The 72089-nt window shown below is 35.6% G+C and overlaps 1 protein-coding gene across 2 annotated transcripts; it reads right to left on the bottom strand.

Moving 5' to 3' along the window:
* Positions 1-21637: 21637 nt before the first annotated feature.
* On the bottom strand, positions 21638-50295 carry LOC131168491 (phosphoglucan phosphatase LSF1, chloroplastic). 2 transcript variants are annotated; one of them, XM_058127961.1, is made up of 10 exons: positions 49779-50295; positions 49551-49657; positions 47949-48408; positions 46236-46304; positions 45315-45436; positions 44690-44905; positions 23897-24002; positions 23549-23661; positions 22354-22495; positions 21638-22154 (listed from the first exon to the last, which is right to left on the bottom strand). In XM_058127961.1, exons 1-10 carry the CDS (start codon positions 50124-50126, stop codon positions 22029-22031), a joined length of 1809 nt encoding a protein of 602 aa, XP_057983944.1. In that variant the 5' UTR covers positions 50127-50295; the 3' UTR covers positions 21638-22028. The 2 variants fall into 2 exon arrangements, with proteins under 2 accessions (XP_057983944.1, XP_057983945.1); XM_058127962.1 differs by having other exon boundaries at positions 21638-22148.
* Between the last annotated feature and the right edge of the window lie 21794 nt (positions 50296-72089).

Here is a 72089-nt window from a genome sequence, read left to right as displayed (position 1 = left end):
TGCGACCTCCTCTCCATGGACCCCTACTGGTGCCAGCCTGAAAACCTTGACACGCAGGCCTCTTTCTCTGACTCTGAGCTGCTACACCCCTCTGAATGTCATCCTCAATAATCGCAGCTCTGTCTACAACCTTTGTGAATGTCTAAGCCCTAAAACCAATCACCTGCTCAAACAAATTATGCCTCAGTTACTCTTCAAACTTCCTTGCCTTTTTCTCTTCATCGGGTGCTAGATGTGGAGCAAAACGTGATAACTCGACAAACCGAGCCGCGTACTAGGATACGGTTATCTGTCCCTGTACCAAATGCATAAACTTTGAGTCTTATGGTATTATTTTGCGCTACACTCTTGAGTCTGCAGAACCTAACAACCTAAGCTCTGATTCCAAACTGTAACGACCCGAAAATCTATACCATTTTTTCCCTTACTTAAACTTTATTAAATACTAAAACTTAATTTACTCTGATACCCTTGGATTATCTACTATAACATCTCAGGCCCCAAATGAGCACTAAGGAAACCCTGTTCATTTTTGCACAGCTACGCAGCAGAAAACATAAAGCTATACAACCATATTTACAAAACACGCATAACAATTCGAAATCAATAATTTCAATAATTCAAAACGTTCAAAAAATCCAGTACTTTAATCTAGTAATCTCATATTCAAATTTAATCGGTTGGTTTCAAACATAATATCTATTAACCAAACCCTAGGCTTGAAAACCTTAATTTGAATGGTTGGATTGGCAAGTAAAAGTCGTAATCATATCTATATAAACACATACTGCATTTTAATTTGTAGAACTTAAAAAATTAACTGACATAATATAATCCCCTTACCTATTCCTGAAGAAAAAGCCTAAAACCTTCAAAACCACAAAAACCCTAACCACACGAATCAACCGAATATCGACAACCTACGTGCTAGGAGAAGGGAAAGAGAGTCGAAGAGCACTTGCAGAGAGTTCCCGGGGCTAGAGAGAGAGAGAGGGAGTCAAAACCCTAATTTTTAAAAAGAGAGAGAGAGAGAGAGAGAGAGAGAGAAAGCAAAAGAGAGTTATGAAGAAAAATAAGTAACTTAGCCCTTAAGTAAGCAAGCCCGCAAGAAAACCATCGATGGTTTTTTTGGGCTTGACAAAACCGTCGGTGGTTTGGCCGTTAAACAGCTCTTGGTAGTTTACCTACAAGAAAACCATGGTTTGGCCCTTAAACAGCTCTTGGTAATTTACCTACAAGAAAACCATCGATGGGTTTTTTTATCCTCACGAAACCATCGACGGTTTGGTCATGGCCAAACCCTTTTTCCTCTTTTTCCTTTTCCTTTCTCTTTTCTTTTATTTATTTCTTTATTTTCTTGGTTCGGGTTACCACATTCTCCCCTTAATACAAAAATTTCGTCCTAAAAATTTGCTAGTGGATTTCCATCACATTCACTGAATTATTATTGATCCACTGATCTAAATCTAGGAAGAGTTGGCAGCCACCCACATAGCAGCCCCGTCTCAAGTTTATTAATTACTCTCACTTATGGCGGAGGAATACCGTGGTTATACACAATATCTCAGGAGATTACAATATCCATACAAAACTCCCCTAAAAAACAACCATATACTAAAACTGTAAACAACTGATAAAGCTAAACAAACATACTCTAAGCAACTTATATACAAAACCAACACTTACCTACTATCATACCTACTTGTTTAGTGTTGAGCCTCTCCGAATAGCTGTCGATACTTCTAACATATCTTCATCTCTAATTCCCATTATGCTTCTTGTACGGCATGATTATGCCAAAGCACCTTTACTAGTGGAATCCTCTTTGTAGGTAGCTCCTGTTCCTTATGGTCTAGAATCTGAACTGGTATTTCATCATATTCCAAAGTGTCCCTGAGCTCAAAAGACTCGTAACTGATCACATGCAAAGGATCTGGAACATACTTCCTTAGCATGGACACGTGGAACATGTTTAGAATCCTAGACAGTGCTGGGGGTAATGCTATCATGTATGCCACCAAACCAACTTTTTCTAGAATCTTGAATGGCTCAATGTATCTAGGGCTTAGCTTCCCCCTTTTCCCAAATATCATTACCCCTTTCATCAGAGCATTCATAAAAAATATCGCATCACTTATCTCTTGTCGGCGTATATCCGCATAGCTTTTCTGCCGACTTTATGTTGTTTTAATCCTTTTCCTTATAAGCTTGACCTTCTTAGAGATCTACTAAACAAGCTCCAGCCCCAAAATCTACCGCTCACCAACATTATCCCAGTACAATAGAGATCGGCACCTTTGACCATATAGTGCCTCATACGATGCTATTCTGATATTGGCCTGATAACTGTTATTGTATGCGAACTCAACTAACGGCAGATATTTAATCCAACTACCCCCAAAATCCAGTAGACACACCCGTAGCATATCCTCTAGTATCTAAATGGTCCTTTCTAACTAACCATCAATCTATGGGTGAAAAGCAGTACTGAAAGTGAGTTGAGATCTCAATGCTTCCTCTAGACTCTTCCAAAATCGGGAAGTAAAATGCTGGTCCCTATCTGAAACGATGGACACAAGCACCCCGTGCAATTTGACTATCTCCTGCACATAGAGTTCTGCCAGCCTATTCATGGAATAAGTAACTTTAACTGGAATGAAATGGGCAGTCTTCATTAGTCTGTCAACAATTACCTAGATAGCATTCTATCCATGAAGCATCGATGGTAAACCCGTGACAAATTCCATGGAAATGTGCTCCCACTTCTACTTAGGGATGAGAAGTGGTTGCAACGGTCTTGCTGGCCACTGATGCTCGACCTTCACCTGCTGACATGTTAGGCACTGCTCTACAAAATGGGTGATCTCTCTTTTCATGTTAAACCACCAAAAAGATTCCTAAAAATCCCTGTACATCTTTGTGCTCCCTGGATTCATTGTTTATAGAGAGCGATGTGCCTCTTCCATAATGGTTCTTTTAATCTCAGCATCATTCAGTACGCATATCCTAGTGTGAAATCTCAAAACCTCGTCGTCTGATACATTAAAATCTACCTTTAATCCATTATGTACTCCATTCACAATCTCTAGCAACTCTACATCTTTCATCTCAACTGTCCTAATCCTTTCCCGTAAGGTCGATTGCACTACCAAGCTAGTAATGAATGCCTGGTGATTTCCTTCCACTAACTCCACACCTAACCTTTCCAGGTCCATCTTAATCTGATGCTAAACTACAACTGCTGAGAATGATGCACCCACTGACTTTCGAATCAAAGCATTAACTACCACATTAGCCTTTTCTAGGTGGTAACTGATGGTATAGTCGTAGTCCTTTATCAACTCAAGCTATCTCCGCTACCTCATGTTCAACTCCTTCTGAGTGAAAACATACTTAAGGCTCTTGTGATTAGTAAAGATCTCGCACCTTCACTGTACAGGTAGTGCCTCCAAATCTTTAATGCATAGACTACTGTTGCCAATTCTATGTCATGTGTCAAATAGTTCCTCTCGTACTCCTTGAGTTGGCGAGAAGCGTACGCGATAACATTTCCCTGCTGCATTAAGACACACATGAGTCCTTTCTGAGATGCGTCACTGTAGATCACAAATTCATCCTCTCCTAATGGAATGGTCAACACTGGGGCAATAACTAGTCACTGCTTCAGTTCCTAAAAAGTCTGCTCGCACTCACCAGTCCACTCGAATTTCATGTTCTTCCTTGTGAGCCGTGTCAGCGGACTTGATAGTCTAGAAAATACCACTACGAATCGGCCGTAATATCATGTCATACCCAAGAAACTTCTAACCTCATGCACGTTCTTTGGTCTCGCCCAATCAACTACCGCTTCTATCTTTCTCGAGTCCACTAAAACACCTTCTCTGGACACTACATGTCCTAGAGATGCCACTTGCTCCAACCAAAATTCACATTTCTTGAAGTTTGCAAACAATTTTTTCCCTATAAGTACCTGAAGTACCAACCTCAAATGAGTTTCATGCTCCTTAGGACTCCTTGAATAAACCAGGATGTCATCGATGAATACGACCACAAACTGATCTAAGTACTCATGGAACACCTTATTCATCATGTCCATGAATGCCGCAGGAGCATTGGTCAATTCGAAAGACATAACTAGAAATTTGTAGTGGCCATGAGCATTGGTCAATTCGAAAGACATAACCAGAAATTTGTAGTGGCCATACCTAGTATGGAAAGTCATCTTTGGTACATCCTCTAATTTAACCCTCACCTGATGATACCCGGATCGTAGATCGATCTTGGAGAAGACCTATGTGTCATGTAACTGGTTGAACAGATCGTCAATTCGGGGTAATAGGTACTTATTATTTACTGCCACTTTATTAATCTCTCTATAGTAGGTGCACATTCTCATCGACCCATCCTTCTTATTTACAAACAACACCGGTGCTCCCCAGGGTGATACGCTCGTCTGATAAAACCCTTGTCAAGTAGCTCCTGAAGCTGCTCCTTTAACTCCTTCAGTGCCACTGGAGCCATTATGTATGGAGCTTTCGAAATTGGTGCCATTCCTGGAATCAATTCAATGACCAACTCATCTCACGATTAGGAGGCAATCCTGGTAAGTCCTCTAGGAAAACATCTAAGAACTCCCTTACCACAGGAATATCCTTCAGTTTAAGTTATTCTTTTTGTGCTTCTTTCACAAACGCTAGGTACCCCTGGCATCCCTCTATAAGTAACCTCTTTGCTTAAATGTCTAAAAGAATTTTTGGTGCAGAGCGCACACACGACATGACAAATATAAACTCTTGCTCCCTAGGAGGTCGGAACACTACTTCCTTCATGTGGCAGTCAATACTCATATAGCTGGCTGCTAACTAATCCATCCCCAGAATGATATCAAAACCATGCATGTCAAAGATAATCAACTTAGCAGGCATCATTCTCCCCTAAATCTCCACTGGACAATCTCGAATCACTTTACTACACACTACCACTAACCTTGTAGGTATGACCACCTCTAACTCGGCATCTAACAACTTTGTTTCTATCCTGCATAATTTGATGAACCCCTGAGATATGAAAGAATGCGTCGCTCATAAGTCAAACAATACAATAGCTTTATTTGAAAGCACATAAATGTTACCTGTCACCACATCTCCTACATTCTCGGCATCACCAGAAGTCAAGGAATACACTCGCGCCTAGGTCATGCCCCTCTAGTAGTTCCCACACGGTACCTAGTTACCTCCTCGATACTGATGCTATGGACATGTGAAATTCAACATCGTGCAGCAATCTCGCACCATATGTCTAAGCCTACCACATCTGAAACAGCCACCTGTTCTGACCCTACACTCTCCCGAATGCCTCTTGCTACAAGTAGGGCAAACAGGGTAATGATGGGGTACCCTGAAATGTTCCACCACCCACCTCTCGTTGCTGGCCTCCGCCGTTACCATACCTCCTCCAAGGATCCTACCTCACACCCGTATGAGAACTAGATGGCATCGGCCTCTTCTTCGAGTTTTGAACCTCCACATCTCTTTGTAGACTCATCTCTACCATAGTGGCCTTATCCACCAGTGTAGTGAAATCCTACACCTACAACAGAGCCACCTGTTTTATAACCTCCTACCTCAGACCCCTCTCGAACTTCCAAGCCTTCGTGGACTCTTCAAGTACCATATAGGGAGCAAAACGTGACAACTCCACAAATCGGGCAGCGTATTGCTAAACAGTCAGCTATCCAGGAGTCGGGTTCAGGAACTCCTCTGCCTTTGCTTTCCTAAGAGAGGTTGGAAAATACCGATCAGAGAAAACCTCTCTGAAATGGCTACACGTCATCACCACCGGTACTAGTTTCTACTCCTTTAGCAGCTTTACAGCTTCCCACCATCTCTCAGTCTCTCCAGTCATCTTAAATGTGGCCTAGAGCACCTTTTTTCTCATCAATGCATCGCTGTACAACCAAGATCTTTTCAATTTCCTAAATCTAATTCTACGCAAGGATTGGGTCGGTACTTCCCATGAAGGTAGGAGGCTTCAAGCAAGTGAACTGCTCGATAGAACCTCCTAGCTCAATATTGGGATGATCCTGCCCCCGACAACTCCGCATAACCTCGGCCATAAACTGCTGGGCAAAATCTCGAAGCGCCACTGTAGAATCTCTACCACCCTTATGGGCAGCCTCTTCACTGCTACTCCCTCCATCGATAGCGTTACTGTCCTTGGGATCCATTCTGAAGATAAAACTAAAATGAATTTAGAATTCTAATATCCTAACATGTCTGGTGCAATTATAACACTAAAATGCTCACTTTAAATAAATCCCAAATACCAATCTTCTCCCCTAATTTACGACATACTCTTCCAATTTCATATTTCCGTTCTAGTTTCCAAGTTCTTACCACCCCCCTCAGAAACAAAACCATCAATGGATTGTTGTGGTTCTCAGAACCCATCGACTGATTCAAAAAAACACAGAAATCCATCAAGGGATTTTTGCCTCCAAGCTTACGAAACAAAACTCAAGATTCCTATTCTACCCATTCCTATCCTCGTCCCCAATCTAAACCTATACTCTGGTAAGATCATTTGATATAGTCTACAGAATCTAGTAACTTAGGCTCTGATACCACCTATAGCGCCCTGAACCCGAGAGTGGGCCCAAAGTGCAAGTAAAACATATAAGTATCTCTAATACCTTAAATGTAACGCCCTAAAAATAATTATTATAAGAGGATGTTGTGGTTTCAATATATATATATATATATATATATATATATATATATATATTAAATTAATATTTAAATATTAATAAATTAAATTAATTAAACAAGTAATATTATAATAATAAGAATTATGAATTAAGTAATATAACATATTAATATATTTATATATGTGTGTGTGTGTGTGTGTGTTAAAGGTTATTATTATTATTATTATTATTATTATTATTATTATTATATATTAATATATTGGTTTGTTGAAGCTTCTAGATGTTTCAATTTCAAATTGAAATTGGCCAGAGAGGGGCGCATCTCTTAGTCTCTCTCGCTTCTCATCTCTCTCCTACATCCACTTCACTCTCTCTCCTCAATTTCTCAGCAAATATTTGATCGATCCAAAATCAAAAAATACCACTGGGCTCCATTCTCCACCACCGACATTTCTACTAGAGTGGATTTGTCGTAGGAGCGACGTATACTTATCTCATAGGGTAAGGTAAATTCTCACTCATATTTCAATTTTTCTTAAATCTTAAGCCAAATTGACAATCGGACACCACCACGAGAATCTAGGGATGATTCTCTACAAGTCTAGTGGAGTGGATTTCTCGTGGGATCGTCATAGACATAACCCCAAAACTAGGATAAAACTAGGATAAGGGGGTTATTTAGATATTAATTGTTATTTAATTAATGTAGATTTGGAAATGTTAGAATATTGGGCATTCTGAGGTTGAACTAGGGTTACTGAATTCAGGGTTCAAGTGAGCGTCGCGGATATAATTTCAGGATCCCTCCAGGTGTAGTTTAGGAAACCAGGTAAGGAGAATAAATTATAACAGTATTTGTTGAGAATTATTAACTAAGAAATTATGTAAAAATGAAATATGATATTTTGCCTGAAATTATTTTGATACGATTATCAGATAAAAATTGTGTGGCATATGAGTTATACTAGGAACATATTTGAATTGGGTTGTGTGATTTGCATGAAGAAAATGGGAATATGATATAAATATATATACTGAAATGTTTTGTGTCAAGATGATTTAAAAGAAACCTAGTGCTATGTATATACTGAATTGAAACGAAATGAGAATTGTGTTATTGAGAAACAATGAAAATAATATATGTGTATGTATATTGAAGAGTTTTTTTAGAAATGATGAAAAGAGAAACATGGATATGTATATTGGAAAATAATAAAATGCTTTATTGAGAAATGTGTTTTTTGAAACATAAATACTGAATTGAGAATAATGAATGTAAATACTGGGAAATGAAAACATTGTAATGTGCGAAAGCTGCAATGGGATCATTGAAATGTGATTGATGAAATGCCAATACCGTATAATAATTGCAGGTATGTGGCAATCATAACCCTGAAGGATGGTTACAGAAACCCTAATGATGGGTAGTGATATTGAGCACGGTATCGTTGCTAGTGGGGATAGTGCAACCACACGGACTCTTGGAGCGTGTGTCATGGCATTCGACTGAGCCGTTTACTAGAGTTGTTATGCCCCTTGAGTCCAAATCAGGGCTATAGGCTAGTTAGTCATACTACAAATACAGGATATGTGATATGATATTTTGATCTAACAGGGTCGGTCAACTGCGGTTAGATCCAGCCTTCAGGCCGCACAACCCTAACCATGGGGGGAAGGATGGAGTGGAAAAGAGATCCTCAGGGCAACCATGAGTTACAGACGTGATATTGATACTGGGAACCAAGGATACCCATGTGTTGGATAGTAAAATGGATATGTGTGAGTTAATAACATAAATAATTAAAGTGAAGTAGAACTCTCCACCTGAGGGCTTACTGAATAAGGTGAGTGCCTTGATGAGTATTAATTATAGTCAAACCCGAGTAAATCGGGTAAGATTACAAACGATATCAGAGTAGAGGGGAGCTGCATGTATGGGTGTGCAATCTCCCCTATTCTCAAAAACTTCACTAGTAAATATGGGTTGTGTAAGAATGAATTTGAGCAATTGTTTTAAATCTTAAAAAGCTTGTGTTTTATATCTATATGATTATGAGCATATATGTCAGTGTATTTTCTCAGATGAATTGATGATTTGAAAAGTAAAATATGTTAAAATTGAACTCATATTGCCACACACTGTAAATAGTTTATTCCGTCTTACTGAGATGTGTCTCGCCCAAATTATCTAAACTTTTCAGGGAACAGAGACAGACTAGGTGATAGAGCTCCGTGTTAGTAGGAAGCTAAGACCCTAATATACAGGGTGGGTTTTTGGACTAGGGAGGTATGATTCCCCTAGGGTTGTATTGTTTTTTGGTATGGGATAGAATGTATGTGTATGGATATTGATACTCTAGGTATTGTACTCTAGATAGTATGTACATTATGTCTTTCGTTGATAGGTTAATATAAATAAAATGTCAGTTTACCGAGTACCCAATGCGGGATGGGCCATGTGGGTGGTATCAGAGTTGTTGATGTGGCTGATGTGATGTTTGATGTGTATGATTTAATTTTTATTGTTATAAAAAAAATGGTATAAAAATTGGGACGTCACAATAAATATTGCAACCCGCCCTAACCAGGGAATCCTAGGTGCACCTGTCATTACTAAAAATAAAATCATACAGCGAAAGAAAATACCTCAATCATATTACCATAGTTCTAAATTTTCCCAAATACATACATACATAACTCCATATCACAATATTACAACCCCAAAAGGAACAAAAACTACTGTCTAATGTCTCAACAGTTCTGACAATTACTATTAATTGTCTAATCCCAGCCCTATAGTATGCTAGGCTTGATTCCCTGTAGGACCTGAAAAAATGATTTGTATAATGGAGTGAGACACTTCTCAGTAAGATGGATTATATTATTATCAGTGTGTGCTAGCATGAGGTTTCGTGTGAACACATTACTGTCATTTAACTGTATCTGAAATGGCATTTTAAAATTGTACTACAATATATATCTGAAAATGCATAATTTCATAATGATAAATTGTTGGCTCAATATAGCTCATTTTATAGTAAATTTTCCCATATATGCCTAGAAGATACAACCTAGACTGCTGAACTAGCGTCATCACGCTTTCATATACTCATACGACATGCTTCCCCCCATGACGGGTTGTGCGGCCCGAAAGCGGGACTCGGCATATGGTCTGCCGACCATAGCTGAGTCAGAAAAGGTAGTAGTATGATTGTGCCTACCCTTAACCCGAAACTGCATCGAGAAGGGTCACCCGGAACTACATCGGATGGGGTCCTTGAAACTACCTTGGGGTAGTACTATACCCAGGTCTCTAATCGTCTAGCTATCATCACACTATCATCCTAATGTGATTGCACCACCTCCAAAAATTAGTTATGGTACCATGCTCATAACATAACATCTCATATCCACAGGGTTCTTAAATCATAAATGGCAATTTACATAATAATATTGAAATCATAATTCATTTTTCATAACACTATATAAAACATAAGTTGTTCATAATTCTATAAAATATCTGTCATATTCTATCTTGGTATAAAAACGGCATATCAAATCTCAGCATCTAGCCATCATATCAAATCTCGACTTATGGCCATCACATCACATCTCGGCTTATAGCCAGCACATCATATATCGACTTATAGCCAGCACCTCATCACAGGGCTTATAGTCAGCGCATCATACTGTATAAATATTCTGTTTATTTATGTCTTTTTAACTCGTTCTCATGTCACACAATTTTCATCTCATAAATCATAAATCAGTATATCATATCTGTCATATTCTTACAATTATATCATCTGCTTAAAAAATAAGTCATACCATACTACATATCTGCTTAGTTGAAAATATGGGTTTAATTATCTCCACTGATTTTATTTGATTAAAACATATATATATATATATATATATATATATATATATGTGTGTGTGTGTGTGTGTGTGTATGTATGTGGAGGGGAAACGGAGATAATCAACCCTACTCACTTTGATTCTTTATAAAGCACACATAACAATTCGAAATCAATAATTTCAATCGGTTAAAACGTTCATAAAATCTAGTACTTTAATCCAGTAATCTCATATTCAAATTTAATCTGTTGGTTTCGAACATAATATCTATTAACCGAACCCTAGGCTCAAAAACCTCAGTTTAAATGGTTGGATTAGAAAGTAAAATTCGTGATCATATGTATATAAACATATAGTGCATTTTAATTGGTGGAACTTACAAAATTAACTGACATAATATAATCTCCTTAGCTATTCTTGAAGAAAAAGCCTAAAACCTTCGAAACAACGAAAACCCTAACCGCACGAATCAACCGAATATCGACGGCCTACTTGCCAGGAGAAGGGAAAGAGAGTCAAAGAGTACTTGCGGAGAGTTTCCGTGGCTAGAGAGAGAGAGGGAGTCAAAACCCTAATTTTGAGAGAGAGAGAGAGAGAGAGAGAGAGAGAGAGAGAGAGAGAGAGAGAGCAAAATAGAGTTATGAAGAAAAATGAGTAACTTAGCCCTTAAGTAAGCAAGTCCGCAGGAAAACCGTCGACGATTTTTCTAGACTTAACAAAACCGTCGACGGTTTGGCCCTTAAATAGCTCTCGGTAGTTTACCTGCAGGAAAACCGTCGACGATTTTTCTGATCCTCACGAAACCGTCGAAGGTTCGGTCCTGGGCAAACCCTTTTTCCTCTTTTTCCTTTTCCTTTCTCTTTTCTTTTATTTATTTCTCTTCTTCTTGGTTTGGGTTACTACATTCAACTTGTACACCTTTGCTTAATTTGAGAAGTATTTATTTTTACGAAAAATATTATCTATTAACCAATTTGGCTCAGCCTAGTAAATTGAACTATGGAGACTCTACCCCGTAAGGAGGAACCTGTTTGCCTCGGCCTAGTATATTGAGCTGGGGAGACTCCGCCCCGTCAGGAGGAACCAGTTTGGCTCACTCTAGTGAATTGATCTAGGGAAATTTCGCCCCATAAAAGAAACAGTTTAGCTTTGCCCATAAGTATGCTGGGGAGACTCCACCCCATAAGGAGAAACAGTTTGGCTATGCCCGTAAGTGAACTGAGGAGACTCCGTCTCGCAAAGAGTATTGTAAATGGCGTCACTCTGCTTGGTTAAGTGAGCAAACAGTGTAATCCTTAGGTGGTTGGCCCAAGGTGGAGATGTAGGCAGGATTGGCCGAACCTCGATAATAAATCTTATGTCTCTCTCTCTCCCCCTATCTCATTTAATTTCCACACTTTAAATTCCGTACGTGTATGCTTGTTCATTTATTATTATAATTATTTTGCATACACACATTTATTTGAAATGAGATATGATACACACATGTATGTCTATATTCTTTACATAAATCATTTTACATACACACCTTAATATTTGAACAGGATATGATTTGTGGCGAATCAACGAAATTAATTAGCCAAAAGTTTTAATACCCAATTCACCCCCCCCCCCTCTTGGGAACACATTATTCCTGTCAGTTAAATACCCTGACATTGACACATCTAGTATCCATTCAGTGGGATATGGCAATATTAGTCCTCCATTGGGAGAAGAGGACGAGGACGATGATGACGAGGAATATGACACAGCAGGAAATTCTGGGGATTAAAATTTTGTCAAGGAACTTTATTATTGTCATGTAGTTGCTTTATAAGTGTACAAATATGAATAATATTATTTTCAAAAAATTTGAATTTCATGTGTTTTGAATCTTTTTCCCCTCCAAGTCTTTTAATGTGTATGTGCCTGGCTTGATCTCCGTTGCTATCTGATATGATCCTTCCCAATTGAGCTTCAAGTTGCTAGGCCCTAGATCGTCAAGATTATTTCGCACTTTCCTTAAAACCAAATCTCCTGGCTTGAAAATTCGTGCTTTGACCCAAGCGTTGTAATATTTGGCAACCCTTTGCTGGTAAGACGCAACCTTGATCTAGGCTTGATCCGGCTTTTCTTCTGGCACATCTAAATTCTGCTCTCAACTCCTCATTGTTCTCTTATTCGTTGAAATTAAGTCTCCACCAAGAAAGAATTCCTATCTTTGCCAGGATGACAGCTTCTACTCCGAAGGTGAGCAGGAAAGGAGTTTCTCCCGTAGTCGTTCATCAAGTTGTGTGCTATGCCCGCATAATTGAAGGGAGTTCCTCCACCCACCTACCTTACGTCGACTCCAAGCATATCTTTAGACCATGAAGAATTGTTTTGTTCATGCTGACATCACCTTGTTGTAGAATTTTCAAAAAAAAAATGGGAGGAACCGGGTTATGTCACGTGGCAGGGTGATGTCATGCTGACGTCACCCTACCATGGTGAATTTTTTTTTTTTTTTTTTTTTAAAGGAGTGAATCAAATGCACCACGTGTCACCACTCTAGGTGGACACATGGCCTACTGAATTGAATCGATTGACCGGGTTCAAACCGGCTGAACTAGTCGATTTTTCCTAAACCATTTTTTTTCATTTTATTTTATTTATTATTATTTTTTTATTTTATTTAAATTTTTAATTGGTTTTTAATTTTTGATAATTGGGAAAAAATTTTAAAAAAAAAACAGAATGCGAAAAATTTTCCAAAATTTTATATAAAAAATTTGAAAAAATTTGGGAATGTTTTTAAAGATATTTTTGCTTAAAATTTTATGATTTTACTTGATTTTTGTGTGTCTACGTCCCAATGTGTTGGTGTTGAGTATGCAGCAGAAGACTTTGCACAAACTCAAATCAACAATGAAAATAAATGAAAGTAATAATCAAAGAAACAAAATTTACGTAATTCAGCAATGTGCCTACGTCCATGGGAGCAACAATTGAATTTTCACTATCAATAATGTCAAAACTTACAACTAGGGTTACAAAATATGATTATCTACGAACCCTAAGCGTACAAGAACTTTAGAACCCATCTAAATCAACCCTATAGCAATCCCCAGAGGGAAATCCTCCAATCCCCCCAATCTACTCATCTTCGAATTAAAATTTTGTAACTTGAGCTGAATGAAACCATCGATAGTTTTAGCCAAACCATCGACGGTTTGAAGCCAAGAGTATTCTTTCTGCATTCTGTCTAAAACCGTAGACGGTTACAGTGAAAGCTTCAACGGTTATTCCAAATCGTTGCCCAAACTGGCGACGTTTTCTTCCTGCAAACTTCTCTTTTGTTCTTTACTTCACGATGTTTTCTCGGTGTATGTGTTCCACTCAAATATGAGCCACATTTCCAACACAATGATTTTAAAAAGGGTAAAGCTAAGGTATTTCAGACCTCGCCTGTATTAGCTCTGAGGGGGATTTATTTAACAAGATCTTCTCATTTGGAGGTCTTATTAGACATTCATAATCACACTTTGATTTTCACTTTTCTTTTAAATTTTATTTATTTATTTATTTATTTATTTATTTATTTTGTTTGTTTATTTGTTTGTTTATTTTTTAAAATTATTTATTCCAAAGGGATTAATTGAAAACCATTAGCTTCAATTTAGGAATAATTCATGATTAATTAGGCACCATTCATAGAACGGGTGTGTAGAGGATGCGGATACCTTCCCTTCATATAATTGAACTCTCGATCCCAACTCTAATAAAAGCAAACCGAGACTACAGGTTTCTTGGCCTAGGATTAGTCTGGATACCAATTAATGAGTAGTAATTAGGTGATCTAACCACATTTAGGCAAATAACAAGTTAGTGGCGACACCATCAAATTTTCAATATTATTATTCTATCATTCTGGACCCCTCTCCAAGATGTTGCAACTGAAAAAATAAAAATAAAAATAAAAATTGAAAATGGTAAGTTTTAAATAAGACTTTGAGTTGAAAAGTGTCATGAAATACATGAATTTCAGAAAAATTAGAGATTTATCATGGCCTATTAAAATCAAGAAAAATAATGGAAAACACAATATTTTTGAGATTTTTGAAAGTATTTTTCAGAAAAGAAAACTTTGATACTAAACATGGTTTGTTTGGTCTAATTCTGTTGGTTGAAACCATGATCTTTCTCGAATCATACAGTTTTTGAAAGCTAAAAACCCCTGGCTATGCCTAGGAATAATGAGAAGAAAACATCATACAATAAAATCCTCTCCTTTATCCTATGACAAGTCATAATTAAATTCTGGAAATCGAGAGGCAAAACTTCATATTTTTGAGATTTTTTCACATTTTCTGATGTTTTGGGATTTTCAATAAAGGTAAGATTAAATAATAGTAAAATACACACTAACACACTCAAACACATACATACCAAGGAAGTGAAAGAAAAATATCAAGAATGGAAGCCCAAGGGAGACTAAACTCATGAAAAAGATAAAAGATGAGGGATATTTAAATAAAGCAAAGTGAAATGGAAAATATCAATAAATTAACGACATAGGATATAGTGAGGGAAAGAATGAAGGCTAAGAAAGGTTGTGTAAGCGATTGGGCGACAAAGATCAAGTTGAGAATTTTTTTTTAAAAAAAAAAAATTAAGTAGAATGTCGCCCAAGTGAGACATGAACCTAGCATCGCCCCATTTATGCGAGACTAAATTCAAGTTTCAGACGGTTAAAAAGAAATCATTATAGGATGCAAGTTTGCTTGAACCCCTTCAATTAAGTGAATATCACCTTTTTAGGCTACTAAGGGTGATGGGATTTTGAGGCAATTAATATAGCTTTCAAAATTGTAATGTGTTACCTTACGATGGATAGCATAAAGAATTGACCAAGAATTTTTTATGTAAGGATTGCCTAAGAAAGGTAAGATATTGAAATTTATGATTGGCTAAAACTTTGGTCGCGGTTTACAACTACTCATTTTTAAGCATTATAAGTGACTAAATAGAACATCCATAGGAGGGGGGATTGTTTGTGCCATTTTTATGCACCTCTTGGGATGTGGTAATTGTCGCCTACTATAACAATCACTTAGGCACGTGATAAATAAGGTGAATCACTTACTGCAAACATCACCTAATGAACTACAATGAGAGGTTATCCACGCTGTCAACACGTATAGACCCGGATCCGACGCCTCAACAGGGATGGCAATCCTAAAATGTGTTTATGACATTTTTTTTGCACTTTATATATTCACAAATTAAGTCGCCACTAACTCCTTTTTCTTCCTAGGTATTATGTTCACCTAATTACTATCAATTAATTAGTCTTTGACTAATCTTAGGGTCCAAGAAATCAATAGACTATAGGCTACATTCTAGATCCATGTTCGGAGTCCAGTTATTTGACACTTCAAATCTTAAGATATGTTAAGTTCAAACACCAACCTTTTGCGCTTGTTGCATAAACATGATTCATTTCCTCTCTCTCTCTCTCTCTCTCTCTCTCTCTCTCTCTCTCTCTCTCTCTCTCTCTCTCTCTCTCTCTCTCTCTCTCTCTCTTCCCAGCTAGGTTGAACATATCCCCACTTGTGCCTCCAATCTCCATGTGCTCTTAAGGTCTTTAAATAGAGCAAGCGTTAGATTTTTATTAAGTTTAATTCCCTTCTTTCTAAAAACGCCCCTAAATTCAATGAAGACTTCCTTGTATGTCCAAAAGAGGTTTTCGATAATTCTTTTCACCTTTACCTTGGCTAATTTTTAATTAAGACAAGGTTAGCCCCTTAAGTTTAATTAGAAAGACTTCAACACAAAATTGAGGCTCTATAGTACTCCAAACGCACAATTTGCACACTAAAATGCATGGGGGGAGAGTCATGCTTTAATTTACAGCTCTTGGATTCAGATTCACCCCTTAATTGCTCCTTTAAGTTTAAATTATCCTAAATATTGGCTGAATTGACCCCAAGAAAAATAAAATGTCAACACATGACACACATATGATGAGTGTTGATTGAACATATGGCAATCAGCCATGCGACACAAACCATTCATCCCAAACCATCAAAGGAATAGTAAGGAAGATCACCCAACTATCCAAAGGTTGTCTATAGTCACCAAGCGAGGCAATCAATATATTACCAAGCTCAATCAATAAAGGTTACCTAATCATCAAGAGAAGGTCGCCCACTTTATTTATGACCAGACCTTTAAATGCTTTGAATTTATGACTTGTAACCATAGCTACATTTGGACACATTTTGGGGTCAAATTGTAAGTACAAGTTTGACTCAGCAATGGTATAAATATGTGATTAATTTCAATTGCGAAAAATCCCTAACAATTCAACCAAATCTAATATATCAATATAATAGCTTAGTGTTAGAACAAGCCACAGTGCCTTTTATCCCTCTCTTTCATTACCTCATCGTAATCTCTCTTTAATCTTATTGATCTGATAGGTCACACCCAGTTTTGATTATGACAAATACTCTTGGTACTGATAGTTGTACTAAAACTTGCATGCAGGTTCACTGTGCATGTACTAAAAGACATATCATGATGGTGTGCAGTGCTCGTGCCGAAAAATGAAGACTTGTGTTGTGTATTTGTATTCATTATTTCATTTATTCATTCTGGGATGTAAATTTAATTATGAACTGTACACTCCTATGACTTGTAATAATTTGCATCATGCATGGTAGGTAGGTATGCTCGAATCGACCCTAGTTGGACTTTAGTTACCTACACAAATCATCGAAAGACCTTAGGGAAGGTTGACCGATGCCAGATTTTTTCAGTGCACTCAAAAAGGCCTAGAATGACCCTAAGACACTCACTCATACATTTATATGTGTTAGTCATTTGAATAGGGTGATTGTTAGCTTAAACAGAACCGAAATGCACTAAATGTGCACACTCGGTCGACTGAACTTCCCTATACAAAAATGCCCAGTCGACCGAACTTCCCAGGAGTCAACATTTTGACCACATGGTCGATCGTGCCCATATTGCATTGCAACGCCCTGGTCGACTGAGTTTTCACGTGCTGGAACTCAGCGGTCTAGTCGACCGACCAAGTCAGATCATTTTAGTTCCGGTCAACCGAACCTCGCTAGAAGGGAAAATCGCCTTTGGACTTACAAGTCCGGTTGACTGAACGTGCAATTCATTTTAGTCCCGGTCAACCAAACCTCTAGAACTTCGGTCAACCGAACTTGCCTCGGTCGACTGGTGCTCTCGGGTTGCCCCTCATTTTTACCGCAATTAATATTTTTTAAATGGGGTTAATTTATTTAAATAATATTAAAACTTTATAATTATTCTATTTGTGTCCTTAACGGTCATTTTTTTTGGGGAAGTCTATGCATACCCCTTCATTTGGAATAATTAGCAAGAGATTAGAAAGATCATTAAGGCCAAAATTCTCTCAAATCTAAAAATCATTTTATAGCCAATACTACTTCCAAACACTCACATACTCCACACTCTCGATCTCTTTAAGCATTATGAGTATCTCTAAGGCTATTATGCTTAATCTCTCCAGCTAGAACTCTCACTTGTATTATTACTTGATTGATTTTATTTGAGAGTTTAGCATTAAAGTTCTTCCACCGATTTCATTTGATAAATCTTGCGTGGGAAGACTTTGAGGGTTGTGGTTCTTGCATTGTCATTGCAAGATACCTAAACCTAGTTTTTGGTGTACAAGAATCCTTTTCAAAAGCTAGTCTTTCAAACAACACCACTGTGCTTTGTATATTGAAATATTCTATTGAGTTTGTTTGATTTAACTTGCTTAACATATTTGAAACCCTAATCTGATTTCATGTTATTCACATATTGTGTTTCAAATCTTGCTTGAATATACACTCTAGATCTGGACTGAAAATCTATACGTGATTGAGTGTTTAGTACACATTAGAGCACTGAGCATATTTACATATCATTCGTGCTTACAATATTGATTGAGCTGTATTGGTGCACACATCTGTTTGTCTAGAAGCGAATTTTTGTGTACACACTTTATACACATTGGTTATATTCCGTGCATGGGTCTGAAGAGGGAGACTATTCCTATGGAATAGTCCTAGATTGGCTTAGATCCGGTTAGGAAAGGTAGGTGCGTCATCCTGTTAAGACGTGTTGGTTGAGGTCAGCCCCTTGAATTGACCTAATTTGTATAGATGCCGCTCCACCCATTTAAGTGAGCATTATAGTGGTAATCCTTGTGCTAGTGTGGCCAAGGCGGGGACGTAGGCACAGTTAGCCGAACCCCGATAACATATTGTGCGTGTTCTTTATATTTCCGCACTTTACCTTTACTGCACGAGTATGTTTATTTGTTGATTGCGTAAAATGACCCTAGGCTGTATTACACTGTTGATAAAACCAGTTAACCTAGGTGATAAATTTTAGATACCCAATTCACCCCCCCCCCCCCTCTTGGGGTTGCACCAAAGCTAACAAATCTGTTCCATCTTTACTTTCTCCTTATCCCTTTTAATTTATTTCCAATCAGCTTCGCTCATTTATCCTTCATTCTATGATTTCTCGTCTTGTCTTGTGGCTTGATTTCCTTTTACTTTAATAGGTTGAAACATTTCTTTACAATATAAAATGTCTTCCGTTCTAGTCTTCCAAATAGAATAATTTGGGGTCATGAGTTTGAACATGGTGTAACAACTCTCTTCCATTCAACCCACACAAAGAAAACACACTCTTAAGTACAACCGAAGGTCTAATACCAATTTTGTTGGCATGATAACAACCCCAAGAATATTCTACCCTTCTTTGTGCAAGCCAAATAGGAAAAATAATCTCTTACCAATTAATCTAACTACACATATCAATCAAACACATAAGAAATCATAAATCCATCCACAAGAGACAAGCAATTTTTACATGAAAAATCCTCCAACATGGAGGGATAACTACATGACTGAAGTCCAACAAATCTTCCATTATATCAATAATGGGATTACAAATGAAAATCCTTCTAGCCAAGTTAGAGATCATAATCAACAAGATGTATAACCATCAAGAGTCTGCAACTCTTGGATAACAATAACGCTCATCATCATAAGGTGAATTTATTGGATCTCACCAAGTGAGTATTTACAAAAGGCAAACGCGAATGTAAAAGTAATCTCCATGCCACTGGGAGTAATATATTGAAATTTCATAAAAATTGAGCTTTCAAACAATCTTTTGATCCTGCCTTCAAAAATGTAGAAGAGGGGAAGAAAAACTCTAGTTTTTCTTTTCTTTTCCTTTTCTTGCTCCCATGGGGTACCACTCTCTAACTTATTTTTCACAAGCACAAAAAAAATAATTACTTCTTATTCTTACCCAGCAGAATTTTTTTAAAAAAAAAATATGAAGAAAAAAAAAAAACACACGCACACACACACACATCACTACCAAAATGGAGCACCGCACCGCTCTCTTTTTTTTTCTTTTTTTCTTTTTTTTGCAAGCACACAAAAATAATGACTTTTGATTCTCACCCAAGAGAATAAACACACACACTTAACTTATAATATAAACACATGGCAAGTTCTTAGCACCCATAGGAACAAAGTCATTTTTTTTTTTTTTTATCCAGAGACTTCATTCTCAAGCCGATTCTCGACCTTCATGAGTAGCACCAACTCTGGAGACTAGAAAAGACCCCCACTGAGTAGGTCTCACCAAATGGCAAGACACCCTCACAAACCTCCCCCTCACACCCATGTGGAGGGTCCCACCAAGCCCGCTACCTTCAAGTCACAAGTTTTTCCATTTTTTTAAATAAAAGAAAAAAATAGACATGAATTTAAAGGTTCAAATAATATATAAAAATTAGAATAAAATTTAATATTAAATTATATTAATTTTTTTTAATTATACACAATTCTATATTCTAAAACTACCACTAGGCTTTTTTTATATGCAAAAAAAAAAAAAAATAGATCACTCTAATAATAATGACAATATTAAAAAAAAACAACAATAATGTTGCATTAAAGCACAACTTGCTAACAGTTTGTTTGGTCCCGTTGCTATTTTTCTTTTTTCTATTTCTTTTTTTGCACAATGAAAAAATAGGTTACAAAAATGAATTTATTTATGTTGTTAGTTTTTTATTTCTGTCGGCGATTTTTCAGCTGTTAGCAAAAAAATTAGAAACCAAATTTTATAAATTTTAGTTGTTTTAACAACCTTGTCAAAAATTTTTTTGGATTAAATCATTCATTTAACACTTATATATAAATTAAAATAAAATGATCATATGAATTTGAATATAATTAAAATAATATATATATTTTTTGTTTAAATAATAATAAATCTAATTCCAAAATATTTTTATTACTTTTCCATTGTCATGTCCAATAAATTTTTTATTGTAAAGTATTGAAAGTACAACACTCGAGTAAAATAATTATAATAATTTTTATTATAATATTTTTTTTAATGTGCATTATTTATAATTTTAATATTTTAACTATATTTTTATAATATTATTTAATTTAAACATGAAAATGAGCATTTTTTTTAATTAAGCTTTTAATTTGTATTAATTTTATAAATATCAATCAAAAAAGTTGTTGATTTTTAGTTTTTCATTTCTATTTTAGATTTTTAGTTTTCATTTTTATAATTTTTGACAGTTTGCATGCTAAATATATAATTCACATACCATCTTTGGTGTGCTCAATAGCCATTCCTTCCCTCCCTAAACAAAACATAGTTGAACCCAAAATTCCATTAAACTGTTCTTGCAAGTTGTGTTATTATCAGTGTACTTCCATACTTTTAAAGCAAAGAATGTAGTCATTTTTTTTCTGGTGGGGAGGGTCGGAGTTCGGAATGTATACTTCGAACAGCCTGGACTGCACCTTTCAATGAGAGAAAAGAGAGAAAACAAAACAAAAAATGATATATAGGATGATAATTTTACTTAAGATTCCAATGGTACAAATTAGAAGCAATGAATCAAGAGATCCAATATAAACAATTGGGACTATTTACTCAATTCAACAGATTACCCTGATTTTTGGCATGGCAGATCGTCATGTGGAAAGCAGTAACAAAAAGCAAATGAAGCCGTAGTCCAAGATTAATTTTATTCAACTGGAACGGATACATACTGTTTCCAACAGCTAATATTGACACAACCTGATTGAATCAATTACAAAGCAAGTTGCTCGTAGTTTATTCTCTTAAACCGTGGTGTAAGTCGTGCAATATCCTGTAAAAGTGGCATGGCTTCATCTCCTATTGGTGAGAAGGCCTGGTAGAGCTTATGCAATATGAACAATTACAACAACCTGAACAGGTTTGATGTTTATTGAGTACAGAGGTCGAGCTTGTTGGGCAAACCCATGTCAACATACAGCGATAACATTGATTCCAGTCGGTGCTCATATAAGGAATTGCCATAGTGAGACTAGCACGATGGTAATGCAGTATAAGGCAAGAACCACAGTACCCATTTCAACTACTTGGGAGTAAAATTGATAGGACAAACAGAGAATGCAACACAACGGGCAGCTTTTGCGAGCATGAACCGCTCATTTTCTGTCAATGGTCTCTCAATAACTTTCACAGTATTTGCATCCTGCAACTTAACACATTTAAACAACTGTTATCAACAGGAGTCTACTGCTTAGAGTGACAACGTCAACAATTTTTTACCATTCAAGCTAAAATCTCTTGTGGTTCATTTGGGCTACACAAATGGTGGTAACCCCTGCCCAATCCCATCACAATGATATTTGAACCTAGGACCTATAAAATGAATTTCAAAAGCAGAATAAACTGACCTTCTGTTGTTCTGTGGATGGCCTCACACTGGCAGTATCACCAACAAATATTACATTGTTAATGTTGCCCCTTTCATCCCTCTCCGTTGGTGAAGCTGTTGAATGTCTCCACTGCCCATTGGCGATGAACTTATAATAATATCTGAAAGGGGATGAGAATAAAGTTTAATAAGTAGTATAAAATGCTCTATTATTCACGAATTGCACGCCATCACATTGTATAATTTCCAATTGGACAATGAACTCATTCTCTTTTATCTTAAACAGCAGTTGTGGAGTGAAAAATTTAATATTCCAACATAATAAGCATTCATCCCATAGTGTCACGAGCTAAGCTTGTTCAGGGCATTATGTTTGTCTGTGACCGTTTGCCTCGTGTGTTTGGGATGGGTTTTCATCATGTAAATACTAGTGTAGGGTTATTTTCCAGTATTTATTTCATTGTATGCCAAAAGGCAGTATGATTCCTCGGTCACTTTGATGTTTCCTAGTGCCAAACTCTTTAGGGGAGGGTGAGTGTTCATCAGTCATTGTAAAACTCACTAGCTTTTGTCAACATGTTTAACCTACATGCCTCCCTCGCTAAGCACACAATGTCAACGGAGGTGTTGTTAATGAATTACGTTTGCTTCAATGTTTACTGCTTGCTTGCCACGGCTTTCATGAATTGATTACTGTTTCCGCTGCTATTTGAATAAATGCTATGAAAGTGTTTCGTGGACAAATTTTGATAAACGATAGGCTGGCTAATTAAGCAAGAGTGCTTTAGCTAGCGCTGCACGGCCCTTCACAAGGGTGTGAAAATAGTTGGACCGTGACACATAGCCATGCAAAGAAAAAGCTCCCTAATTTTATATCAGTTTCGATGCCTGCATTGCAGCATATATTACTGCTACTGTTATTGGAGAAGCCCACTTTAGTTATCATCTGGAGCAATAAAGAAACCTTTCCTTCATCTTCAATTCAATGATTCTTACTTTTGTGTCAATGGCACTACTGCACCAGGAATTGAATAGTTTGAATACTTCAAATTAAAGAGTAGGAACTCAATGAACCATAAAAACATCAGGCTTCAAGGATCAGTCTCGGTAATCAGCCCCAAAAGAAGAAACAAAAAGAAGTAAATACAGATTTTGCCCAGCACATTAAGCAGAAGCTTAGAACTAAACTTCAGAAACAATAGAGTTATGCTTACTTTCCCTGTGGAAGTCTAACTTCAACTTCATGTCTTGATCCACCCTTGTGGACAGCCCTTACAGGTTCCTTCCAATTTCCCGTAAAATCACCAACCAAGAACACTTCCTCACCCTGTAATACAAAGACAAGTAAATTTGCAGGGTTAGCACACAAAAGAACTATTAATCTGTAATTTTCTTAACTTCTGGTAGAGATTATTGGGGTAAAATCTACATGTTCTGAACCCCTTAACAGTATCCAGTCTGCCAAAAATGCATCAAGAGAGACATTCTGTAATTATTCCTTATTATATAGAAGTGATCAAGAAATCAAGATTTAATAAATTTAGGGTTGAGTCATCCATTACCTCATGCCCAATCCACACAAAGGTTACAGAATGTGTTGCAGGTCCATCATGTCTGTCTCTTTCCACCATGGCTATAAGATCCCATGTTGCCCAGACAATTGCTGGTCTACAGTCAGATGCACATCATATAATTTTAATTGCCTATTTATAATGAACATAATATGTTTTGGAATGTTATGTGGTGCACATCTCAAACATATGATACGTAATGAGAAATATATATATAATATCATTAACAAAATGTATTTGCGAGTAGCTGAATCATAGTTTGCAGTTTAACATGTGGCCAAGATCCACAAAAACAACCAAAGGATTATCGAATACAAGCACAGTTGCACCCTCACAAACTGGTGTCACAATTTATTTATTTATTTACTTTTTGCAAATATAGGCAGCTTATATTTAGAAAGCATGTGCATTACAAGTTTGAATGCATAATGACACAACTGAGAGAATTTTTTTATGCTATTTTGACCTACAGCCCATCTAAACTAAGTTATTCCAGCACAACATAGCATCCTAAAGCCAGTGAATGCTACAATACCACAGCCTCCAGAATATCCTTTCCACTGACACACAATCTGTGGGGACTTTCATTATGCCAAACAAGAGGTCCAAAACCCTACATGGGCTACCAAAGCATACAGGATATCCTCTTTACTGATACATAATTTATGGGGACTTTCCTTATGCTAAATGAGTTGTCCCAAAATATACATGGGCTACTGTTAGGATTCCCAAATCTGTTGGGATTTTCTATTTAAAGTTAGGATTCCCACATCAATTGAGATTTCTAATTAATGTGTTATGATTCCCAAATCAATTGGGATTTTATTTAATGTTATGATTATTTAATATTGAGATTTTTATGTAATGTATTAGGAATTCCCAAATCAATTAGGATTGAGTCCATTAAGGACTTGGATTGGGATATACATTCCTAATGCAAGTAAGGTTCCCTACCCTATATATATTATGGGGCTTTTTCATTCAAACAATAACATAATTCATAGCCTTTGGCTAATTTGGAGACAGATCCCCTCGAAATGATCAGCCCTATTTTCTCTTACTACTTTGCTTTCTTCCAATTTTCCCAATTTCTCTATGATAAAACCCTAGGGTCTTATCATTTGGTATCAGAGTTGGCATTCTTGTGGATGTCGTTAACCCGCCAATAAAAGCAAAATCTTGGAATTCTTAATCTTCACTCATACACAATGGCCTCGAAAAATTCAAAAGAGTTGAAGATGAAAGCTAGGCTAAAGGCTAAACTTAGGAATATGTTTTACGTCTCAATTTGAAGAGATCTAGGCATTGCTCTCTAAACTACTCATTCCAGCTTCCCACAAAGAGAGAGAAGATTATGCCTTTATGTCAACTAATTGTAGGAAGCAATCGTACATGCGCAAAGGAGATTACCAAGGAAAGCGAGTCCATGGTCCTTCTCGTATGATGGTGGAATTTCCTTAATGGATAGTGATGACCCAACAGGTTGGGTTTCTAGGGCTAAAAATACTTTTGCTTTCACCACACTGCAGAAAAATTTAAAGTTGAGATTGTTTCTATTAGTCTGGATACGATGTTATTCAATGGTATGACTAGATTGGAGTTCGTTATACAATGTCTTTATAGGCAAAATTTGTTTCTAGATTATTTGTCCGATTTGGGCTCATTGGATATGAGAATATTGATGAAGAGCTTGCCAAAATATGCCAAACTAGCATTGTCCTAGAGTACAAGACATGATTTGAATGGCTATCAAACAAGACTAAAGATTGGATGAAAGCCAACTCGTCGGAACTTTTATCAAAGGTCTCCTACCTGACATTCCGCATGAGGTCATAGTGAATCGGCCATGGACTATGACTGCTGCAATTTCCTTTGCACGATTAGAAGAATAGAAGTCGGGAGAAGAACGACATCGCTCCAAAAAGATCAATAGCAAGTAAAATGTCAAAAGCACTATTACACCATCTACTCCTTGTAATCCTCCTGCCAAATGATTGACTCAAGAGGAACATAAAGAGGGAACAACAAAAGGTTTGTGCTTGTGATGGAAAATGGCATAGAGGGTACAAAAGGGACGACTCTTGATGATTGAACCGGTGGAGGAGCCAGAAGAGGTTGAGGATGACCCCCCTTATTCAGATCAGGAAGGTGCTGAATCTAATGATAATGATAAATTATCACTTCTTGAGTTCATTCTTTAGATGGTTATGCTAATCCTCAAACCATGAAAATTAGTGGCTTCCTAAAATGCCAACTAGTTAGAATTTTAATTGATACAAGTAGCACTAATAAGTTCATGTGGACACTAAAATTGCTAAACTAACCAATCCTACGAAGCAACATGAAAAGTTTGATTTAAAGGTTGTAGATAGAAGAACCTTGACATGTCAAAGCAAGCCTCCGAAGGTTAAACTTATCATGCAAAATCATTGATTTTTTTTTTTTTTGGCTGCCGCTAAAAGACTATGAAGTGGTTTTAAGTATTGATGGTTAAGGACTTCAGGTGATATAGCTTGGAATTTCTCTAAACTGATTATGAATTTTGCAATGAATGGCTAGAGAGTGACTCTTAAGGCAAACATTATAATAATGTTACTACAGTTTCAAGCCATCGTATGGAGAAATTCCTTAAAAAGAGCAATATTGCTGCCCAGTACAACTTCAAGCACCACAGGAATTACAACATCAATCTAGCCAAGATGAAGGGCTAGAATCTCTTATTTCAAAATTTCCTGACCTATTTGTTGATGGGGATCAGCATGCCTTATGTATCCCTTTTACTGATATGATGACACATGGACGACCTTCCGATGTCCACTCCTTTGCTGACATGGTGACACATGGACGACCTCCAGATGTCCACTATTGTTTATATCTATTTTGCAGGAACACATGGGATTAATTGAAGATCTTCTACTTTTTTTATGGAAGACTTTTTTTATGTAAAGACTTTTCTATTGTGTTAATTTATATTTTTCGTGGATATGTTATTTCAAGATTATTAGGTGCTTGAAGACCCAAGTGAAGTATTGAAGCAAATTCCAACTCAAAACCCATGTGGGCCCCACATGGCTACAATGGGTCCCACACAGTTTTGGCCTTCCTTTTGGAATATGTTTAAATTTCAAATTTGAATTGAAATAATGCAAGACAACTAAGCTTGACTTGTGTGCTTATGAGTTGGAGTTTCATGTTTTTTAGTAAGTATTAAATGTGTTCGGTTAATAGTTGTTGAAAGTTGTTGAGAATTGTTGTTGAAAGTTGTTGAGAGTTGTTGAGTGTTTAGTGCTGTCTCCCAGGCTATGCCTATAAATAGCCTTCTTATTGTAAGAACAAGATACATGAAGTTGAAGTTGAATATTGAAGAAGCATCTCTTTGCTTAAGCTTGTAAAGCTTGTTCCTCACCTTGTGAGTGAGTAGTGTGCGGCTACGGCGTTCTCTACGAAGATCAAGTGGTGAGAGACCACTAAACTATCCAATGACTCCATCAACCCCTCCTCCATCTAATACTCTCACGGCCCCCATCAACACCACGCGGCCAACTTCTTCATATACCCACACGACGATCATCATCTACACTTCATTGTTGCGTTCATCTTGTGATTCAAATCTTGTACGAAGGACCTACAGTGTGATCTAACTACGTGTGGAACAACGTCAAGTCATCCAAACCAATCTCTTGGTAACTTCAGGACTTGTGTTTGAATCCTTTGCTATATTTTGTGAACCCTTACTAGTAGATTAAAATCACATCTTTTAATAGCCCATTTGATCCATAGATTGCAATATTGGTACTTGCTAGTTAAAATCAATTGTATGAATATTAGTTTGCTAACATAGAACTTTTATTCTTGAATCTTTGAAATAACAACTTTTCAGCATAAAACTTGACTCCTTTGTGAAAGAACCAATTGGGACTTAATTGTTAGACAAGTCATACACCTTTTGAAAATCCTTGAACATGTGAAATAAAGCATGATTTATTGTGTTTATGTTCGGATAATTAAATTCTTAAATTAAAGTGTTTAAGTGTATGTGCTTGTGTGAGGGTTGAATCGTAGGACATAGGTCGACCATTCCCATCCTACATCATTTGTAGAGCCACGGGGATTGCTATCTCAGCGAACGCATGATCACTACATTTCTCTATTGCCAGATAATGTCACTACTAACATCCGTCCTTATTGCTATCCTTATTTTTAGAAAGTAAAAATAGAAAGATATTGAAAAAGAAATGTTAGATGTTGGCATAATTCAACCAAGTTCATTCCATATTCTTCTCGTCTTATTGGTGAAGAAGGATGGCTCTTGGAAGACGTGTGTTGATGATCGAGCATTAAACAAGAAAACTATGAAGGATAAAAATCATATCCCTGTTGTGGATGAATTGTTAGATGAGTTGGGATGTGCCCGATAGTTCACCCAACTTGACTTGAGATCAGGCTATCACCAGATTTGAGTACATGAGGATGACATTCAGAAGACTGCATTTTGAACTCATGATAGCCATTACGAGTTCTTGGTTATGCCTTTTTGGTAGGATGGCAAAATGAATTAACGGGTCGGGTTCGGGCAGGTCATAAACGGGTTCGAGCTCAGGTTGGCTTGTTTAATAGCAGGTGACTAAGAGGGAAAATGTAAAAAAAAATATATATATTAAACTGAGACTCTGAGAGTGAGAGCGGAGAGGGAGGTTGAGAGTGAGAGGGAGAGGGAGACAAAGTGGGAGGGAGAGCACTAAGAGGGAAATTGAGACTAAGAGTGAGAGGGAGACTGAGAGTGAGAGGGGGACGGAGATGAGTGAGATGGAGACGACGGCGAGTGACTGAGTGAGACAGAGACGAGAGATTGGGAGCAAATCTGATCTGGCAGATATGATACAGACGGCGACGACGAGAGCAAGAGTTGTGAGATGGAGAGCTGCGAGTCTGTGACGTCATGCCGACTGCGAGGCTGGAACTACGAAAGCAAGAGCAAGAGCCGAGAGGAGAGAAGATCTGCAGAGGAGAGAGCAGTGGCAAGAAACGGGGAGGAGGGAAAGACATCTACGTGGCTGCGCCACATGCTGGTGCTACACAGCTACTAGGTTAGGTTTCATTTCAAATGCTTCCAGCCTTTAGAATAAGAATATAAAGTATCTATATGGAGATAAATGGGTCACCCGGCGAGTGACCCCACCCGAACCCGCCTAACCCGTTTAATAAACGGATCAGGTCCAAGTTCACCCGTTTATAAACGGGTCAACTTGCATTGACCCAAACCCGGTTTAAACGGGCGGGTCATGGGTTACCCATTGGGTTTTGACCCATTTTGCCACCCTTACTTTTTGGGTTAATCAATGTGCCTTCGACCTTCCAAAGTCTCATGAATGACATTTTCTGAACATTTTCCAACCTTACCTACGTAAATTTGTTCTCATATTTTTTTATGGTATCTTAATGTAGCTTTGCTCAATCGCATGTGGAATACCTTGGCCATATTGTTTCCCAAGAAGGTGTTTCAATTTACCCTTCTAAATTACAAGTGATGACAAACTAGCCCATTCCACAAATAATCAAAATGTTGCAAGGATTTCTAGGGTTAACAGGTTACTATCGCAAGTTTGTCAAGGATTATGAAAAGATTAGCACTCCATTGACCACTCTATTGAAGAAGGATGCATGCATATGGAGTGAGGAAGCTGAACAAGCCTCTGTGAAGCTTAAGCACGCAATGTCCACCACACCACTTCTTGCTTTACCAGATTTCAACAAGATGTTCATCATTGAGTCTAATGCATCAAGAGTTGGCATTGGTGCAGTTTTTTAGTGCAAGATAGACATCCATTGCTTTTACTAGTAAGGCTATTTTCTCCATCTCACATTGGCATGTCTGTTTAAGCAAAAAAGATGCTAGGCATGGTGCATGCAGTTACAAAGTGGAGACCATATTTAATTGGCCGGCATTTCCGAATCCGAACTAATCACAAAAGCCTGAAGTCTTTTTTGGAGCATAGAATCTCTTTCATGGAACAAAAAAAGTGGGTCACCAAGTTGTTGGGCTATGACTATGAGATTATTGACAAGAAAGGGACTGAGAATGTGGTGGCAAATGCACTTGCACGACTTCCTGAACAAGGTGAACTTTAGAGCAATTTTTGTACCTACATGTACTACTCTTAAACAAATCAAGACGTAATGGTGGCAAAATCTAGATACTAGAGGTATTATCCAAAAGCTATAAGAAGAGCCAACTTTAGTTCCTCCTTACTTTTGGGACTCTTTAAACTTACTGTATAAGGGGAGGATTTTATTAGAGCCTAATGCAGCCCATAAGAAAACCATACTACAAGAATTACACATCACCAGCTGCATGTCACCCTGATTTTCTTAGAACCTACAAGTACATTTCTCAAGAATTTTATTGGAAGAGAATAAAGGGTGAAATTAGGAAGCTTGTGGCAGAATGTGATGTTTGTTAATGATAGAAAGCGGAAACCATGGCAAGTCTAGGCCTTCTACAGCCTCTTCTTATTCCAAAAGAATCTTGGACTAGGGGTGTTCATGGTTTGGTTACCTAAACTGGACCTCTAGTAACCGAACCAAGGTTTTGGTTAAGTGCTTTTGTAAACTGACTGATCCGAACCCTTTAGTTAATCGTCCAATTAACCGACAGTTTGATTTAGTTATCCAACCGATTTTCAAACTAGTATACTTTTTTTAAAGAAAAATGAGATATTTTACTAGATTTTTGATTTAGTGCGTGCATTTACACTTTATTAATATAAATTAATCACCTAAAAAGTATTTGTGCATATTATTTTATAACTTTATTATATATCATATATATTATTATATAATTATATATAATATAAATAAACACATATATTAGTTCGGTTCAGGTAACCATCGGGTTCATGAACATAAAAACCAAAATTGAACTGATAATCGAAAACTATTAAAAAATAAATAAAAAAGAGAACCAAAATTTCAATTCAGTTTGGATCTAATTTTCCGATCGAATTGGGTTTCAAATATTTTTGAACAGCCTTGGCTTCGACTAATATGTCCATGGATTTCATTGAGAGACTACCATCTTCTCATGAAGTCTACTATTTTTGTTATTATGGACCATCTCACAAAATATACTCATATTGTGCCATAACTCACCCTTATACTACTATAAGTGTTGCTCATACTTTTGTTGAGAATATTATTAAGTTGCATGAAATTCCTCAGTCTATTGTCAGTGATCATGACAAAAGTCTTTACCAACAACATTTGGAGGGAGCTTTTCCATTTTTAATATCATCTACAATCAAATGGGCAAATTGAAGTTATTAACAGGTGCTTGGTGAATTATCTTTGTTACTTTCCTAGCGACAAACCAAAGGATTGGGTGCATTGGCTCCCATAGGCTAAATGGTGGTACAATACCACTTATCATTCCACCATCAAGTTGACTCCATTTGAGGCTATCTATGGTTGAGCTCCTCCTGTTCTTGCTAGGTATTCCGCTAGATCATCCAAAATTGATCAAGTTGATAAGGTCTTACATGATTCGAGACAAAGTGCTTCAACTCCTCAAGGAAAATCTAGTTGCAGCTCAAGCTCATGTGAACCAACAAGTTGAGAAGCACCATAGTGAAAGGGAATTCTTAGTGGCAGATTGGGTAGCAGCTTAAGCTCATGTGAACCAGCAAGTTGATAACCACCATAGTGAAATGGAATTCTCAGTGGAAGATTGGGTATTTCTTAGGCTATAGCCCTATAGACAGACATCTGTGGCTGTTCATTCATCAATGAAGTTGTCTCCTCAGTTTTATAGGCCTTACAAAATCCTAGAACATATAGGCCATGTTGCTCATCATCTTGACTTACCAACAGGTTTTAAGGTACATCCAATTTTTCATCTCTTGCCTCAAAAATAAGTTAGGAGAGCAAGTTGCTATGCATGCCACTGCCTGGTGTTGCACCTACTGGTCAAGTTCAAGTGTAGCCAAAAGCAAATCTGGATTGTCAATTGGTCAAACATAGACGTCAAGACATCACAAAAGTTTTAGGTCACTAGTCCCACTTACCATCTGAAGATGCAACTTGGGAAACTTATCAATCCTTGGAGAAGAGATTCCTGGAGTTTATTGTTGCACAACCTTGAGGACAAGGCTGACTTGAAGGAGGTAGGAATGTTAGGATTCCCAAATCAATTTGGATTTCCAATTAACGTGTTAGGATTCCAAAATCATTGGGACTTTCTATTTAATGTTAGGATTCCCAAATCAATTGGGGTTTCTAATTAATGTGTTATGATTCCCAAATCAGTTTGGATTCTATTTATTGTTAGGATTATTTAATGTTGAGAATTTTATATAATGTGTTAGGGTTCCCAAATCAATAAGGATCGAGTCCACTAAGGACTTGGATTGGGATATTTTACATTACTAATGGAAGTAAGGTTCCCTATAACCCTACAGGCCTTTTTTTGTTTAAGCAATAACATAATTCAAAGCCTTCAACTAATTTGGAGGCAAATCCCCTCGAAGTAATCAACCCTATTTTCTCTTACTACTTTCCTTTCTTCCAATTTCCCCTATTTCTCTATGATAAAACCCTAGGGTCTTATTAGCTACATTCTTCCCCCCAAGGCTCTCCCTCCTTCCCTCCCTACTATGAAACAGACCCTAGAGTTATGCACACATTCGCAGTAAATCAAAAGAAAAATAGAAGAAAACAAGAATCTAGTGATCTACGTGGTTCAACAATAAGCCTAAGTCCATAGAGTCACTACAAAATTTCTACTAAAATAGTCGATGAAAACTGCCTTGGGGTTTCAACCCTAGGCTAAAGCATACATATAGAGCCAACATATTTAAAAATACCAAAATACGCTCAAACAACAATATAATGACACTACAACGTGGCTCAAAATACCAAATCATAGCCCCCCTTGCAGCCCCCCAACACACCCACATGGAACAGCTCACTTGTAAACATAAGCCACAACTCAATCTCTACCTTGGCAAGTATTAACACGTGGAACTTTGAGACTTGTAACTCTTGTTATCATCCAAGTCTCTAACATAATCTACATTGATGATCCCCTCTATTAAAGTTCACCTGTACCAAATTCAAAGCCAAAATTTGTACTACCATTCAAGTGCCTGAGAAGCCACGTCAAAGCTCTCCAATGCTCCTTGCTTAGATTTTCCATAAACCGTGCACCCCAGAACATTGGTGTACGATATCCTCAATATCTCCATCCTCCTCTAAATATGGACATCGTACTAAAGATACTCTAAAATGATTTGCCAATGGAGTAGAAACTTCACTCATACTAAACCTCTCCAACACCTTCTCCATATAAGTCTTTTGAGAGACCCAAAGCTTTCTTTATTTCCTTCGCCCCATGCTAAACCTCTCCAACCTCTTTGCCACTAATTTGACCTTGAACAGTTTGCCTTCCATTTTTGAAACATCATCTTTCTTCTTGAATGCCAACTTGCATTCCACAACTTTCCCTCCATAATAAAGCTTCACTAGAAACCCAAGGCTGATTTTTGTGCAAATACTCTACCTCTTCCATTATAGCTTCCATCCACTTATTTCTCTTTGAATTAGAAAGAGCAACCATAATCCATAGTTTACGTATCCTGAAAAGAATTGTTTTGAAGCAGTCAACAAAATTCCTTCATCATCAGAATTATTGTCACCACACTTGTGATGCTTAATAGTCAGCCTTTCTTTTCTTCCTCCTTGTTCAAAAGAGGACAATCTCATTTATAGTGCCCTTTTTATTTGCACTTGAAACATTCCATGTTCTTGGGCTTTGATTTAGACTTTGATTGGGTGCCTTGGACTTTGATTTAGACCTTGGATCAATGGTAAGGTTGCTCCTTTGTGACCGTTTGGTCATAGGTTAGAGTCCAAGGAAATAACTTCCCTACATAAAAAGTAGAGGTAAGGTTGCATGCGCTGTGATGACCCTCCCCCTACCCTCGCAAAGTGAGGAGCCTTGTGGCCCAGGGATGCCCTTTTTTTTTTTTTTTTCATTTAAACTTTTACTTACCCTTATCCTTGGATCTTCCTCAACTACACCCGACATAGCAACCAAGCCCTTTAGTTGATGGTCCTCCTTGTCACGTATCCTTCTTGCTTTGTTCAACCTTAAAACCCCACAAACCTCTTGATAGGTTGCAGCAGACTTCCCATAGGGCAGTGGCACAACCAAGTGTTCAAATGAGGAAGAAACAGAAGATAACAACATCAATGCCTTACCTTCATCTTTAATTCTCACATTTACTTTGAGCAAATTGTAGAGAAATCGATTAAACTGATTTACATGTTGATTTAGATTTCTATAGGAATACAAAGAAACATTAGTGACTTCTTCAAGAGCAGTTTGTTCATGTTGTTCTTTGCCACAGAGACTCTCCAGTTTCACTCATAGACCTTTTTTTTGTTTTCTCCTCCACGTCAAATACAAAATTTTCCAAACAAGATCTAAAGGCAATTTGTTCTAGTTCTATCCAAACATCTTCATCCATCTTCTCCGGTTTCTCTCCTAATAGTGCCTTGTAAACTACTGATGAACCAAATTGGTTACTAGCATCTGCCATAAGCTCAACTTTCCTTTCCCATTCAAACTTACCCAACCTAGTTTTCACCCTGCAAATCTTTGTGGCAATCAAAATGTAAACCCTAGCACAAACCTAGTGCTCTGACACCAATTATTATGAAACATGCCCTAGGGTTATGCACATGTGCCGCAAATTGGAAGAATAATAAAAGAAACAAGAACACAACAACTTACGTTATTCAACAAGGCACGTGCGTAAATGGAGACTACAAAATTTCGTTCATATCATCACTCAAAATTGCCTTATGATTTCAAACCTAAACTACAAGCGCATATACACACATGGCCCCCATGAAAACCACAAAATATCCCAAGGCTCTCCCCCCCCCCCCCCCGCGGCCGCCCTTCACCCCACCCCCAAAAAGAAGCATGCACACACACACATGCAACTCAAAATTTATATGGTCCGTAACATGCCAATTAAATAAAATATTTTTTTTTTTTTTTTAAGTGTCATCAACAGAAGACAAATTTGAGACTGCTCATATTTATTCACAAATTTCTAATAGTTTTCACTAATTTCTAGAATCATGCACAAGACTATTTTAATCAAATTCTTTTTTTCTTTTTTTCTTTTTTTGTTAATGAGTGCCCCAACCATAAATTAAGTACCTATCTTTAGGACATTCTAGCATAGATACCCAGCGACAAGAGTTCACTTAAATATAGCTTCAATCTAGTGAGGAATTAAAGATAGTATTTGATAATTAATATTTAAAATATGGGTTAATTAGAAGATGGTGTGTTCCACTCAAATACTAGTATAATCAAAAGAGACATTTAATTTATACTAGTATATCATTATTCATGGTAGGACAAAGCATTTTTAAAAGAATCAAATTCAACTAAAATTGGATAGAATTATTTTTAAACATGTATGGCATCTTCTAAAACTATTATAAAGACTATAAAGTATATAATGTTAGCTAAATAAACAATCATTAAAATTTTACAAGAAATATAAAGAAAAAAATCATAGACCTATAAGTACCTTCTAGAATCTAGATAATAGTTGCTAACTTATTTAAATTAGGGAAAAAAATTCACCAATTGACCATTTAGTAAACAAGAGTAACAACTATAAAATTTTAAATATTGAACTGCAATTTATATAAATATTTAATTATTAATATATAGGAATTATGCGTCAAAATTATTGAATTTTACATGGGTCCCCTCATACCACTTTAGTATGTAAGTTAAATATTATTTTTAAATTTTAGCATTTCATAAATTAAAATCATAACTCACATGAGTACAAACTAATATTATTTTTATAAAAAGAGAAGAAAGTAAAAGAGAGATAATTATATAAGAGGAAGTGAATATCACTTGGTGTACTTAGCTTACAACTTTGAGATGTATATATAGCTATACAAGAGAGTGAGGTTATCCTAACATTCCGATGTGGGACTAAAAACTATACACTATGTTCAATACTCCCCCTCAAGCTAAAACGAATATGTTGACAAGTCGAAACTTGGAGAAAGCAGTGTGTAATAAACTTGGGTCAACAGACTTGGTGAAGACATCAGCAACCTGGCCTTTGGAGGAGATCAAGTGGGGAGAGATAATCCCTGAACAAACTTTTTCCTTGATGAAGTGAATATCCACCTCAATATGCTTAGTCCTCTCATGCAGAACTAAATCAGAAAAGAGAGATACAGCAGACTTGTTGTCACAAAACAACAAAGAAGAGTCTGTCACAGGAAAGCCAATCTCAGAAAGGAGAGAGTGTAGCCATAGGATCTAACAGGTACCTTGTGCCATAGCGCGGTACTTAGCCTCAGCAGAAGAACATGAAACCATCTCCTGCTTCTTACTCTTCTAAGAAAGAAGATGATCACCCTTGAAAGTACAATACCTGAGGTAGATCGTCTGTCAGTCTTGGACCTAGCATAGTCAGCATTAGTAAACATGAAAAGACCTGGTTGTATTCTAGATGAATAGAATAATCCCAGTCCAAGTGAGGTCTTCGCATACCGTAAGATGTGATAGACGACATCAAGATGTGAAGTCCGGGGAGAATGCATGAACTGACTTACTAGGCTCACTACATAGGCCAAATCAGGCCGAGTGTTGGTCAAATAGATAAGGCGACCAACAAGTCTCTAATACACCAAAAGGTCTATCAATAGAACACCAGACTCTGCAGAAAGGGAAATATTAGGATCCAGAGGCGTAGAAGCAGATCGACATCTCAACATACCAGTGTCCATAAGGAGATCTAGGGCATATTTCCGCTGAGAGAGGGAAATTCCCTTGCGGGAGCGTGCTATCTCAATGCCCAAGAAATACTTGAGGGGTCCCAATCCCAGATCCTTGATGTCAAAGGTGTCCCCCAAGTCCTTTCTAATCTAAGCAATTCCAAACAAGTCATTACCTATAACAATAATATCATCCACATAGATAAAGATAATGGTGCAAGGACCATGGGAGAGACGCCTAATAAAGCAAGTGTGGTCTGAATGGCGTTGAATAAATCTCATAGAGAGAACCACATCATTGAATCTTCTGAACCATGCACAAGGTGATTGCTTAAGTCCATATAAGGACTTGCGCAATTTACACACCTTTCCAGAATACTCCCCTGAGCAGAAAAATCGAGAGGGAGATCCATGTAAATAGTATCAGTAAGATCACCATTCAAGAAGGCGTTCTTGACATCAAGCTGATATAAAGGCCAAGTGAAAGATACCGCCAAAGAGATCAGGAGGTGAACAGTAGTAAGTTTCGCCACATGAGCAAATGTAGCATGGAAATCCTGACCTGGAATCTGCGTAAAAACCTTAGCCACCAAGTGGGCTTTATACCTGTCAACAGTACCATCTACAAGGTGCTTAACTATGAATACCCATTTACAGCCCACCGTGCGTGCACCTAAAGGAAGGGGAACAAGATCCCAAGTATGCTGCTGCTGTAGAGCTTCCATCTCATCACGCATGGTTGCAACCCATTTGGGGTCATGGAGGGCCTCATAAACTGAGCGAGGTATGATAATAGCATCAACATGTCCCAAAAAGGCTCGATAACTCGAGGAAATATCCTAATAAAAAAGATACTGGGAGATAGGGTAGTCAGTAGAACGGGCTAAAGAAAGTCTATTAGGAGATCAACGGATTCGAGAAGGATATCGTGAGGAGGGAGCAGGGGGATCAGGGACTGTAGGAGACATACCCGAGCTCAGTGAAGATGCTGGCAGAGGCTCCAAAGGGCTCAGTGGGCGAGTGTAAATCTGTGGAAAGAGAGAGATATGGTCCTGCCTAGTGGGGGAAAAGGTAGTGGGCTCAGAAGATGAAGACGACACCGAAGAAGAGGGCATTGATACAGATGGGAGAAAGATAGGCTTAGGTCGAGGAAGTGGAGATGGCACTGGCAGAGATATGGAAGGAGAGGAGTCAATGTAGAAGGGGGTAGACTCATGGAAAGTAACATCGAGAGAGTGATAAGTGTGCCAACCAACAGGATCATAATAGCGATATCCCTTAGACATAGAGGAATACTCTAAAAAAATGCATTGGATGGCCTTATCATCAAGCTTGGTTCGAGAAGGACTCCGACCATGATTAAAGCAAGTGCATCCAAACACTCTAGGAAGAAGGGAGAAAAGGGATCTGTCAGGATGCAGAAGATGAAGTAGAGCAGAATTCTACAATGCACGACTTGGGGTACGATTGAGAAGATAGGCTGCAGTGAGAACGGCATGAGGCCAATAAGACTTGGGGACTTGCATTCCCCGAAGAAGACAACGGACAATAGACATGATGTGGCGATTTTTGCGTTCAATCACACCATTTTGTTCAGGAGTGTAAGGACATGTCAGTTGTTGGAGAATACCTTGTTGACACAACTCAGCACGAAACTCATTATTGAGGTACTCACGGCCATTGTCAGACATCAAGATACAAACCATGATATTGTATTGAGTCTTAATCATTCACAGGAAAGCCTGCAAATGAGTGAAAACTTCAGATTTATTTTTCATGAGGTTGACCTAGGTACAACGGGAGTAATCGTCAATAAAGGTGACATAATATCGATGCTAAGTGAGTGAGAAGACAGGGGAGGAACCCCCGACATCACTATGAACAATATCAAAAGCTGCAAGAGAACGGTGCATACGAGACAGATAAGATGAACGAACATGCTTAGATAATTCGCAAGTAGCACACTCAAAATTTAAATTCTTACAAGCTTTATTAAATTCTGGAAACAGCCAACACAAATATTTAAAATTTGCATGCCCCAAACGGGCACGCCACAAATCCAAGGTTTGTAAAGAGAAAACAAGGGAAACATCAGAAGGCAAAGCAGATGCCTAAAAGCCAAAAGAGGATGCAGAATAGGAAGGCGGATCGCCAAAGTAGTAGAGCCCGTCCCTTTCAAAGCCCTTGCCAAAAATCTTCCTCGAACTCAGGTCCTACAAGTAACAAGAGTTGGGTAAGAAAACCACAGCATAGTTACATTGTGGCAATACGACAAACAGATAACAAGTTATAGGAAAATTGTGGAACATAATAAATAGGGAATAAAGATAGAGTAGAGGATAAACAAGCAGTGCCTTGGGTATGAATGGAACGAGAGGTACCATTGACAATGCGGACAGTACAAACCAACGAAGGGATAGGAGATGTAATGAAAGATGCCTCACCAGTCAAATGGTTGTTCACCCCTGAGTCCAATATCCAAACGGGTATGCCACCAGGCATGCCAAACTTACTTAAAAGGGCAGTAAGGTTACTTGCAGCAAAGGTGGTTGTAAAGGAGGATGCAGTCGGTGCAGCAAAGGCAAGGAGGCTAATCTGAGACTGAAGTTGGGTAAGCTAAGCCTGAAGCTGAGACAAATCTGGAACAGCAGCAGGTGTAGGAGTAAAAGAAGCCGGAGGTGCAGGAAGAGATTCTGCAACAGCTCCAATGTTAGAAAGTCCCCGACCTTTGCCACGACCACGACCATGAGAGGCCTGTTTGGAGTAACGCTCGTGCAGCTCAAGGTGGAGAATGAAGTAGCGCTCAATGGTGTAATTATTCCATTGGCAATGCTAGCAGAATCAAGTCTTGCGTTCAATAGACCTAGCACCAGTAGGGGCTGCAAGGGCAACCAGCTTAGGCACGCTAGAAGAAGCAAATCCAGGGAGCAGACGTCATCGCCGATCATCACCATCAATCATTGCAAATGCCTCGTACAAAGAGGGCACCGGGGTTGTGTTCAAATTCTAAGTCCAAAGTGATTTGAACTCAAGTTTTAAACACATCAAGAACTGATAAGTATGCGGATGATCCTAGCGCTTTGCCTCAATAGTTGCTGCCTCAATAGGAAACTCAGAAAAAGGCTCATACTAGGTGAGCTCCACCCACTGAGACTAGATATAGCCGAAGAAGTCAGTCACAGATAAACCCAAAGAAGCCCGAGTCGCCTGGTGGAGCTCCCGATAAGGCTCAAAAATCCAAACCTCACACCTTGTGTGGGCAAACATTTTGGTCAAGGTAGACCAAAGGATATGAACAGTATCGTGAAACATGAACATCATGTAGAGGCAGTCTTCCATAGAAGCAAATATTCAACCCAGGATGACACAATTGTCAATGGACCACTGTCGATGAGCCGAATCAGTATTAACAGGGCGAAACTCCAATCCTAACAACCACTCAGCCTTGCCATGGCCCTCAAGATATAAGCGAAGGGACTATGATTAGGCATGAAAGTTGTCGCCATTCAGAAGAATGCTGGTGACCTTCTGAACAAGAGCAATCTGAGTCATAGATAAGTCAGGGCGTGGAAGGTTCAAAGAAGAAGTGGTGGATTTACTATCCTTAGCAGGCATATCACTGTCCTTGGTAGACATTGTAAAGAAGAGGAATAGGCTGCAAAAGTATCAATGCAGCAAAGCAAAGCAAGTCGCCAGAAAAAGGACGCCGAAAGCCGCTGAAGTCACCGGGAAAGTTGCCGAGAATTTGTCGAAGTCACTAGAAAAGCCGCCAAAAGGCACCGGTAAAGTCGCTGGAAGTCGCCGCGAAGGGCGTTGAAAGTCATCGAAAAAGTCGATGGAGTCAGCGGGGAAGTCTCCGAAAAGTTGCCGAAAGTCGCCAGAAAAAGGTCCCCGGAAAGTGATAGTATGAAATGAAATTGGAAACTGAGTTTTCTGATGTACAAGATCCACTAAAAGTGGCAAGTACAGAGCATACGACTCAACCTACTACAAATAAAGCTTTATGATGCACAAGCTCCACATACGTGGCGAGTGTAGAGCATACGGCACAATTAAGAACCCGGACCTTAAACAAGGAACCTAACCTTGCTCTGATACCAAGAAGAAAGTAAAAGAAAGAGAACTATACAAGAGGAAGTGAATATCACTTGGTGTACTTAGCTTACAACTTTAAGATGTATATATAGTTATACAAGAGAGTGAGGTTATCCTAACATTCCGATGTGGGACTAAAAACTATACACTATGTTCAATAAAAAGATTCAAAATTTGATACATTAATTAAATTTCATCTTACCTGTACCAAGTTGTAAAATAAATTCTTACATCTTAAATTTTTTATACACAGAAAAACTGCATATTAAATTATTACAAAATCTCTATAAAAATAGAGAAATATGCTGAATGATTTCTGCAAAAAATCATTCTTTTAGATAATAATATCCTTGAATTCTTCAAACCATACTCTACTTGCCTTTCAAATGATAGCATATTACGTTTAGACACGTCTTTTAAAATATTGTGACCAACATAACTATTCCAAGTAGCCTTAGTGGCTACATAACCATATTTGATGTATTTTGATGATATCAACCTAATTGTAATTCCAAGTTTAACCTATCTTTGCAGATCAAGTTAGTACAGGTACAAGTAACAAATACATGAAGGTACTAGGTCAAAAGCAAAGATCGGATTGGGTGGACATTCGAGTAGGAAAGATCAAAGCTCACTCGGAAGAACTCAAGCACATCCAACAAAGTCATAGTGTAATAGGGAGTGCTTGAGGTAGGAACTGATATAACGCTTGCGATATTGTTTCACGCATGTTTATTGAGCAAGAGTTGAGCAAATTGTATGTGCATACTAGTTCGTAAGAGTACATAGGATATCACTAAGTCATAAGTTCAGTACTTATGAGTTTTTAGAGTCAAAACACAGAGTTTTATAATCCTTTACTCAAATGTATTTTACTATGGGACAAGTTTTAAATCATATTAGTGTTGTAATCTTTTAAAGACTTGGTCCCGATTGGGTTTAAACCTCATTCAAGCACCTAAAAATCAAGTTAATGAAGAAACAGGGCAAACCGTCGACGATTTGGCCCAAGTGCATCGACGGTTTCAGGTAGAGAGTTTAATAGATTTTGGCCTGAATGAAACTATCCACGGTTTGAGGGGAAACCGTCAATGGTTTGGGGAATCCGTCGACGGTTTGTGTCGAGATTCTACACCCAACGACTAGTTTTCAAAGTAAACAATTATTTTATTAGCCCAATGGTCACAAAACAGCTAGTAGCTCAATTTGCGTATAGATACAAGTCCAAAGGTTAGTTTTAATATTTATTTAGTAATTTACATTTCATTCCCAAGCACATCACATTTTAGTTCATCATTCTTGTGCTCAAAATCTCTCTTGCTCTTTAATCTAGTTGTAAATCATTACTTTGAGAGATTTGTGTGAGGTTTTGATTGTATCAAATATCAGCTCATTCAAGGAGCATTTGTTTTTGCAAATCATATTCATCGTCTTGTTGTAAACGGGTTCTTGGTGAACCGAATTGCAAGGGTTCTTGGTGAACCTTACTGGAAGGCTCTTGGTGAGCAAAATGGATTTGTTCCCGTGGTGTAGAGGCTTCTCCGCCGGTAAAGGAGTTGTGTTAGTGCATTGTGGAAACCTTAGGTGTGACTCAAGGCGTGGGCATAGGCAAAGGGCCGAACCACGTTAACATTGGTGTTGAGCTTTTCTTCCCTTCTCTTTAATTTATATCTTGTGCATGATTTATATTCTATATACTGTGATATAATCATTTGTATCTTGCAAAGATTTTATATTTTGTAGAGAAAATGGAAAATACGCAAAAGAGTCTATTCACCCCCCTCTAGACTCGACTCTAGGGCCAACAATTCCAATAGCCTACTTTATTTATACATACTATTATATAATAATTCAATATTAAGCAACCACAACAACAAGCCTTAAGTCCTACTAGGAATGGTTGTCACACGATCACGGGCATTTGCCTCAACTATCTCAAGAGCTATTAAATCCTTTCTAATTATTTCATTCCATGTTATTTTAGGTCTATCTCCAGCCCTTCTAACACCAGTAATAGTAACTAACTCACTACTCCTTACAGGTGCTCTTGAATTCTCCAATGTAGTAGTACTAGTAGTGCATCAAAGATGCAGTCATCGATTCTCCCAAAAGACCACAATTATAGCGAGCAAGCATATTAATGACGAAGGACGCATTTTCACTATGCTACTAATACTTGTACTTGCTCTACTATTTAGCCCAAACTTGATTGAGGAAGTGTTATAAGGCGTAAAAAATAAATAATAATAATAATAATAATAATAATAATTTTGTTAGGTTGTGCATACTATGAACACTTTGTGGAATAGGATGGCTAGCTCTATTAAAAAGATAACAAAAGAGATTTTAGTTGAATCTAGAGGAAGATTTTCGAGCAATAAAGAAAATTGGAGGTGGAATCAAAATGTCCAAAAAGCATTAAAGACAAAAAGAAGTAGGTATAAAACATGGCAAAATTATAGAAAAATAGAAAACCTTGAAAAAAATAAAGAGGCAAAGACCAAGGTAATGTAACTCAATATCTAATAACTCAATAACAACTTTACCTAACTTTTCAAGACAGCATTATTTTTATCCAAAATTCTAAATTATCCTAAATTTTTATTTTTAAAATTTAGTAGAATGATGTGATCTATTAGTGTCCATATATGTATATAATCAATAAAAAATCAAAGTAAATATAACATTAAGGTATTATCAATGTGTTTAAAATGCATATAAGCAAGTAAATAACTAGAATAATAAGAATTTAAAAATTCCTTTCAAAATTTGGGTGAAGAAATGTTTAATCATTATGAAACTTTATTTTTTAAAATGTAATTTTAATGTTATACATTACATATATGTAATATCATATTTTAGTTATTGCAAATCTATGTAGCGTAAGTGTCATGTGCAGTCCATATCTCTTTAACTTAGAATTTTTTTGAGCACTTCCATGTATCATATTTTAATTATTGCAAAATCTTAAAAAAAAAAATAAACAAAAACACACACACACAGAGAAAAGGGGCAGCCCAGCGTGCAAAACTTCTGCATATGCAGAGGCTCTGGGGAAGGGTTGGACCATGATGGGTCTATAGTACATAGCCTTATTGCAAAATCCATATATATCATATTTTTACTTTTTTCCCCCATCACTTCCCCATCACTCATTGGAACTCCTCTAAAATTATTTAAAAAATTTCTAAGACATATAATAATGCATCGTAATATATTTTTATTTTATTTTGTTCATTAAAAAAAAAAAAAGGCAGCATGGTGCACAAAACTCTTGCGTATGCAGGGTCTGGGCAAGAGTATATATTGAGATTTTTTACATAATAAAAGGAAGGAAGAAGATTCATATTTATTATTACATTTATAAACATGCGCAAATATGTATATATTAAAACTTAATATTTTCAATAAATAATATATTTAAATAATACATTTATATGCATACACACACATACATCAGTGTTATGTAAATAATAAAACTTAATATTTTCAATAAATAATATATTTAAATAAAATATTATATAACTTTAATCAGTCCTTTTCATGTCGTATCATGTCTTACATTCTCAGGATTTGTCATGTCCCTATATCAACATTGCATTGTAGCAATATCCCATTTTGCACCTGAATTTTATAGTTTCAAAGAGAACAAAAAGTTTTTTTATATAATTTAGAATACCTTTATTTTAGTTTTATAAATTAAACAATAACAATGTATTATCAATTATTAAAAAAACATATATATTACATTAAAAATTATCTAATTACACATGGCTTATTTACTAATATTTGAAATATATAAAAATAGCAAAATTTGTTGTCTCATCACATGATATCATAATGCAAAAGAAAGGTAGCAAGTAGTACCTGTCAGGCCTGCATGGATGCAACCCAGTAACAAAAGTGTAAGCTGCATGAAGAGAAGTATCTGTAATCCAGTGAAGATATGCAATCACACAAGCAGGGGATCGATCCAATCCAGTAGTACAGGTTACAAAAACACGATGGTTTTTTTTTAGCAAGCGTAATAGAAGCCCCACACAAAATGGTAGTTTCTTTCTGACATCAAAGGAATCTACCTCCCTGCAGACATAAATGCACGCAAATTTAGAGTGTTTTCACCTCATATAAACAAGCTAGAAGTTGTTTCTTTTCTCAAGGGAGGGAGGAGGCAAAGTCATACTTCCATCATTTCTAGTTTTTCCATTTCAAAGTGAGCATAAAACATTAAAGAAGCAAAATTCAGGCATTAGTAACTGTAGAAAAAAATATTCAGGCAATAAGCCAAGCAAAAATATTTTCACAATTTAATATGCAGACAACATTTCTGCCCTACTGCCACAAATTGAAAATCACACACACACACAACAAACATAGAGATTGATAGGAAAGTAATCAGTGTCATACGATTTCAAAAGGTAAAAAGTAAAAACAAAAAGAACGCATCGTCCTTCATCAACAAACAGAGCACGAAATAAAACCCTTCAATCACCTTATATAATAGGTGATCATCAGTATATTAAATCGTTGGCATGACTCATTAATTGACTTGGAATTGACTCCCCAATTTTCTGCTTCAGCTTCACTCTGAAAATTCAATACAGCACTGACACCCTGCAATGAAATTGCTCAGCACAAGATTCAATAATAAGTGCAAGTAAGTATAACAAAATTAGCATTTCATCACAATCAATAAAGCCTTTTTTTTCTTGTCCAAGTAGAAAAACTGATACTTTTACTAAGAGAGTAAACAACCAAGGCTTATAACATTGCCCAACTTAAGATAAAGCATGCAAAAGCAGCAAAACTAAACCAACCAGATAAAAAATGTGATGTTAGCAAAATTGCTTCATTTACACTGTTTACTAACTGACATAGTAAAGATAGGAGATGCCGTCCTCTTTTTCCAAAAAAAAAAGAAAATTATCCAGGTAAGGGCGTGCAGAGCAAAGAATATTATCAGACATAAAGTCATGAAACTAGCAATTAGAGTTGTAAATTTAGATGAATAAGTGACATGTTCAACTATAGTATACCACCAATGGATCCCTACAATATTTGTAACAGAATGGATCTCTTGACATTTGGTGTAGCTCACAACATTTTGTTCAAAAGAGCCTGTTTTTCTTCTATCTGCATTATTGAAAGCAATCTGACATCACTGAAAATTGCTTTACTTGATCAGCTGTTTATTCAAAACTATCATATTACAGTCATTACAAGAGGCCAAACAAATAAGCAAATAAAAAGTCTACTGATGACACCTTCTGCAATGCACAGGATCGAAACAAGTCAACAAAAGCATCCAGAATGAATAAAACCATCTGGAAATCAAAATTTTAGATAGTGTATTTAACAAAAAGCAAATAGAAAATAAATGGGCTGATAAAATCAAAGGTATAACGGCACTTACTGCATTTGACAAAGTCTCAACATCAGCTTCTTTCTGTATACAAGATCCTACATATATTTGCTCTGTAATCTAACAAATTTTACAAGAGTATTAAAATTAAAATTAAAATTAAATAATTCAAATAAATTAAACACTTCCTTAAAAAATGTAAAGGCATATTAAGATAGAATAGGTTGATTTATCATCTATAAAAAAGTAAAAAAGTGTCAAATTACCACTTCACCTAAAAGCTTAAGCCGTTAGGTTGTGGGCCAACAAGGTATGTCAAGCCTTAATACTCCCCTGCACGTGCAGCCCAACAGCACATGGAGAGATAAACAAACGATAAACAACACCCATAATAGGGAATAAGAAAATTCTTAACGAACAAACAATAAATGCGGGCAACTAAACTAGAACCAAGGATCTCCTGGCAACCAAGCTCTAATACCGTGTTAGATGAAGACTTTACCTAAAAGCTTAAGTCATTAAGTTGTGGGCTAACAATGCATATCAAGCCTTAACAACAAGGAATAAACTATATAGTACGGTCAACTGCCAAGATGAATAGTATTTTCACTGGGATGAACAAAAGGGTTTACATGGTGAAGAAATACTATACTAAACATAGTTACTAGAAAACCCTAACCACCCTAGCTAACCACGTATTGGTTCAAAAGTTCCAAAACATGGAACGTGGAACATTTTCGTTCAAGAATGCTAAATCTAATGATTCAAAGTTTTAATTCAATATTATTGAGTTAAAATTGGGGAATCATCACATTTTAATTATATTTCTATCATTATTAATCTATTTCTCAACAGAAAATCTCTTCTACATTTAAAAAATCCTCAACATCCTCTCCAAAATATACATGTGCCATTACACTTTTTCACAAATATATCAATTTATGTATATCCCAAATGTTTTACATTTTAGAACATGTGCCATACTACGATCCCGTTGCCATTCCACAAACCAGAATATTCCCCATTCTACGTAATGTGATATTAACTGAGCCTAGATGAATTTTTCATTTTTAGTCTTTAGGTTCATACATCTAAACAACACGAGAAGCAAAAATCCACTTGTATAGTTTCAGAACGTGATTAAGTGGATTTATACATTGCTGTGCTTCAGATTTATTCATGCAGTATTTTAAAATTTAATTTTCTTTATTGGACAGCGAATAAAAGAATATAAATAGCTTCAGTTTATACTGTTTTATTTTAAATTTTTTGATGAATTATGTGTCCATGCCCACATATAAAATCTCCACACCCTAAGATGTCTAGGTTGACACTTGAAAAAGAATAAAGCATCCATCTCTATTAAATAACTACAAGCATGGATCAACTACCCTTTGTTCAGAGAACTACCATAAATATTAATCTGTCACTCAATGATGTACAGCTAGGCCTATGAGCCAAGTGCAAGCTGTGCAGATCATGGGTATTTGTGTGATATTATTTTCAAAGCTGAAACTAGGAATGCTTTGTTAGCTTCCTGAAACCGCTTACACTAAACTAAAGCCATTCACTCAGAAACCAGGAATCCAAACTATCATGACTATACCTACACAATATTAAGCAAAAAAATAGATAAAAATTTGACAAAATAATTGTTTATGTTACCTCAAACTATTAACATAATTATCAACCGAAGTAAGGAATAAATTACGATGTTCATAATATCAATTGAAATAGAGCATAAACAAAAAATGAAAATCATACCTTACTGCAGCGCATACCAAGAGAGTGATCATATTTCAGTTCAAGTTTAGAACGATCTAGTGCCTTAATATATTCCTCCAAAGGGAAGTTACCATGAGTCCATTCAACATCCCCAGACTCCTCCCCAGTAAATATACAGACAAGTTGGCTTATGGGCGCAGTATGAACATTTTTCTGCATTTGTGAATGAAGATGTCCTGTTTGATCACCCAAAAACTTCCATCCATGGGATGATATGAACTTTGACGAAAATACAACAAATCCAGAATTCACGCTGCCTTCAGAAGATGTTTGCAGATTTGATGCCAATAGAGTTTTGTTCCACGTGGCAATAGGAACCCGACCACCATTAAACAAAATAGCAAGATCACCCATAAGATGCAGTTGTTGAATTGGAAAAGGAGAAAAGGGCCTCTCAAGAACCAGGCTGCAAGATCCTATTTTCTCCTTAAACATATTCCTATTTAATCCCCACAAAAAAAATAAATAAAAGCCAGATCTTTAGCAGTTCAAGCATACAGAAACTCTACAAAATAATGCAAATTTAGGAACTAAAATACATGTGATTAAAAGAGAGAAAAAAAAAAATCTGGCACAAGGCACTAGTTTAGTAATGCCATTCAATGTAACTTTTTTGCTCCATAAACAACATCTTAATGCCTGCAAGACTGGAAAAACATGCTTCAGGTACCAGCCAACAATCTGAGAACCATGGGTAGGAGATTACTAGCCAACCAATAGCACTATTTGAATCACTTTTAATAACATTTCAAGCTTCTCAATATTTAGGATGGATAAAAAGATATGCCAAAATATTAACAATTTAGCTTTGACAAGTTGAACTTGTTGATAAGCAGATTATGGGTAATTGATGACTTGGCCTATGCTTATTAAATCCAATACAGTTTTTTATGTGCCAAGGACAGCAGACTAATGAAGCATCATATATCCTGGGCTGAAGTATGTAAATATTGACTCGTCAATTATCAATCGCATCCATAATACTACAACTACACTAAGGAAAGGGCAAAATATTAATAATAATGTTAGGCAATAAGGATCAAAAAACTTCAAATTACCAATGACCAGTGAGATATGTAATTTCATAAGAGGTCAAATGAAGCACAAAGAGTACTGAGCTGCACTGGTCACCTCCTTTTATTGGGTTCAGAAGTGTTTGTTTCTAAAACAACAGTCTACTAGAATGTGGGGTAACACTCTCTCTCTCTCTCTCTCTCTCTCTCTCTCTCTCTCTCAAAAAATTACAAACATGAATGCAATTATGTCCGACATTCCAACATAATGTTCAATCAGATATCGTCATGTAGTCGCCCCAGGCGAGATACCTACTTTCCCCCTCCACATAGATCAAGCGACATTACTCACTGTACATTAGCTCAAGAGACCATGAGTATAAATTCCGTTCATACTTACAAAGTAACAACAAAATTCCTACTCTTTTCAGTTTTAAATCTGGAGCAATGAACTAAATTTCAGAAAGGATCACACTATATTCAACAAGCTTACCGCACCTGATGCTTACACACTTTCAAAAAAAAAAAAAAAGTATATGCCAGATTCAGAACAGCACAAAGTTCATACTGTGTATCACCGAAGTCCTTGATCTCGACAAGCTTACCACCTGATGAATCACTAGTCTTCTTCAAAGTGTCACCTACCATGATTATTCTCGACTTCTCTGCATTGCCCTGTCACCCGCAGAACAGATTTGATCAAGTAACCAGGAAAAAAAAAAATGAAAAACCCACTAACGCAAATTGCAAATAATAAAGAATTAAGAAAACACACAACACAAACACAAAGACGAACCCCTTTCCTCAAGGCATGAACGAAGATCCTGCCGTCGGCGGAGAGAGCGAATCGAATGCCCAGAGGCTTATCGAGAGTGACCATGTACTCATTAAGGTTCATCTTCAAGGGGGAACCGCTGGACATGGCATAAACCCTCGTCACGGGTCTTCCCCCATTGACGAATCGGAGCTTTTGATTTCCAGGAAGAGCAGCACAAGAGCCTCCATTGATCAAACGAAGACAAGTCCCCCAAATGGAAGACCCAAGAGTGCAATCAAGTCGCGAAGATGAGAGATTACTGCCCAGAAATACAAATGGAGTCGAATCGACCCCCCCGGGAACAGAGAGTTGCAAAAGAGGAGACATTGATAAATCGAGCTGATGAATTGTTCACGAATCATCGTCGTCATCATCTTCATCACTGTTGATATTTATAGCTGGCATTTGAAAAAATAAATTTAAAATTATGTATACGGAAGTTCGAGCTGCTATGGGAAGTAGCCAAGTAGGGGTTGATAAGAAGCAGCGAAGCCACAGGGGGTGAGGTAAGAGAGTCCGATGCCACGTGGACCTGTAGAGCCCATTTCCACGTTGGGGCCGTGGCTTTATTAAGTGGCATCTCCACGTGGCAAAACGTTTACGCTTTGTCAGGCGCCGGAACACCGGGAGAATAGAATCTAGACTGGGGTCGAAGGGGCAGTTAGGTAACTTAAACAATAGGTCAAAGTCAACCTCGTGGCCTTTTGGAGACCGTTGATCAGAGACAAGTATGGAAAAAGTAGGCGTTGGGGGCGCAGAGGAATAAACTTATGAGATACGTGTTTGTCGTTGACGCCGCGAAAGGGTGATTGATCCCACGGGAGTTTTTTCCCGTTTAACTTCTTTTAAAAAATATGTATAAAATAATACTCAATTCTTGGAAGTACTTTTCAGAATAACTCTGACGTAATTTCGCTACTTCAAGGAACGAGATTTGCTTTTGATAAACAATACTGGTGTGGACACGTGACAAATCTCGTTGGTTCATCCGGCGAGATTTGCTTCGAATACTCAATGCTCATCCAGCTGACGTTCGATGCGTGGCAAATCTCACTAAGAGATTTGCTTCAGCCATTATAGAGTTCTTCCTCCTTCCATTGTCTTCGCAAACAAAAAGTACTCCTACGCAGGCTTTGCAGAGAGATGGGGAGGAGCAGAGCAAAGCAAATTACCATTGAAGGAGGCAGAGGCCGGACGTGTTGCGCAGGTGACCATTGCGATGAGAGGTTGCCTAATCGTTGAGAAGCTGTTATATAAACTCGAGGAGATGGGATAAGACACAAATCCATCATTTATTTTGTTCATAAATTTTTAATTAATTTATTTAATCGAAGAGTTCGTTTGATTAATTAAAGAGTTTAGTGTGTTGTTCACTATTTGAAGGTTTCGTTCGGAGAACACCTTTCTTTAAGGTTAGAGTTTTTTTGTATTTGAATTTTTTTATTTTTTGTGATACTGTCCAAACAAAAACATGCATGAAATTTATTTGTTTGAATTATATAATCGTCTTTGTATTTCTATGTTCTTTAACAAATTTATGGAATCATGTTTGTTTGATGTAGTAACAATTTTATTTCTATATGCATGTTGTTTATTATCTAAATTTATTTCATCTAAATTGAGTGGAAGGGTATCATTTTATTAAGTTTGTATAATGAAATGGAAAAGAAAATGATGGAAGAATATGATAGAACCAAATGATAAATTCAATTTAATTGAAGCATACAGTAACAATGCACACCCAATTTCATTGATTCAAAAAGAAAAAGAAGGGTTCTCAACTCCACATTTGAGCTTTTGAAGGCACGTCGTGGTCAGTTATTAAGTTTAATATTTTACTGAATTTAATTGTTGACTAATTGAAATTTCATGTTATCAATAAAATTAGACATCAGTTGGGTTTTATGATTTGATCTTGTGTTAAGTATTTTAAATTTAGTAGCATACAAATTTCAAATTAATTTTTATGCTGAAGTGTAATTAGCATGCAATTAAACTTGCTTATTAACCAGCCAAACTAATCTCACATAATGAAATCACTACAAAATAAATTTATTTCGTTTTCCCTTATCTCTCTTTTAATATTATATGTATGTAATTCCATTACCTACACACATTATTTTGATATATATATATATAATATAGGGATTCTCTAGTACTTTTAGATTTAACTAAAGTGACAATAATAATCGCATAAAATCAGTAAAAAGAAACCCTTAATTTTACTAATTAAAAATATATGGATTCAAATATATTTGGATTAGTAGTATTAAAACTATCAAATAATTTCAGTTTATATATATTAGAGAGCTGGTTAGCTTTGATGCCTTAAAAGGCCCTTTAATTTTGAATTTGAATTCTAATATTACATTTTGGTAACATTCATTTTGAGTAGAATCGTGAATATTAAATATGAATGTTTATTTTAATTTTTTTGTAAAACCAATTTCCTTTAAAATAATGATTTAATCATATGTGTTATTGTATTTTGCATAACAAAACTATATTTTGTATAGCATTTATCGATTTGCTAATTGAAATATGAAACTAAACATTATCTTAAAAGTACATGTTATCAATAAAATTAAACTTCGATAGGGTTTTGTGATGATTTTTAAAAAATTACATTAGGGCCTACAATAATTTGTTTTATTTCATACAAAAACGAAGTACTTGTTGATTGAATGGTGGACAATTAACTAATTAAAAGACCATTAGTAGTAACTATTATAATTGGGCGTTATGGGCTTTTGAATTGAGATTAAAACTTTTATATTTATGTGGAGAAGGGTAAAGGGACAGATTTGTTAACTTGGTGTATTAGTCATGCCTATAAATGAACTTGGGCGCCACTTTATTAAGTTTTTAAATATATAATTTTTCATTTAAGGTGTTAATAATTTATTATAATTTTTTTAAAAGGTAATATTTAAATTGTATATATATTTGTAATTATATTTTTAAATACATTTAAAAGAATAAAAAAAAAGTAGACTACTATGTAAAAGAAAAAAGTAATGATAATGTTCTGAATCATATATGCATGCAACTATACCCACACATATATTATTGTTAATTAAATATAATAATGTTATATTATTTATAAACCTATTAATTATTAATAAATATAATAAAATTAAGGAACGACCAAAAAGAACCATCTATAAATTTAAATTTACATTTAATAAATGAAAAAATTAATTTAACATAAATTAATGTCATAATCAAATGTTATAAATATATATTAATAATAAGATTATTGTTAATTAATAAAATCTACATACTAAAAAATTTAAAAGCTATAAGAGAGTTTAATGAGCATAATAAAGTTATAAGATGACTAAACGTGGTGATGGTTAATCTCCAAGAAGGATTTATATAATTTTTCTTTTAAAAAAAATATTACCAAAAAATAAAAAAACACAAATCTCTTGCAATGTTAAAAAATGTAACACTAACCTCTCGTTAACATTACATATATCGATACTAATCCTATGATCTCCTTATTTAAATGTTGAGTATTCAGATTGTTAACCTAAGAAATTACTACAACTTATGAAGTAAAAAAAAGATTTCAGGTATATTTTAAAAGTTTAAGAATTTTACTAAGTTATGAAGTGATTTATACTTAATTAAATAACATTCTGACTTGCGTATATAAATTATAAAAAATTATGATAAAAAATATTATTACCTTATCTTTGGAGAGACCTCAGATTTGAATGTGAATTTGCATTAAATTTAAATAAAATGTAATAGAAAATTATATTAAAAAATTATTCAAATACATCCAAATCCAAATTAAAGAACTAAAATTTTTTTAACGAAATAAAGACACTCTAAAATCTATATACTCAAAAATTTAAAAGTTATAAGAGAGTTTAATGATCATAATAGAGTTATAAGATGACTAAACTTAGTGAAATTAATTCTTGATTACTATAAGTAACACATATCACTTATATATATAATTTTGTTTTGCGTAGGTCTTTTTTATTTCCCGAGCGCCGATCTAAATGGCAGGAAGCTCAAGCAATGCTTCAGTGACGGTATTGTTATATATAGGGGGACATCATAATTGGAGCAGATGATGTTAGTTATAGTAGTCCGTTAGTTCGATCAATTCGAATTGGTCATAGGTGTAAATTAAATAAATTATATACGAAGATATATAAATATTTGCATATTGATCCAAATCAATATGCATTGCGGATGACCACAAGATACCCTTTACGAGGGTTCAAGAATACAGTCCTCTACGAGATTGTTCCCATATCTTATGATTATGGTCTGTGCATTGTGTTAGACGCACACTGCGTAGGTGAGACATATTTAACGGTGCAATTATATGTCAAAATCATTCCTCAAATGGGTATAATCGCAGCTTGCATATTATTTTTGATAAAAGTTTTTGGCAAACTTAAACCCTAAATATCAGTTGTTCTTTATATATATATATATATATATATATATATATATATATATATATATATATATATATATCTTTGAGATATTTGCTTAGGGTTTCCTAAATTTCCTTTAATTATTATACATATAGATACACATATCCTTGAGAGTTATCATATAGCCTGAAAAGGTCTCACTTGAGCATAAATTTATATCATTTGTGAGTGCATTGATTATATTGGTGTACTTATCTGCTTGCTGTGAATTAGGTTTATAAAATTCTTTTTAGTCTTTTTACAAATTAACAACCTTTTGTATACTTAGCAAACACACAAGAAAGTTTTGATTTTAAATGCTTAATTAAACCAACCACAATCCATACTCAATATCAACACAAGCCAAAAACATTTAACAATTACAATCAATCAATCAATCATTCAAACACACAATATTGAACCAATTGTAAGAGTTTCAGTACTTCTTTGATTTAGCGTTTGCAAAAACTCAGCTTAGAGTTTAAATAAAGCCTTGTATGAATGAATATTGGTGCACTTCTTTTACCAAGATTTCTGCAAACAATTAATCAACGTATTCCCTTTAAGGTTTCCGCAAAAGATTAATCAACGTACTTTCTTAAATTAAAAGTTTTTCTCAATCTCAATTTTCAGCTACCTGTACTTAGAAACACAATTTATATGTGTTGAAAATTTAAAGAGTAAAGGTTAAGAGCGAGACTGAGTTTTTTACAAGATTTGGCTTATACCCAGCCTACGTCCTCACCTTAGGCAAGACCACCTAAGGATTCCACTAGAATGTCCCTTTGCGGGCAAAACAAACCATTTACAATCTCTCTTTTAGGGTGGAGCCCCCTCTCTAAGTGATACCTCATACTCGGTATAACGATCCAATAAATCTAAAGTTTACCTTCCTCTTTTAGGTTCAAGTGCGAACCTAAATCTTGAAAAGGATCACACCTGCACATACCTGCACTAAAACTCACATATGATCATATGAATTGAATAAATCTAGAGTTTACCTTCCTCTTTCACTTCTATTTCTTCTTTTCTGAACTCTGTGTTTGTTTGATTTGAATGTCTGGCTCTCTGGCTCTGCTTCTGAATTCTGCTTTTGAATCCTGCCTTTGAATACTACTTCTGTTCCTAAATTGCTCAGCTACTGCTTTTGAGTTGTTGCCCTATGTTTGAATTTCACCACGCCTTCCTCCTAACTAATCCCAACTCTCATCCCTCATAAAGTTTCCTCTCCGGATGCCTTACTGCTCTCTCTCTATTTTAGTAGGATCACTCTAACTCTCACTTTTTCTCTCTCGGTTTTTGTAGAGTATGCATGTGCCCTATGTTGTGTGTTTCAGCTACAGTGAGTTTTGGAGTCTTAATTGGAGCCAAAATCTCCAACGAGGCCCTCTCCCAAGGGAATTCCTCACCAACGAACTGTCAGAGAATAATTCCCTTTAACAACTCACATGTGATTTTTGCATTTTCTTCTACTTATTTGGAATTCCAATTAACTGATCTTGGTGTATTTTGTGCGCAGGTGAGTTGGAGACTCCAAGTGGCAGCCCACGAGTGGAGGGCAGGGCATCTTTATTTTTTGTATTATCACTTTTATTTTTTGTAATTTTAGCCTGTTTGTACGCACGAGTTGCCATGTACTGCAACCATTATTTGTACATTCTTGTATTTTGTACTTTTTGTTTCCCTCCTTTGTATTTATTTCCTATTGTATACTTTTTTTCCTACATGTATGTCATACCCGCACGTGCTCCCCCCCTCTCGGAATGAAATTGTGATGCATGCCCTTTTAAATTTTGACTTTGGAAGTTGACCACTTTTGAACACAAATAACCCAGTGAATATGACTTTAATAACCAAACAAGACCTGCCCTAAAATTAAGACCCAATTTCAAAAATATTTAAGATTTTGAAAGCTCAATTCCAAATTTGAAAGTTCTCAGACTCATGGAAACTTAAAGGACTCGATCAACTAAACTAATTTTTGGGTTTTGAAATTAAAATTGAAACTTAGGGAATAAGACCTAGACTTAGTATGAAGAACAATGATTTTGAAATTAAAGGACCATACTCGATCAACTATGAGGACTCTAAACTAATTTTTTTGGGTTTTGAAATTAAAATTAAAAACTTAGAGAATAAAACCTAGACTTATTATGAAGAACAATGATTCTGAAATTAAAGGACCATAAAGCCTAGCCTACAATGAGTTTAGAGACTATGGGGACTCAACTAAGGAGATCTGAAGTGGTCTAAAAGGATTCTATGATTATGATCAAGAAAACGATTTTGAGAGACTATATTTTTTTTAAAAGTTTTTAAGGGAATTAGGAAGGACTCTATTTTTGAAAATCACGGGTATTCAGGGTTTTAATTTTAAAATTTAGGGTCGTTTAGAGCTCAAAAGTCAACTTTTGTTTTGTTGGGTTTCCTTGGGGTGGTCTGGTTAAAATTAGGGTGTCAACAAGCCTCATACTCGCTAGTGAGCATGTCGATTCTACTATCTCTAACATCTACCGTTCCTTCATAGGTTACCTATAACTTATCCCATATTTCTTTAGTTGACTTACATGTCATGACCCTATTGAATTCATTAACGTCTAAAGCACAATATAGTGCATTCATGGCACTTATTACTTGCATCATTTTATAGTCATTATCAGTCAAATCTTGTTCTTCTTTAGGCACTTCTTTTCCATCTACTAATTTAGTAGGAATGTAGTCACCATGTGTGACAACTTTCCTTGCTTTTCAATCCATAGTTTGAATATAGATTCTCATTCTTCGTTTCCAAAAGGTGTAGTTTGCACCGTAGAAAAAATATGGGGTCTAGTTAAGGATTGTCCCTTAGCAAAAAGGGATACACCCATCTAGATCTTTATATAGCTTCTATTTAAGATTTACTATAACCCCTCTTTGATACCAATTAAAAAGGAAGGTGAATTCCCAAGAGGGGGGTGAATTGGGATTTTAAAATTTCTTTGATTAATTCTTTTTCAATTTATTTTAAGTTCAGCAGCCTCGCAAGCAAAGTTGTTTTGCAATTATAAGTACAGAGGAAAATTAACTTTGTAAAACTTTTATGAATGTGTATACCCTGCTCAGCACCTTAACACAATCCAATCAACACAATCACAACACAATCCACACAAGATAAAGAATTCAGTAATGCTGTCAAGTTTTAGCACTTTATCAAACCAAAGTAGAGTTTAAGAATATTTGTTTCCTAATAAGAAGCCCTATATTAGTGTACCTTTTTTCTCAATATAAACCACAATTCAAACTTCCAACAATCTTCCAAAAACTCAGACTTTAAATAAAATTTCAGTTAATTAGTCTTGGGTGTTAACCAATCAACGTACTCCCTTTAAGGTTTCCGCAATATATATTGATCAACCAACGTACTCCCTTTTGGTTTCCACAATCCCAAAATCAAATTAATCCTTGGTTTATTTAATTTCCAATCCACGTAGTTTATATGATCAACAATTAAAATTCAACCATGCAGTTGATATAAAGGTTTGGTGTACAAAGACACTCTCAACAAGAGCAGATTAGTACAACAATTCAGCACTAAAATATACTTCAATTCAAAATAATAATTGAAAGAGTTTGAAGCCTTTAGAAGTATATCATTGTGAGCTTTCTTTCTAGATTGAAAGAATTCAGTATAGGCTTAGAATTGTGTGAGAGATTCCTAACAAACCTCAGTAGAGAATTCAGAAAGTAATTGCACAAGAGAGCTTTTGTATTGAGAGTTTTGAGAGTAAGAAAGCTTGATTGCTGTAATTGCTTGGTGTGTTTGAATCCTTAGCCTTGGGGAAGTATTTATAGATGATTAATCAAAAGTATTTTGTATTCCCCAAGTGACTAGTGTTTCCCAAATTTTCATAACGGCTAGAATTTAAAATTTTAAACTTGGAAAGTATCTGTTAAGTTTAAAATTAAAATCTCGAAGAGTCAATCGACTAGAAAATATGAGTCATCGCCTGGAACCATTTAAAACGCTTAGATTTTCAAAGTCAAAGTGAGTCATTAGACTAGGAAGACACGAGTTAGTTGACTGGGATTTCTCGGGTTGTTTAAAAATCAGTTCAATTTTTTGTCAAACACCTGGAAAAACTGTGTCAGTCGACTGGGCCCTCTTAGGTTGTTTCAAAATTTATTCAAACATTTGTCAGTTGATACAGAACAACTTGTCATTCACCTCGAAAGACCAAAAAACTGATTTTTTAAATTTATTTTCAAATTCTTTTTGCTCTTTTACTTTCTCCAAAATAACTTAAGTCTTTTGATTTGAAAAGTATTTTTTGGGGTTTTTCAAAACATGGTCTCTAGGTCAATGAGATTCCTAATGAGTTTCAAATCCAATCAAATTATCATTTGAATAAAGTACTTATATAGAGACTCTTCTTAAGACTTTAAAACACTTTCTAAGCTTGGAGTCTTCATGTTTGTCCTTTGTTGAGTCATTTGAACTTTGAGCGTCAAAATTCTCTAAGATTTTAGCAAGTCCTCTTTGATATTCATGCTCTCATGATCTTCAAGCTTTCATATTCCTTTTTCATGGAATCTTGCAATCAGCTTTTGTATTCATTGGAACTTGAGCTTATTGACCTGATTCCTGAAGTTTCATCACTTGCAACAAAACATGTTAAGTGACATTTTATTTGTTATCATCATAACAAGATTAGTAAGTCATATTAGGCCAACAGGTACGATTAGATCAACTAATTACTACTAGTTGATTGGTCTTTAGGCTAATCTTAGGTCAAGGAACTAGTAGGTTAAGTCGGTAGGGATGGAGAGTTCAATTATGTGAGAGGAAGGTATCAACACCCCCTACATATCCGTTATACGAACGGTACCAAATCAATTATGAATTATCCTTAAATTGAATATAATAGTCGTTGATTAACTCTTTTAAAATAAAAAAATAAATAGATAAATATATAAAATTCGAAAGGAAAATATAGTGCGATTTAAAAATATCTAATAAGACCCCCAAATGAAAGGATCTTGTTAGATAAACTCCCCTCAGAATTAATATAGGTGAGATATGAAATACCTCTTTATCCTTTATTAAATCATTGGGACGCACACATACAAAAATCAAATAAAATAAGCAAAAGAATTTTTAAAACATTCATAGATTTTTTTCTCAAAATTTTATATAAACTTTTTCTAAAAATTTTCAACATCTTTCTAAAATTTTTGGGGATTTTAAAAGGAATTTTCTCTTTTCTCTTTTTTTTTTGCCATTTTTATTTTTCATTTTTTTTATTATTTGAGTCAAAATAACTCAAATACTTTTCATTTCTTTTTCCTAATTTTTAAAATAGTTTTCCTGATTTTTTTATTTTTTATTTTTTTCTCAATTTTAAAAATTAAAAATTAAAGTAAAAATAAAATAAATAAAACTAGTGGTTCATAAATCAAGCCGGTTCAACCAGTCTGAACCGAGTTTAATCCGATAGGACTTGGTGGGCCATGTGTCCAACCACAATTGTGACATGTGGTTCACTTTGTTTACTTTTTTTCAAAAAAAAAAAAATTTTACCAAGGTGACACTAGCATTATGTCACCTGCCATGTATTAACTTTTTTTATTTTTTTATTTTTTGGTTTCCTTTTTTTTTTCTCCTTTCCTTTTTTTTTTGCCATTTTTATTTTTCATTTTTTTATTATTTGAGTCAAAAATAACTCAAATACTTTTCATTTCTTTTTCCTAATTTTTAAAAATAGTTTTTCTGATTTTTTTTTCTAAATTTTAAAAATTAAAAATAAAAATAAAAATAAAAAAAATAAAACTAGTGGTTCATAAATTAGGCCGATTCAACCAGTCTAAACCGAGTTTAATCCAGTTGGACTTGGTGAGTCATGTGTCCAATCATAGTGGTGACATGTGGTTCACTTTGTTTACTTTTTTTCAAAAAAAAAAATGATTAGGGTGATGCCAGCACGACGTCACTTGCCACGTATTAACCTTTTTTATTTTTTTATTTTTTGATTTTCTTGAATTTTCTTAAGAAAGTTTCCCCCAAATTTTCTTATAAGCCAAACAATCAATAAATTGAAATTTTGGGCTTGAATTAATTTGGTTCAAATAACCGCCTAGATAGCTTTCAGTTTAGGCTTTGGGTCTGGACTTGATTTGGGAATTGGGCTTAGGAAAAATAATTATAGGCTTAAACTAACTAATTGGACTGTAACAAACTAATTGGGTTGGACCCAATTTATTTTAGGATATTGAGCTAAGTATTGATTCAACAAGTCGATGGACCCAAATCCAACCTGGACCTAAGTTTTGGGTCAATGGATCGAACCTTGGGTCAACGAGTCAAATTAACAAGTCAATTTCAGAACAAAATTTTGCAATCTCAAATCACTGGATCTTCCAAAATTTGTATAATTTAAAAGCAAAACTAAATGCAAAAACAAAAACAAAACCAACCTTAGTCTTTAACTTCTTTTGTCTTCAAGTTCAATGTTAATCCTTCAATTCTTCTTTTATTTTGGTTCTCTGTCGTCCTCAAATCTTCAAGTTCTGACTCACGAACTCCAACTACCTCTGCCTAAACTTCTCTGAATTCTTTCTTTTCCATCATAATATCTCCAATTCCCAAGCTCTTTAGCTCACTCTTGATCAGAACTCTCTGATTTTCTCATAATTTCATATATGATTTTTCTCTATGTCTGTGTCTTTGTGAATGTATGAATATTTGTGTGTGTTTGTCTCGGATAGCCTCTTAATTTCTCGTTGTTCTTGCTCTTCTGTGGAAGCCTTTATTTATAGGCTTGGGGACTCGGCCAACATTAAAAAATAAGCAACCAAATTAGGAAGTAGATTACTCCTCCCTTATTGTTAATTTCCTAATTGGCTGCCCTTCCATGTCTGTGTTTTCCTACTTACAGAAAACTTCTATCATAGACCTAGGAGCATTGAAACTTGATCTCTATGACTGATTTCCTTCCATGTGCGTCTTTAACAGACCATTCAAATTTGGGAGCAAATCATTCCATTTTATTGTAAATCATTCAATTTGAGAAACAACTCATTCAATTTTTATTTCAGATCAATTAATTTAAGAAAGAAATCACCCAATCTTTATCAACTTAAGAAGCAAATCACCCCATTTTTATTGCCGACTTTCCCTAACCCCTTTCTTTGTGCGTGTGTACAGGTGCCAGCGGGGACATTTGGAGGATCCAGATATCCCTTATTCTTTTCTATTATTTTTTTTATTTTTTGTTGTATTCAAAATTTTTCCTGTGTTTTCTTTTGTATCTTTTTTTTTGTATTTTCCTCCTAAAATAAAAATGTACAACTTTGTTATAGGAAACAACCTGTATAATTATGATTAATTTAATTAGTATATAATAATAAATTATTCATTACCATTTTAAAATTATTCATTACAATTTTATCTATTTGTGACGTAATTTTTTTATATTATTTCACCATTAATTCATTATATTCCAAGGAACCACATATTAATTTATTAAATTTCAAATCTTACATGTAAACATGGTCAATCTTTTTTCTTGAAGCTATCTAGATAATGCTGCCCAGAATCATTGAGGGTGATGATGCAGTGTGAAGGGATGACTACAACTAGGGTTTTTGCTTTTCATCACCTGTCCATTTTGAAAAATGAATTTACCTCAACAGCATCACAATCAATGAACCAATGCCAATATACGTATTAAAGAAGTAATATTGATTGATTTGACAGAGGATGCTTTGCAATTCATAAAGTGAATAACAAGTTCATTGATTGGGTTTGATTACTTTAGTTGAGGTCATTTTTTAGCATATGTAGAATAGCTTCAATTTTTTTTCTTCCATTCTTGTTGAAATGTGAATATCACTTTAATTTCATCATTTCCCTTTTGGGAAAAGTCATGGGACCTTTCCTAGCCTATTGAGGTTCCAAGAAATCATACTCTCTTAGGTGTTATTCAAACTTTCACATTTAGCTAATTAAACTATTGAAATCCCTATTAGGTTAGTTTTTAAAATAGTAGATTTCACAAGGCATTAAATGTAATGAGTTAAAGACATGAAAAGACATTAATATAATTATATCAAATGCTATGGACTCTCATTGTAGAGGTATACTAAAGGCATATATGATTTAAAGCCCTTAAAGGGTACCTATTAATTACTGTGTTGGCTGGCTAATAGGTATCACAATGTAAAACTGTTTAAGTAGGTATTATAGCTTTATTTTTAGTATCTTCTGAGTAATGTAGACTCTTCTCATGTGGTGTATTATCTATATTTTAGGATTATTCGTTGTACTCTTGACTGTACTTGCATATTATACTAAAAATTTTGTAAACTTACTTCTAGAATATATAGCACCGACCGATGACTTTATCTTCAATAATTAGAACAACTATTATATGATAGAAATATGAAAGAAAGGTGAAGAAAAAAAGTTAAAAGGTATGAAAAAGTAAAAGGAATATTTTCCTTCCAACCTCTTACTCTCAAAATTGCTAGGATAGATTAGAAAGTGCATACAAAGGAAACGAATATTATTTCTTCTACTTAATAGATTTTTTTTTAAAAAAAATGATAAAAATAACAGAGAAAAAAATAAATTATTTTATTAAAAGCAATGGTAATTAGATAAATTATATCATTTTTCTACTTTCAATTTTTTTCTCTTGTAAAATTTATTTTTTATTAAAAACATTTATAAACAACCATATTTCCTAACCTCTATCCTTCCTACCAACAAGTATCGTGAATGAATAAAATATATTCTTTCACCATATTTATTTGTTCCTCTCGATCTTTTAATTTTTTCATTGAATGGTGTTGACTTTTTGAATCTGATCCCTATTTTGATGCTGACAAAGCATCTGTATCTCATGTGTACATTTAATGTGTGAACAGGTCTATATCTTAACTTGCACATGAGGTAAAAGGAAAATGAAAGTCAGAAAGACCTCAAAATTATACATCCTAACATATTCCATGAGGTTTGAAGAGTAAGACAGATGAAGACATCTATTTTTCAATTGTATTGCATTGTGTTTTATATTTTGGTTTGTAATAATGCATGACATGCATGATGTGGATGATAAGTTTAGGACAACCGTAGTTTGACCTTAGGGACCATAACTTCCACGGAAAATCCTTTTCATAAAAAGCTAAAATCAAATAAAGATTTTTTGAATAGCTTTAGGATCAAAATCGGAGCAAAAACAAAACTTTCAGTCAGCCGACGTTGGATTTTTGGATTTAATTAAAAAGCCTCGGTCTACCAAACCCTTTGCCTAAAAACTTTTTAAAATTACTTAAAACTTATAAAAGTTTTTAGAATAACCTTGGGATCAAATTGATGGCAAAATAGTAAATTTCAATACTCTCGGTTGACCGACCACTGTTGTGTTATAACCCAATGGTCGACCGAATCACTGTTCGTCCCGGAGTCAAACAGCTGATCATGTCTTGGTCGATCGAATTGTTTTTGAACTAACCTTACTCGATCGACCGACCTATACAAATATACTTTTTCCAACTACTTAGTCAACCAAAATTATAGTTCAAAAAGAGTTTGGTCAACCGAACCTCATAGATGGTCAACCAGATCTTTGTCTTGGTCAACTGAACCCATGAAGGGTTCAGAATCACCCTAAGATGGTCGACCAAACCTGTAGTTAAAATTTGCCTTGGTCGACCAAACTTATTAAAGTGGTCGACCGAACCTCTCGAGTTAGTCAAATTTTTACCGCAGTTAAATAGGGTTAATTTTTATTAAACATAATTAAACAATTCCCAAAATACCTTTTATGTCCTCAATAGTTATTTTTTTGTGGATATCTATATATACTCTCTCATTTGTCTACATTAAGCAAAAGATTAGTATATAAATTCTCTAAAATTCTTTCTCCCATGTTTACACTTTCAAGCAAAAATCTCTTACTCTCTTCATCATTCTTTTGCAAAATCATCTTGCAAGAGAGCATTTGTTTAGGGCATATATATCATATCTTTGATTTATTTCATTTGATAAATATCTTTGGGAGCTTACTTTGAATAGCTTGTGAATCTTAAACATTTATTGCAAGTGTTCAAAAGCTTATTTGTGCTATATTGCAAAAATACTTTTTGAGCATTAAACCCTAAGATCTCTTGTGCTTTATCTTTTGCATATATTTTCATTTGGAGATATTCCTTTGGGTTAAGATCTTTGGGTTAAGATATTCTCTAAAAACATAATTCAAAGGTCATATATATTTGTTCGTGAAAAATTGTTTGAAACCGAAAACCCTAAGTTCTCATTACTTCATTTGAAAAATAATTTTTGGAATTTTTTTTTATTAGGGGTTGAATTTTTCAAACAATTATCATATACATCATTTTCAAAGATTGTAAATATATTTTAAGAAATTATCTACACTGGCATTGAGCTTCATTTCGTATCATACGTGAGGGCATTGTACTTTAATTGTTGTACACATCTGCTTAGTTTAGAAGCACATTTGTCTGTACACAAAAATTATTGATTATCCGTTGTATTCCTGACGAGTTGTCGGAAGAGGGAGACTAGCCTTGGGAATAGTCCCGAATTGCTTTGACTCAGTTAGGAGCGCACCATATTGGTTCAAACCCGATTAAAAGAACTAAGTGCACCATCTTGGTAAGGTGTTGTAAACGGTGTCGCTCCACTCGTGAAGTGAGCAACTAGTAGAATTCTTGAGTTGTGGCTTAAGGCGGGGGACGTAGGCAGTATTGGCCGAACCCCGATAACATATCTGCTGCCAGTTTTATTTTCTGTAATTTACTTTCTACACTTATATATTAATATTTATTGCTCTGAATGTTTGATATACTAAGATTGCTTTAATTGCTTATATATCTGCTCAGTAGTTTATCTGTTGAATTGGTATCTGTTTTAGACAGACCCTAAGTTATGGTATACTGTTATTGGATTAGTTATACCTAGGAAGAAATAATTTTAAATTTCCAATTCACCCCCTCTTGGGAATACACCAAAGTCAACAAATGGAAAACTAATAAAACCTTTGTCCACAATTTTTCATATATATATATATGGCAATTAAATAATAATAAAAAAGTGTTCAGAGCAATAAAACACTTCATTGCATAAAAATATTTTGATAGAATTGTGTATTGAGTTCTCAACATTGAATTAGCATCTCAATTTGTGAATCAATTTGAAAATTAATTTTAAATCACAAGTTTACATCATTTTTATTGTCTGTTTCGTTTATGTTAGACATGTGGCAAATTTGTGCTACATTCATTAATATCAAAGAGGGTACCTATTAATTATTGTGTTGGTAGGCTAATATGTATCATAATGTAAAATTTTTTGAGTAGGTATTATATCTTTATTTTTAATATCTCCTGAGTAATTTAGTCTCTTTTCATGTCGCAGATTACTGTATTTTAGAATTATTTGTTGTACTCTTGACTGTACTTGCATATTATACCAATAATTTTTTAAAATTACTTCTTGAATATAGCACCGACAGATGACTTTATCTTTAATAATTAGCACAACTATTATATGATAGAAATATAATAGAAAGGTGAAGAAAAAAATTTCAAAGATACGAAAAGGTAAAAGGAATATTTTCCTTCCAATCTCTTACTCTCAAAATTACTAGGATAGATTAGGAACTGCATACAAAGGAAATGAATGTCAAACATTGGAAAAAAAAAAAATTGTGTTTTTTTCCTTCTTTCTGTTTACAGAGATGGAGATACACATATATAGAAGATTATTGAGATTTATATTTGGATATACAAAAATTATGGCTAGAATAAGGGGTGACCTTTGACAAGAGATTTACATTCAAGGCTCATCCTTATAATCTCCCTAATTTTAATGACAGCTCACGCCAACACTCCCCCTTAAGTTGGTGCATACAAATCTCTTGTGCCCAACTTGTCAAGTGAGTTATAAAAGTTCTTACTGCATACTACCTTTGTAAGTATGTGATGAGTCCCTAAAATACATGATTTTACACCCTCATTTACCTTTGTTTATCTTTGTTTTATTATATAATTACTTAGAGTTATCATTGTTTAGAGTTACGCAAGGTTTATTTGTCTTTTTAGGAAAAACAGGTTAAAACCAAGGAATTAGGTGTACGAGAAGTTAAAGGAGAATTTGGAGAAAGGCAAAGCTCAAATCAAATGCTCAACCAAACTATTGAAGCTCCAAATCATCAAAGGAAAAGAAGACTTTGCTCGACCAAGGGGTGCGACTAGCAACTTGTAGCGACCCGTAAAATTTCGTTTAAAATCCTCTAATACCACCTGTAGTGATTTGAATATTTCATATAGCGAAAGACCTCCAATACATATTACCAGAGTACTAGTTATCCCAATAAAACAATATCATTTCTGATATCACAATTAACACCCCTAAAATTCTAAATACATCAAAAACATAATTTAATAAAGATCTATTCTAAATAAAACTTTCTATTCCACCCATGCTTCCACTGTGCAACTCTTATTATTGTTATGCTCCTCATGGCATTTGAAAAATATTAGATAATGATGGGGTGAGACACCTCTCAGTAAAACGGAATAGATTATCATCAATGTATGGCAGATGAGTTTTTACATAAGCAAAACATAGTCATTAATTTAACTTTAACTGAAAAAGGCACTTATATACCATAACTCACACCTATACAATTTTAAATACATATTTTCTACTCAAACATACTTTAACTTAATAGATAATCATGTTTTCATAAATCTACATATATATACATAAAAGAATTTCCTAGATAGAACTATCATATAACATCATGTATAATCCCCCATGATTGGGTTGTGCGATCCGAACGCTAGACTTAGCGATGGCTGGCCTACCAGGCTAAGTCAAAACTGTTATGTCCATAGTACGATTGCCCATCCAACTTGGTTCAGTCGTCCGGACCTCGTGGGTAACCTGCTCCTGCAATACAACACTTCAAGGGCCAATTGCCTGTCATTCGCCTACACTTATTTGATTGTGTGGCTGCACTGCATGTAATACTAGCTACGGTATCGTGCTCTAAATCATAATTAGTCCATTAGGATTCTGTAACCATATACTTTAATTCATATAATAAAACTATAACAAGATCTCATTTTCGTACGTCTGTATAAAATCTAACATGTTCATAATTTTGTATAAAATCTGTCATATTATATTTCTATATAAAACTGTCATTTTATAACTCGGCATAAGCCGTCTGAACTTTGCATAAATCCATCTAAACTCGGCATTAAGCCATCTAAATTGTCATTTCCTTACTATATAAAAACCATCGTGTTTAATCATACAATAATAATTATTCTCATGCCATACGATTTGACTAATAAATCATAGTATAATAACTTTCCGGGAAAAAATATATTTTGCTGAAGACAAGGGTATGATTAATTTAACCTATTTAATTTAATTCCATTATATTCCAAGAAAACCCGATATACTCAAATCCCTGCAGTTTAATTTAATTCCAAATTATTCCCAAAAATATGATATAACCAAATCCCTACAATTTAATTTAATTTTAAAATATTCCCAAAAATCTAATATAACCAAATCACTGCAGTTTAATTTAATTCCAAAATATTTTCAAAAATATAATATAACCAAATCCATGCAATTTAACTTAATTCCAAAATATTTCCAAAATTTTGATATAACCAAATCCCTGCAGTTTAATTTAATTCCAAATATTCCCAAAAATATGATATTACCAAATCCCTATAGTTTAACTTAATTCCAAAATATTCCCAAAAATATGATATAATCAAATCCCTACAGTTTAATTTAATTCCAAATATTCCCAAAAATCTGATATAACCAAATCCCCACAGTTTAATATAATTCCAAAATATTCTCAAAAATCTGATATAACCAAATACTTGTAGTTTAACTTAATTCCAAAATATTCCCAAAAATATGATATAATTGAATCCCTACAGTTTAATTTAACTCAAACATATTTTAAAATAAAATATGAACATAAATATAATTAATTTCACATATTCAATTTAAATTGGGAATATATTAAATAATACAAATTTAATTAAATTCATGTACTCAAATTTAATCGGGAATATTTCAAAAATAAACCCGACACAACCCAAGGGGCGACCAAGTCCTCACTAGCAAAATCCAAGGTTCAAACTAAGGAAGAATCGCTACAAGGGTCAACCAAGCCCTCGACCAAGTGACTCTCAAGGGCGACCAAGTCGAGATACTGAGGCAGGACTGAGATCAGAAATACCGAGAGCCTCGACGATGTGCTTGACCAAATAAGCCATGAAGTGCGACTATGTCGAATTCCTGAGATTCTCTGAAGTTCGAGATCTTGCAAGCCTTGACCATTAACTCGACTAACAAGACCCTATGGTGCGACTGAGTTGACAATGCTGAAGATTCAAATCCCTGCTTTCCTAAGAGAATTGACCAGGGCGCGCACAAAGAAGACATGGGAGCGACTTGGTCGACAACGACAATCTTCTACGTGTGATATGCTGCAGACTTTCATATACTATGAAACAAACTTTGTAAATCCTAGAGCCTATAAGTAATTGCTATGAACATGAGCTCTGGGTTCCCTTTTGGCTTCTCTTAGGTTAGAGAAAGACCTAAGACGTCATTAAGAGCCAAGTTAGAGTAGGAGTAGAGTATATTTCAATTCCTCTTTCGGTGTGTGCACGAAGTTTCAGACGGCCTGTGACAACCGGTGGCGTTTGTGTAATCCTTGTGTATATTTCATGATCATTTTCTTGTTCCTTCTTGCGTTGGTGACAGACGTACTAAATACAAAGAATCAATCCTTTACTTTCTTTCTCTTCACCGCTTTATTTTACATGCTTTCCTTTACCGCTTTTGATTTATTGCTTTGATGAATAATGAAAAGATGCAGTAAGGAATAGCATGTAACGACCTGCTTAATTTTCATGAATTTTTTTTAAATAATTAAATACAATATCAACATATCAAATCCAGTAGGACATACTCAACTTGAACCCGTGGGTACCAGGGACATACCAGAAACACAATACGGAAGCCTAAGTAGTAAGAAACATAAAATCATAATATCATAAGTGCAAAACCATCCATCTTAATACCAGAGTTACTACATCCATCGTATTTAGGTATATACATCCCAAAAAGAAAGTCGTAGGGACATTTCCCACAAAATCCATCCGTCCCCACCAAAACTTACCCTTCAAAGAGGGCAGATCAACAATACTATCTCAGCAGAGCTTTATCAGCTCTTTTATCAGGGGCTCCTAAAAAATTTATATAATTTGGGATGAGACACCTCTTAGTAAGGGAAATAAACTAATACTAGTGTGTGACAACATGATTTTTCCGTGTTATACATAAACCATATATAAACATATTTAGCAAATTGTTATATCATATTTGGGAAATCATATATCATCAAAACATTGCAGAACATAATGTATTATCATAGCATAATTCGTCTCATATAATAATAATACAAAAACATCCCTGGAAGGTTAGCTGGTTGTTGTCATGTATTACCCCCACATGACTGGGTTGTGTAGCTTGAAGGCGGGACATGACAATGTTTGGCCGACCACTGCCAAGTCAATAGTAGTCTATAAGTCCGATGGGTCTACCAGATCTGGTCCATACACTAGGGGCGCTCACACTTTTTAAAACCACATCAACTATTCGTCCTCACGCTACTCCGTACAGTAACGTTAGCACAATATCGTGATGATCACGAACACATAGTAGTGGTACCGTGCAAGTGCTAGCCTAAACCAAGCTAACCAAGTTCTGATAACATATAGCATATAATGAAACAGTGATACATGGATATTTCATACTACTAATTGTCAAATCAATATATATATACACACATCATGAAAATCATCGGCCCGTACGCTGGCATTTCATATTTTACCATAACTCGGTCCGTACGCCGGCAAATCATATCCATAACTCGGCCCGTACGCCAGCAAACATATCCATATCTCGGCCCGTATGCCGGCAAATCATATCCATAGTTCGACCCATACGTCGGTAAATCATATAAAATTCTCAGCCCATATGCTGATTTTTCATTATAAAAATTCATATCTTTATCATATTCCCAAAAAACAGTATTTCATTATAAATTTTACTCATGCCACACGAAATAGGTTCATACATAGTTAAGCATATCATCTTTTAGAACAGTATTTCCCAAACATAAAGCATATATAAATATATTTATTTTTTTGAAATCAGATGCTGTAATAACATACATACATTTTTATAAAATATCTAACTTAGTTTATTCCCTTACTTGATTCTTGAAAAGCCCATAAGACAACAATCTTGCACTTGCAGGGTTCTCCGTTCAATACCTTGAAAATGATATTTCCCAGAACTAAACTTCAGTATTTCTACGCGTACTATGTTTTCTACAACTGTCAGGAAGTCAAATATTGAGTAGAAAACCTTATCCTGAATCTAAGATGAATTCTAAACTAGCCCCACCAACGATCTACTTCGGCAAATATGCAAAGAACTTCCTCAAGAGTGTCGTGGTAGCTTCGCATAGTCAAACCGGTGAGAATCCGGCCCGAGATCTTAGAGAGAAGGAAGAAGGAACGAAAATCTAATCTAGAGAGAGAAGGAGTTTCTTGCGAAATTTCTGTTGAAAAATCCGATTTTAGCATACTTATACACTAGCCTTTGTTAACGAGTCACGTCACCTCGTCGATGAGGTCAAGAAGACAGTTCATCGACGAACTCTTTCCTCGTCGACGAACTCTCTCATTGTCGACAAAATTCAGAATCATCCAAAACTTCTCTCGGTATTTTCTCATCGACGAATCACACCCTCGTCGACGAGCCCAATATGCAACATTGTCGATGAACGCGACCTACTTTGCCCCCTTTTTTAATTTCCTTTTCTCCCTTCCTTTTATTATTTAAATATTATAAATTCTCTGGGTCACTACATAGCAGTACTATTGTTTCAGTCAGGATAAGTAGTTGGCTACGAATACGCGAAGGTATTTGTGATCGTTGAGACAGGGTATACTCTGGTTCTCGACCATGCTCCGAACGGTTGGTGCACCCTTGCTACCTTGTGCCCTTGAATGACACACTTCCGTTTTGGCCTAAGATGGCTCAGGTTAGTACTCTTATGTATTCCTAGTTGAACGTAGTCAGAGGCAAAAAGTCTAGCACCTGATTCATAATCTCAGCACTGCTTTGTAGGAGTAGGGTAATACAGTTTTTACTTGCTCTCCTGTAGTTGGTTAGATTTCTCATCTTTTTATTTTTCTTTTTACACAAGGCATTAATAAACTGACTATGAAAGGGTTTGCAACTACATGGTTTAGTCCTTGTAGATCGACACCCGACTTCCCCACTTTCTACTGAACTTGGGAATAGTTAGGTTTTTGAGACAATGGTGAGTGGGGTAGGCAACAGTACCATCAGTGAAACGACAAGGACGAGAAGAATTTGTTTGGGCACGAGTGATTATAGGGGATCGTGGTGGAACTAAGATATGAGAATTAGAGGGAGGATCCCGAGCAGACTGAGATCGAGGAGGAACGTCAGACGAAGGTATTGAAGTAGGGTTTGGGATTGGTAAAGTGTGGGATGAAGGAGAAGGATTTGGAGCCAGACAAGGAGATGGGGTTGGGCCAATAATGGAAGGGCTGGAAGGTTCGGAGGATATATGTGGTAATGGGCCAAGAATAGATGGGCTAGAAGAATTTGGAGTTGAAAGAATGGGGAAGATGGCTTGGGCAGGAACCGTAGGCGGTGGGGGTGAGGTGGGCTATTTACATGAGAAAGGGAAGGACCGTT

The sequence above is a fragment of the Malania oleifera genome, chromosome 11, assembly GCF_029873635.1.
Source record: "Malania oleifera isolate guangnan ecotype guangnan chromosome 11, ASM2987363v1, whole genome shotgun sequence".
Classification (NCBI taxonomy): domain Eukaryota; kingdom Viridiplantae; phylum Streptophyta; class Magnoliopsida; order Santalales; family Ximeniaceae; genus Malania; species Malania oleifera.
Note: the sequence above shows the minus strand (reverse complement) of the source record. Positions and strands in the feature narration are given on the sequence as shown.

Bases quoted from the DNA above. Each gene is read 5' to 3' on its own strand.
- LOC131168491 (XM_058127961.1), bottom strand. From the start codon at position 50,126: ATGTCTCCTCTTTTGCAACTCTCTGTTCCCGGGGGGGTCGATTCGACT. The intron at 44,906-45,314 runs GTGATTGAAGGG...TTATGTCTGCAG, and splicing joins ATGATCACCTATTATATAAG to GGAGGTAGATTCCTTTGATG. The intron at 24,003-44,689 runs GTACTACTTGCT...ATCTGACTGTAG, and splicing joins CATCCATGCAGGCCTGACAG to ACCAGCAATTGTCTGGGCAA.